Source organism: Cajanus cajan, chromosome 10, assembly GCF_000230855.2.
Source record: "Cajanus cajan strain Asha chromosome 10, NIPB_CcT2T_4, whole genome shotgun sequence".
NCBI classification, from domain to species: Eukaryota; Viridiplantae; Streptophyta; class Magnoliopsida; order Fabales; family Fabaceae; genus Cajanus; species Cajanus cajan.
In genome coordinates, this window is record NC_138526.1 from 20,605,561 (window position 1) to 20,666,508 (window position 60,948).

Consider the following 60,948-nt stretch of genomic DNA (forward strand, 5'->3'; position numbering starts at 1 on the left):
AGTGTTAGGGTTTTTATTACAAATGATTGGTATACAATCTTTGTTTTGTAAAGCCATCAAGCCACTAGATTGGCCTTCTTCATAATGAGAAATTTTGTTTTGGTTTTCATAATTTTCGTAAAGAAAATCAACTGTTTTTTCGATCTGGTTTAGTCTAGTTTCTAAAACAGATAAGCGATTATTGACCAATTTGTTGTCTAAGTTGTTTGTTTCTTTGTTATCATTTTCAGGAAATTTTATTTTATGAAAAACTTCTAAACAAGTTTTGCAAAAGTTTTTGTAACACAGAGGGCAATGCGCCCTTAAAGTTTTGTGAAAAAATCTTTTGCAATGATAACACTCAATGTGTTCTGGTCCTGCAAAAAATTGTATTTCATGGTTACAAATGTTTTGTTCTTCACTGATATTCATCAGGCTATAACCTAGATCATCAAGGATTTCGCCATATTTGTTATATTTTTCATTTATTGAAGGATATAAATGATTATACTCATTTTTTGTAAAATCATTTATAATCTTGTAATCTTTATTAGTTTCTTCTTCTTCTGAAGTGTAATCAGACCAGCTGACTACAAAGTAAATTTCAGAATCAGTAGAAATTGTTTCGTCTATAGGAATAAGATTCATCCTACAGCTTTTTATTAGTTCAGCATCCCTAGTGAAGAGATTAGCTTTGTTAGGACAGTCACGAGAATAATGACCAGCTTGATGACAAGCAAAACATTCCAATTGCTTGGTGTATGTCTTGTTGTTTTTAATTTTTCTAACATGCCTATCTTTATTCAAGGTAGGTTTTCTAGCATTAGATGCCCTAATGGAGTACCTACGAGTTTGTTGTTTCTTCCTAGAGTTGTTTGTTCTAGGGGTAGGAGAATACCTTTGTTGAGGTTTCTTTCTTCTAACCTCTTTGTGGTATTGTTGGGGTGTGTATATCTGCTTGCAGATATCGGTGTCTGCCATTTTTATCTGTTTGTTAATGGCGATATTTGTGCAGGTATCTTCCATTACTTTCATGATATGTTGTATTCTGATAGCTAAATTATTCATAACAGGATCAACCTGATTATCATTCCAGCTATCTCTAATTTTTTGGCCTAATTTACCCGGAAGTTTTAGGAAAAGTTTTTCTCCTAAATTTTTATCTGTAAAACCTCCAGCTATAGAAGCATACATTAGATAATCTTGGGTAAATTCTTTTATTTTTCCAAAGTAACTTATGGAAAGTCTTTCGAGATTTCCTAAATAAATTCTTTGTCTAATTGTGTTTCCATCGTTTACGGACTGGGCCGTAAAGATTCTTTGTATAACACTACAAAAATTGTAAATGTTTGGTCCTGGGTCGATCAGATTGGTTTTGACCTGGTCAGGAAAAGTTTGTTTGAATGATTCCCAACAGGCTCTAGCTATATCTCCAAGGTAGGTTTCTGCTCGGGCAATCATATCTTGACTATTGGAAACATGAGTTTCATGATGAATCCTATAGTCTCTTATAACAGCTGAAGTCCACTGTTCTATGTAATTAGGTAAGAGTTGGGGATCAACACTTCCTATGTTCAAGAGAAGAGAAGGCATAATGAAATTAGGTTCTATAGGCAATCTTTTCCCTTTTGATTTTATGTTATCTCCTATGGAGAAATCTGTAGGGGTAACTATTTGTTCTCTAGGGATAAATCCTAGATTATAGTCTTCGGTGCTATAGTCAAAATGGTGGATTTGGTTTGTAACACTACTACCATTGTAACTATCTCCCATTAAACCTTTGTAAGATTGGATTTCGGAAACTGGTTCAGAAACTACAGAATTAGTTTCTTCCTTTTCAAAAACTAATTTATTTTTGAAATTTTTATCATTTTCCAACCAGTTTTCTAAATCAGAATCTTCCTCGATTTCTTTGAGGATAATTTGTTCTTCTTCACATTCTTCACTAAGTTGTGAGAAGAGTTTTTGTTTAAAAATAAAATCATCTTCCTCATCTTCAGAGTCAGAGATTTCATTTTTATGACTTTGGGAAACAACTTCCTTTTGTTTTTCCCATTTTTCTACTGCAATGAGCAGTTTTTTTGAGAGACGGCTTCCTCCTAAGGAACTTTCTTCTTTGTTTTGGGTGTAATCCGGAATGTAAGAATATCCTGTCCATAAATTCATGAAAGAATTTCTAGGAGGTTCTTCTTCTTCTTCGGGATTATGTTCAACTATGTCATCATAATCTGCAAATCTAATGGAAAGGTTGTTTCTTCGATTTGTCATGATGGCTGTTTGTGGTGCTGTAATAGCAGTTCTAGTGGATCCGGAATTAAGATGGGTTTGCCATTCAATTCCTTGGTTTCTTCTAGATTCAAAGATTTGTGGTGGAAGAAATTGTATTCCATTTGATCCTAGAGAGGTAATTAATGGATTTGTATTGATCCTATATCTGGGAGATATATGATCACTTATTCTTCCTATAAAGGTTATATCTAGGTGGAGATTATTTCCTTCAAAATTTTCTCCAAAACCTCTAGTTTGTACTTCCAGATTTATATTTTGAATAAAATCTGCAAGATTCATTGTAAAGTTAGGAGCTATGTATATAAGGGAAACAGGTTGGTTGAGGTCAACTTCAACTATCCCTATTATAGCCTGAGAATTGTTATCCCTAAACCTTCGATCAAAAAGGACAAGGAAGGCTTTAGCTCCTACAAAGGATCTAGTTAGAGTTCTAATCCCTATAGTGATAAGTCCTAAGTGAACATATCTCCTTTGGGTACTTAGAAGCTGTCTACCAACTGGTTCAGAGATTAGTCTAATAATCTCATGTTGGTCATCGGGTAAATGAAAGTCATCTAAACGACGATATCTATAGAGGCTAGTTCTGTCTGAACTAAGCCAATTTAGATTGTATAATTGTCTAGGATTTAGAGAATCTATCATAGAATTTGTTCCAATATCTATATTGGATTGTATGTCAACTATCTCTTCTAGCTGGCGTGTGTTTGAATTTGTTCTTCTAAGAAATCTGTCTAAGATTCCAGGTTGTCTATTTATCGATTCTCCTATGGGAGTATGTCCTGTAAGGGTTTGTGAGGTTCCTGTAAAAGGAAGGGTTTGTGTTTGTGTTCTGTTTGTCATTTTCTAGGCTTAGCTAGAATATATTTGTTAGAACTGGAGGTTGTGGAGGTATTAGTTCCAAGACTGAGCTTAGAAAGTTGTTTAGAAATTTTTTCTAAATCTCCGTTTGTTGGATGAGATTTTGCTTTCAAGATTTCAAAAACCTGATCTATTTTTTCTTCCAAATATTTTATCCTAGAAAGGATAATATTTTGAGTTTTGTTAACACTATCTAGATTCTCTATAAGAGTCTCTAGATCTCTCTTAGTGGCCAGAACGTAACCGCTCTGATACCAGCAAAAACTGGTACCAGTGTATTTAATTGGAAAAAGGGAGTGTCCCTTTTTTTTTTTTTTTATAATCTAGAAAAAGGAATAGTAATTATACTACTATATTGATTATAATAATAAATAGCAATATAAAGATGGGGAAAAGGAAGATTATATGATATTATATGTATATGACCGTTAGGAAAATAAAATATCATAAAATACCCCAGGAAAGGTGGCAGGGCCTCCTAGTTAGGGATTTTTAAACAAAATATGTAAAATCAGAGTAGATAATGCTGAAGCGGAAGACAGAGAGATAAGTATGATAGTTCTTAGAAATACACAATGAGTTATAATTTTTAACACAATATAAAATATAATGAAAAACCTGGACCTTTTATTTGAAAAGATAATATGGATTTAGTGATAAGGAAAAATAGTTTACTTGCATCTTCTGGCAACTTAGAGGTCTTACTTCAGCCCACTCCTTTGGGTCTTACAACTGCCTCAGTTCTACCTGCAACCTAACTATCTTTTCCAAAAGACTTATCAAGGGCACACCTAAAGATTCAGGCTTACAAATCCCAGGTTTTCATAAACCAAAAATTTTCTTTTCAATAAAGCTCCAGTATTCTAAATTATATTTGCATGTGTTAAAAGAAATAACTACGGCATTCTAAGAACTACCAAAGAGATAATTTAGCCAGCCATTGTATGAGAAATACTTACAAATATTACTTATGAGAAGAGAAACAGTACAGACACAAAGAACACACTCCGAAAAACACTCTTAGCACACTCTAGATATTCTTGGATTATTTTTCTCGTATATGTTACAAGTGAACCAAGGGGGTTCTTTTATAGGAAACCTAGATACTAAAAGACAAAACAAAGAACAAAGACACTTTTGCCCCTTCAGTCAAGTGAGGTAATTACTACCACACATTTACTCTTTCGCAGGGCGACAGACTCTGACAAAAGATAAAATTTACAACACGCCTTATCTAAAGTAGATTCCTTTTAGATAAGGGTTTTGTCAAGACAGTTGTCTTTGTGTTGATGCTGTCCATTTGTCAATGGTCTTAGTCTTCTATTTTGAGACTAATATTTCTTCATCTTCTCCGGCATCTTGCATTTCTGATGAACCGGCCATAGACTGTGTGTCTGTGGGTGTTTGTTGTCCAAAACATCCACCATCTTCGTAGATTTCTTTGTGTCTTTTTTCTCTTTGGAAAAATTGCACAAGTTTGTTGTTGTTCTCTGTCGAGAAGGGGATAAAGAACTTTCCGTTTTCTCCAGGGAGGAACAACTTTGTGTTGTGAGACTCTTTAATCAGGTTGAAGTCTTCTTCATCAGTGGTTGAGAAGAACCAGTTGTATCCCATTATTTGAGCTCTGTATAGGCAATACTGATAATGTGAATTGCCTTGGACTTCCCAAGATTCATACCCATCATGGTATAAAACTCCTGGATAATCTTTGTGTCCTTCAGTAAGCAGCTTCATTACATGAGTTGGATACTGATTTGTTGAAAAATTACTTGGACAAGTAACAATCTTCACAGTAAAGTGGCACATGAAGATTGCTTGTATTGAGTTAATGGCTTCATTGATTGAAGGGTCGAAACCATCGAACTTTTCGGTAGGATGGATGAGAACAGAATCCAAACATCCATAGTCCAGTAATGTTTTAATATTTATAGGCAAGTCTTCGAAGATGACAGGCCTAAAATTTTCTAGATCAAGTTTTGCCTTTCTGAACAGAAACTTGATTTTGCAAGGGCATCTTCCATTTTTGATTTCCTTGCATATAGGAGATTCTTCTATACAGGCAAACCTTTGGTTAAAGTAACTTTTAACGGCTACATATAAACCTGTAATAGAATGAGGATCTCTGTGTGCTTTTGATAAAAAAATTTGTAGAACCAAAAACTTCTTCAGGTTCAATTCCTGAGGAGAATTTGGGTTTTGTCTCACAGCCTCTTTAAACGAATTTGGCTGAGGTTTTCGCAAACTTGTATGAATGACATTTATTTCAGGTTCTGGATTCAGAGCCTTTTTTATTTTTGTCAAATCAATGGTGTCCAGTTCCAAAGCCTTTTCTGCTTCTTCTTGAGAGTAAAAGCCTTTGTAACGAGGATTTTGTAAACCTTCCTTGGCAGTGCACAAGTCGGTAAAATTTGTATAAACACCCTTGTAGGGGCCAGATAACAGGACAAAATATGTATATCCTTTTCCTGACGGAGAGGCTTTGTTTAGGAGTGGAACTCCTTGGTTGTCTGTTATGCAAAATTTGTACAGGGCACAAATGATACCTTTCTTAATTGAACAAATTAGTTGTTCATTTGTTTCAGTACATCTGGGGATATTCCAAATGTTATCAATTATGCAATTGAATTTTTCATTTGTATTTTCTCTACCAGGGTAGAGAAATTCATTTGTTAGTATTGGCAACTCTTGGTTACCAAACTTCATTTTTTGTCGCACGCCAGGGTATGAAACCTTAGATGGTTTCATTGTCTACCATTCCTGCAAAACGAGAGAGAATGTCAGCAGCAATGTTTTTTATTCCTTTTATATGTTCAAAATTTATTCTTACCCCATTATGGTAGATAAACTCTTGGAATAAAAGCCATCTTTTATGCGGTTTTTTATCAGAATTTATTTGTGAATTACCATAAGCCACAATTGCTTCACAGTCAGTTCTAATGGTAATTTCTTTTTTGTTTATCAAAAATAGTTCAAAAGATTTTAGGCTATTGATATTTACCTCGTAATCTGTTGAGGTAGAATATATTTGAGGTTTTGTATGATATTTCCCAGAAGCATATCTACATATTTGTTCTTCGGAAATATTTTCAAATTTGTTCTTTTTCTTTTTGAGGATACCACCCCATCCCATTTCGCAACCATCACATTCAACTACTAGGTAGTCTGAATCGAGGGGTAATGATAAAGAAGGGAGGGTTTTTACCATTTCTTTTATCTGCTTAACCAGCTTTATGTCTTCAGAATTAAAATTCCTTTGTCCGGTTAAACTTGTTTTATTATATAAAGGGGCAGTAAATTTTCCTAGGTCCTTTATAAAATTTCTTGCATAGTTAAGTAATCCCAAAAATGCTCGGAGAGTTTTCACATCTTCCATTTTATTTGGAAAAGCAAGAATTTTTTGTGAGATGTGGGGTTGGAGTTTTATTTTACCATTCCCAATTTCTGTTCCTAAAAAGGAGATATGAGTCTTACATATTTCCATTTTGGATTTTGAAATAATTAAACCAAATTTTTCAAAAAGGTGTAATACTTGTTTCAAGTGAAGAAAATGTTCTTCTTTTGTTTTTGAAAATACTAGTACATCATCTATATATGTACAAGTAAAATTTTTATGTTCTCCAAAAATATTATCCATTTTTCTTTGGAAAATTTGTGGTGCATTTTTTAGTCTGAAAGGCATGACTTTCCATTCGAAAAGTCCTTCAGAGCAAGAAAATGCAGTCCATTTTATAGAGTCAGGATGCATCTTGACTTGATGAAATCCTGATTTTAAGTCGAACTTAGAAAACCATTTTGCTTTCTGAATTCTATTTATTAAGACTTCTTTTGAGGGTATAGTATAACCATCTATATGAGTATTATCATTTAGACGTTTATAGTTGTATACCTTTCTAGTCTTACCTCTTTTTTGTTCGGAATGTTTGTTTACTATAAAAGCCGGACTCCTATGGGGGCTTGTACTGGGTACAATAACTTTTAGATCTAGAAGGGCTTTTATATGGGATCTACATTCATCTTGTTCGAAATTCCCATAAAGAATATCTTTTGTTTTGATGATAAGATCAGGATTTATTATATCAAGTTTGCAAATAACAGGGTCTTTTTCCCAATACTTTGTAGGATCTTCTCCTATTATACTGGATTTGTTTAACCTGTCAATAATTTGTTGTATATTATCAAATGTTATAACCTTATTAATTCTAATACAGTTATAACAATCAACATCTAGATTTGTTAAAGCCAACTCATAAGAATTATCAATTTCTTCAGAAAATTCAGAGTCAGAGTTTTTGTAGTTATCAGCTAGCATTTGTTCGGCTTCTTTTATTTTACAATTTCCTGAAATTTCGCAAAGACATTCAGTAGTTTTTTGAGGGGTATCACCACGCTCAGTTTTAAATGAAGAAAATGTTCTTCTTTTGTTTTTGAAAATACAAGCATATCATCTATGTATGCACAAGTAAAATTTTTGAATTCTCCAAAAATATTATCCATTTTTCTCTGGAAATTTTGTGGAGCATTTTAAGACCAAAAGGCATAACTTTCCATTCGAAAAGTCCTTCTGAGCAGGAAAATGCAGTCCATTTTATAGAATCAGGATGCATTTTAACTTGATGAAAACCTGATTTTAAATCAAATTTAAAAAACCATTTAGCTTTCTGAATTCTATTTATTAAGACATCTTTAGAAGGTATAGTATAACCATCTATATGAGTATTATCATTAAGACGTTTATAATTATAAATCATTCTAGTTTTGCCTCTTTTTTGTTCAGAATGTTTGTTAACAATAAAAGTTGGGCTTTTATGTGGACTTGTACTAGGCTCTATAACCTTTAAGTCAAGAATGACTTTTACATTCTTCTTATTCAAAATTCCCATAAGGGATTTCTTTTGTTTTAATTATCAAATATGGATTGATAATTTATAGTTTACAAATAACCGGATCTTTTTCCCAATATTTGGTAGGGTCTTCTCCTATAATACTGATTTTATTAAACCGATCAATTATTTGTTGGATATTATCAAAAGTTATAACCTTGTTAATTTTAATGCAATTATAACAATCTATATCCATTTGTAAAAGGGATAAATCTTTGTCCACAGTTTTTAAAATATTATATGCATGTGTCTATCAATCGAAACATCTGCCTCGGATACAGGTGGCATGGCAAATTCAGAAATATAAGGGATTTAGAAAATGTAATCTCGTATTTATTACAAGACAAGTATTAAAATAATGATTCATGAATATATTTTATTCACGAGAAAGTAGTATTTTCATGTTCAGCTAATATATTTTCATGAATATATTTTGTTCACTTGGTGTTGTTAGACAAGTTTTAAAAGCTATATTTTAGACTTTTTTTAATCTTCTCGCTTTTATAGTTATTTTAATCTAGTGAATATAATATTTGCAAACTCATTTATTTGACTAATGAGTATTATACTTGTTCGAAAATATTTGTCCTCATTCAAAGTTTTTGGTTCAAAGTCTTCAATTTTGTGTTTGAAATGATGGTTGTATATTGTTGGAATCCAAAAAAATTTCAATCTATGCCCACAAATAATTTGGACTTCTATTTAAAAATATCATCCATTTATGAATGTTCGAAGATCAAACTAATCTTCCATCAATGATTTTTGAAAAAGGTTTTTAAGAGTCACCACCGACATTTTATCCAAAATGTCAAAAAAAGGAAAAGGTTTTCAAAATCAATAATGGCCTTCACGGTCAGAATTGGGTTTCGAGATCGGTTACGTGTAGGGAAGGTATTAGGTACCCTCAATGACAGATGCAAGTATACCGTAGTAGGGGCAGTTGCCCCACTAAAATTTTGTTTATCTTTTTTTTTTTATATTAAATATTAATTGTTTTATAAAATATATATTATTAATTATATTTTAATTACCTTATTATATCTAATATAATAAAATATATTGATATTTTATTTTATTATTTAATTACTTTTACTCTGTGATAAAGTTATTTTAATTTTTTATGAGGAAAAAATTTACTTACTCTAAAAGTAAGTTTTGATAGATTTACTCTTTTCAATAACTAATGTTTTATATCAAATTTTAAAAATTTTAAATATTAAATTAAAATCTTTTAATAGTTTAAAAATATTTTTAAAAAAAATTAAAAATCATATGATACTTCGTTAGATAGATTCAAAATAACATATAAAATATTTTTTTTAATGATTATTCATCAATTTAAATTAATGATCAAATAATTTTTAATTTTCTTAAAATTTTATAAATTCAATATATACATTAAATACTTTTAATTGAACGGTTGAATACTTGATATAAAACACGAATTATTAAGTAGAGTAAGTCTATCAAAATTTACTCTTGAAATAAGTAAATTCTTTGTTATTTATTACTATTATTATAATATACTATATTTTTTTTACTAAAAGAGTTATTACTTCTTTACTCATTCATTAAATGTGTCATAATTTAGTTTACTAATGTAGGTTATTATTCAATTTTATTTTATTTTTTAACCATTTGATCATATATATGCATATTGTATATTGGTAAGAGACAATCCACATTAAAAGGAATGAGAGTAATTGTCACACAAATTTTTTTTAACTTAAACATTTAAATAAAGACATTTATTCTTATAAAAAAAATAGACATAGCACTCATAAAATATTTTTGTTTTAAATGAGTGTAGAAATTTAGAAAACTAAAAGAAAACAAATTAATAATTTTATTGTTTTTATCCTATTAATTTTTATCATTTTATTCCTCTAATATTAAATAAGTCACAAAATATTATAGAATGACATTTAAATATAATATCAAACAAAAAGAGAAAAAGAAAAAAATTATCATTCTATTTATAAGATAATTTTAATTTATTAAAATAAGGTATTTTAAATTTTTATCATATATACTTTTCAAAAAATTATTAAATTTTTTTAGTAAAGAGGACATAAAATATTTTATTGCCCCCACTTAACAAATTTTCTGGATCCGTGACTGGGTATCCTACAATGCCCTAATTCGGTACTCTATGACGAGTTTAGCAAAATAATAACAATATTTAAATATTTACCCATTTTATTAGACATTCACATACTTAATATCTACATGATTACGAGTTCTTTTGTGATGACGATATTATGAATAAAGCAATTAAATAAATAAAGAGAGAGAAAAAAAAAAAGAATTGATAAAAAATACCTCTGAAGCAAGCTTTATAGAAAGAAATCTTTAATCTTGGTATAAAGGCACGTTTTGGCAGCCTTTCACTCTATAGAGACCTCACAAAACACTCAAGAAGAGTTTAAAGAGAAAGAATAGAAGTTTTTGTCAGGAATAGACAACTAAACAGTGTGTGTGGGAATGCATGCGTCGGGCATGCATTTATAGACACCCGAAGGCGTGGAACGGTCGTTCCCAAGCATGGAACGACCATTTTGGCCCAAGAATTTACACATAAAGTGGGCTTTTGGAACGATATGTTCCCAACTAGGGTTACAAGCCATTTTTCCAATTGGGAATGGTTGTTCCGGGTATGGGAATGACCATTTGAGTCTAAAATTAGGGTTTCAAGATTCTTGGGCCTTCTAGTGTTGTTATGGTCCATTTAGGTGCTCTGTTGGGCCCTCAAGGGCTAGTTGTGTCATCCTAATGATCCTCTGTCCTTAGTCTTGACAGCTCAAACGAAATCTAGTGTCTATAGTTGCCCCTCTTTACTAGTCCTTTGGATGGCTAGATGTTGTCATTCCAAAGGTAAGTAAAGACGTAGACATTTTGTTTGGATCTTCTCTTTGCTCCTTTGTTTAGGGCTTCCACATTACTTCCTCTAGCTAGACGAGTTTGCCTGTTTCCTTACCCTTTGGAATAGCGAAATGTCGTGGTTGCATTTTCCAAAGATGGGTAAGGATGGCAAAGTGTATCTTCTAATCCTTCAGCTTTGTGTGGATGTCCCATGCTACTTCTTTTGTTTTTTTTTTCTGTGATGGTGAGGTGAAGCTTTTTCTAAGTCTGCCATGAAGTGAGTATATTATGAGCTTAGTCTCTCTAGGCTGAACTGGTATTAGGGCTTCCAATCGGCCCATGTTTGAGTCGATGAATTTTCCTTATAACCTCTTTGTAGGCCAGTGAAGGAATGAGTATGTTCTTAGCTCAACCTTTATAAGTTAGGCTAGTAGTAGGACTTCCAACCGACCCTTGTATGAGTCGTGGTGGTTAATGATTGTTCCGAGTCGATGAGACTTCCTTATAACCTTTTTGTAGGCTAGTGAAGGAATGAGTATGTTCTGAGCTCAACCTCTCCAGGCTAGACTGGTATTGGGGCTTCTAACCAGCCTTTGTCCAAGTTATGGTGGTTTCCTTATAACCTCTTTGCAGACCAGTGAAGGATTGAGTATATTCTAAGCTCAACCTCTCCAGGTTGGACTAGTATTAGGGCTTCCAGCCCTTTTCTGAATCATGGTGGTTGATGATTGTTCCGGGTCGATGAGTCTTCCTTATAACCTCTTTGTAGGCTAGTGAATGAATAGGTGTGTTCTAAGCTCAACCTCTCCAAGCTGGACTGGTATTGGGGCTTCCAGCCGACCCCTATCCTAGTCGTGGTGGTTTTCGTATAACCTTTTTGCAAGCTAGTGAAGGATTAAGTATATTTTGAGCTTAACTTTTTAAGGTTGGACTGGTATTAGGGCTTCCAGCCGACCCTTGTCCAAGTCGACGAATTTGATTGATCCAAGTCGATGAGTTGTTGAGAAATGCCCCTATGTTGGTGGGCGAAGGAGTTGTTGGTAGGATCGTGATCTTGTGACCCTGACTTTTCTTCGTTTGAGGAATCTAGTGGTGTCTTCATATGTTTCTTGATTTGTAATGAAAGATGCCTTGGGGATGACAGGCAGAAGATGCTTATTGTACCCTTGGTTTGAGTTGTCTTTGTTGATTGAGTAGTGAGAGGTTAGCAAGAACCTTGTGTTATCCCTACTATGTGAGTATTGTGATGCCTCTCCAGACGGTTCTTATTGTTGAAATTCTGATTGAATGATGCCTACTGAAGCGGATTCGAGTGGATGGATGTCGGAGTGGATGCTTATATGATTCCCTTGGCTTGTTGGGAGGGAATGGTGGTTGATTCTTAAGTTGTTGATTGTCTGATGGGATTACCATCGTTGATTGTAGTGGGAAACACCCAACTAAGGATTTTCTAAGAGTTGGTTTTATTGTTGCTTTCAGCTTCGGCTTTTTTTAACGTGGAAGCTTGGCCTTTTTTAGTATTTTGCCTTTTTCTTTGGTTTGATCTATTTTGGTTTTTCTCTCTTTGTTAATGTGCATGTAACAAATGCATGTTTTACTTATGCAGAGTGTTTAAACTTTTGTTCATTTTTAGATAACTCATCTTTGATATTGAAAAAGTTTTTCTAGTGTGTGACATGCATTATGTATGTAATATTCTTTCACCGAATTTGCTTTGTTTTGGAGGATGGCTTTCCTTTTCTCTTTTCCCACAAGTAGACTGGAATTGTGGCACATTAATTGTTCTAGCTGCTTTGATGTGTTTTTGAGTTACTTTGGGAGCTCATAGGGGATTATTTGTTTCTCTTTCTTTTCGTTTAGACTTGTTTAATTTTTCCATTAATCATTAACAAAAACATGTCATTAAAAAGGGTAACGAGAAGAGAAAAAAGGCATATCTTATTAAATAAAAAAGATTTAAAGAAAGGGTTACAAAAAAGATGTTTAGAGAGAATGGGTGACCGAGGTAGGTCAGTGTTTAAGTTTAAGCAAACATTTCTCTCGGAAAACAAAAGTAATCATCCTCCCAGTTGTTATAGACTGCATGTTCCAAACTCTGAGTAAATTATTCATGGAGCTCCGACCTTTAGATATAGTATCTAGACCGTCTTTCAGTTTTCAACCTGGGTGACCATCACTTGCTTTTATTTATTTCTTTTTTTTTATCCCTAACTTTTGCCTAAGACATGTCATAACATGATTTTTTTACTACACTTGGATGTTACAATCTGCTACTTGTTGGAACCCGACAAAAAAATAAAGTTCTTTGAGATGGCTTGTTTGACTTCTATTGATAAATCTCATTGACATTGGAATGCCCAATAACCAGACTAAACATCCATCAATGATTTTAAAAAGGGTTTTTAGAGATGGCACTAGTATTTTTCTTAAAACATCAAAAAAATAAATGATTTTCGAAATTAGAGTTAAGTAAGGGGTTGATTAGGTGTGAGAAAAGTGTTAGGCACCCCACAACGCCTAAAATTAGTACCCTAAGACGTATTTATTAACAAAGAATAGGGTTCGGGGGTCGATTACGTGTAAGGAAGGTATTAAGTACCTTATAACACCTTATATCGGTACCTTGTGCCGAAATTAGCCTAATAAAGAATAATAATTTGAATATTTAATTTCCTTTTTATTAACTATTTACATATGAAAAGAAAGGGGTTTAGACCCTACACATTTGAAAATTAAATGTCTATATGATTACGACTTATTTATAGCAAAGTTATGTATGTAAAGTGGTTTAAATAAAGAGAGAGATGATAATTATTGAAAATAACTCCAAAGCAAGCTTTTATAGAATTCTTCCTTCAAATGTGGGGGTCTAGGCATTTTTTGGCAGCCTTTCACTCTACAATAATCCTCACCAACTCAAGAAATACAAAAAAGAGAAAGAAAGAGAATTTCTGAACTATACGAGACTCAAATAAGCTAATTTCCCCCTACATTATTCATGAGGCATCTATTTATAGGCCTTAAATTATTCCAAAATAGGTCGTTCGAGTCACCAAAATAGGTCGTTCTGATCACCAGAACGGAGCAATCTAGACTAGTCTGTTATGAGTAATTTTTGAACCTGGAACGACCCATTTTGAAATTGGAACGACCTATTCTAGATTTGAAATTAACTCATAACAACCTTGGTCAAAACGGCCTGTTCGAATTGGGAACGCCCCATTTTGACCTAGGGTTTCTAGGCCATTTTAGATGTTTGCACGACCAATTCTAGATTGGGAACGACCCGTTCTAGGCTCCTAATTCATCTTTTTGGGTCTTCGGGGCTTTTAATGTCTTCCTGGTCCATTCTAATGTCGTATTCAGGCCTTCGGGAGTTGTTCATCCTGTACTAAAGCTCCATTTCCTTGTTTGCATGTCCTGGACAAAATTAAGTGTCTACAGATGCCCCTTTTTACTTGTCCTTTGGATAGTTATGTGTTGTTTTTCCAAAGGCAAGTAAAGACGTAGAAATTTCGTCCGAGTCTTCTCTTCTACCTCATAGTATAGGTGTTTTTGCATCGCTTCCTTTATATATAGAGTTAATCACCTATACACTGCCAGTGTAAAGTTTTTTACACTCGCAACCAATTATATCTTTTAATTGTGCCATGTCATTATAAACACATTTACTTTTAATAGAGCTGTCAAAACGGGCCAACCCGCCCCATGTGGGCCGGCCCACCTTGACCCACTTTAAAAACGAGCCTATCCAACCTGGCCCACTTTTGATTTTCTCAAAAAAAAATTGGCCTGGCCCGGCCCACCACGGGTTGGTGGGTTATATGGGCCAGCCCACCAGCCCACCAAGAATTTAAAAAAAATTATCAACAAAATTCAAAATTTTAAATTAATTATAAATTAACATAATAGTCATAAAATTAGTATCATTAATAGTCATAAGTCATAATTCATCATACAAAATTAAATACAAATCATGATAAAAGTCTAAAATAAAAAATTTTAATATCCCTTCATACAAAATTAACTACAAATCATGCTTAAATTTTTGTTGCAAAAAAATAATGGTGGGTTGGTGGGCTACCCGGCCCACCACGGGTTTAGTCCGGGTGGGCCGGGTCAAAGTGGGCCGGGTTGAGATATACCCACCTACTATAAAACTTCAATTTTTTTTGACCCGGCCCAGCCCGTTTTCAAGGTGGGCCGGGTTGGCCCACGGGTCCCGACCGACTTTGACGGCTCTAACTTTTAACAGTGACATGGTACAATTAAAAGATATAATTGGTTGCTAGTGTAAAAAAACTTTACACTGACAATGTATAGGTGATTAACTCTTATATATATGGGTTTTCCCGTATCCTTGTTCCTTCAAGTAGCTAAATGTCGGGTTGCATACTCCGTTGGGAACGAGGATGGCAAAATGTACCATCTAAACTTCCAATATTCATATGGATGTTCTGTACTGCTTCTGCTTGCCTTGTGATGGTGAGGTCAAGATCTTTTCTAGCTCGTTGCGGAGTGAGTATGTTCTAAGCTCAACCACTCCAAGCTGGACTGGTATTTGGGGCTTCTAGTTGGGTCAGGTCATGATGTGAGTATCATCTCTCCAGACTTTCCCTTATAGCTTTGTCGTATATTAGTGGGGGAGATGAGTTATTCTTTAAGCTTAGTCTTTCTAGGCTAGACTGATATTGGGGCTTCAGTTAACCCAAGTCGTGATGTGAGTACCATCTCTCTAAACTTTTCCTTATGGCTTTGTTGTATACTAATGGAGGAGATGAGTATTCTCTAAGCTCAAGCTCTCTAGGTTGAACTAATATTAGGGCTTCAGCCGACCCAAGTCGTGATTTGAGTACCATTTCTCCATACTTTTCCCTTATGGATTTGTCGTGTACCAGTTTGGGAGATGAGTATTTTTTGAGCTCAACCTCTCTAGGTTGGACTGAAATTAGGGCTTCAACCAACCCAAGTCGTGATTTGTTGCCTCTCCAAGCGTTCACTGGGGAGTTTTTTGATTGGGTGATTGATTGGCAGGGATCTAGTGTTACTCTTGACAAGTGAGTATTATGATGCCTCTCCAAGCGTCACATGTGGATGTTGAGCTTTTCTTTGTGGATGAGTGCTAATTGTTGAGGTGGATTCAGGTGGATGTGTCGTTGGAGTGTTGCTCTAAGTAGTGTTCCTTGTGGCAATGTTTTGAGCGCAGTGATGTTGGCATGGATGCCACAAGATCTTGTTGTAGTTGTCGAGATTGTTAGGAAATGCTTGCTAAGGAGCAAGGAAGCTCCTAATGATCTTGATGTGGTGTTGAGTGTCTGAGTTGGCTTGATAGGATCTAGAGGTCTTGACTTGAGATGTCTGACTTAGTTGTGTTGATGTGATTTCTATTATGGGAAGTTCCTGCCCCTTGCTTGTAGTGGGGATGTATGATGATGACATGGATGGTTTATGGGTAGTGCCCCTATGCTGGTGGGTAGAAGGTCATCCTTTCGGTGATCATAGCTTTGTCTTTGTTTTTTTTTTTTTTTTTTTCTGTTGGGGACTTGGGAAAAGATGTTATGGATGGCCTAGCAAGTTCTGTTATTGGCTTGATGCTAGGCTGGGGTGTCAATGATCGAGAAGGCAAATGATGCCTATCAATATGATGAGGGGGATACTTCTAATGTCCTTAGCTTTAACTGTGTTGTCTCTGTCTAGGTGGTTATTTGTTGGGGATTGTTGGTGAGTTTCAAAAACTTTATTTTCTTAGCTTTGGCTTTTTCAACATGTTTGAAGCTTGCCTTTTTCTAAACCTTATTTGTCATCACTACTGGTGAAAAGATATCTTCTCCATGATGACGGTGCTTGCTAGATATTTATTGATAAGTATTGTTTTGAAAGCCACTCCTGGCTTTGGTGAGGAAACCATTCTCGGTCTTGGCATTCTCTTGAATCATCCTTGATTTAGTGGAGGACAACATAAAGCTCAATCTAAGACAGAGTAGAGCATAGTGGCCTCTTCATGTTTGTAGGCTCGCTTATTCCTTCTAGGCAAGTTTTACTTCAATTTGGTGGCTATACGGAACCACTTATAGGGAGTGTCCCTATTGGGCTAAGATTCTAAAATGATTTTGGCTCTTGAGGCCTTGCTTAGCTGTTGAGCTTTTTACGAGTGCTTCGGCCTGATGATTTTCCCTGACCTCCGAAGCGAGTAGAGGTCAGCAAGAAATGCAAGGATGCAAAAAAAAAAATGCAAATCAAGAATTAATTAATTATTATTATTATTATTATTATTATTATATATATTTTATTTAATTAATGTCTTTCTATGTGCCCCTATATCATATGCATGTGATGCGGTTTATACTAATGTTTTACTCGTAAAAATGCAATTCAATTTTAATCCAACCAATCAAATCACTTTTATAAAGTAATTCTATTCGTTTTAATTTAATTTGTTAGTAAATATTTTGCGTAAATTTTATTATTATTTTAATTCATAAAATTCATAAAATATAAAAAAATTATTTATAATAAATCCAAAACTGATCTATAATAGATGAGAATGATTATAATAATATCGGTGTAACTTTAACTAAGTATTACACCGTTCAATAACTTTATATTAAATGTGAAATTTGTAAATCCAACCATTAAATTGAAAGTTCATTACTCTTAGATCATATATACAATTTTATATTAATCCAATCCAAGATGATTTGATACTTCATTCTTATAAAACAAAATTGATATAATATATACATTTCAAAATATACTAAAATATGAACACTTTGATTACTTTCAAGTTATTGTTCAATTAACAAAATTTGATATAAACATATAAAGTGATGTGAATTTTTAATCTAACGATTGAATTTACAAAATTCACATTTAATATAAAGTTATTGAACCGTGTAATAATTAGTAAAAGTTACACCGATGTTATTATAACCCTCCTCATCTATTATAGATCAATTTTAAATTTAGGCTAAATACCTATTTTGGTCCCTTATAATCTTTTTTGTTTCAATGTAGTCCCGCTTTTATTTTTGGTCTCAATTTGGTCCTAAACTAATTAATTGGTTTCAATTTGGTCCCTAATAAATTAATTGGTTTCAATGTGGGACTTCCGTCCAAATTTCTTTAACGGAGTTAACTATTGGCCACGTGGATGCCACCTAGATGCATAGGTGGATGCCACGTGGATGAATTTTTTTTTGAAAACACCTGGAACCAGAACGGCCCGTTCTGAAACCAGAACATGTCGTTCTGGATGCGCTTTTGGTGTCTTAATTTTGCATCGGAAACGGGCCGTTCCAAATGCAAAATTTACACACCAAGAGTACACCCCGTTCTGAATCCAGAATGGGTCGTTCTGGTTTCAGAACGGGCCTTTCTGAAATCAGAACGGCCCGTTCTAAAACTGAGAATAGAATATTATTTATTAATTTTATTAAAAAATGTAATAATTTTGAAAAATATTTTTTTATGGTAAAAATTTTAAAATTACTTATTTTTTTTAAATACAATTGCCAGATAAATAGAGTAATAACTTTTTCTTTATCTCTTTCTATCAGAAGAAATATTTAAGTGTCACTTTATAATTTTTTGTAACTTATTTAAAATTAGAGGAATAAAATGATAAAAATTAATAGGATAAACATAATAAAATTATTAATTTATTTTATTTTAGTGTCCTCTAAATTTTTACATTCATTTAAAATAAAAATATTTTATATGTTAATTTGAATTAATTTAACGAAGTATTATATGATTTTTAATTTTTTAAAATTTTTTATAAATTTGATCTATACATGAAAAACTTTTTAATTTAACAATTAAATTCTTAAAAATTTGATATAGAACATTAATTATTAAATAGAATAAATCTATCAAGACTTACTATTGAAGTAAGTAAATTTTTTCTTCATTAAAAATGAAAATAATTTGACCACAAAATAAAAAACAATTCAACAATAAAATAAAATAAAAAAATATTAATATATTTATTATATTAGATATAACAACATAATTAAAATATAATTAATAATATCATTTCATCATTTACTATATAGTGTCATTTCATTGATAATATAGTGTCATTTCATCCTTTACTGTATAGTGTCAATTTGGTAGTAAGTGGTTCATCCTTTAGTGATACATTGCATTGTCCTTAATAATACATTGTATAGCCTAACTATTTAGCAATTGAAGTTATCAATTTTCATTGACAATATTACCAAATTCAGTGTTTGAAATGCTTTGTACCTTTGGTCTTTTTCCTTCCATGATTCACAACCGTGAACTATAATCATTGATCGTTTATATTTAGCAGTATGGAACCAGAACGGCCCGTTCTGAAACCAGAACGGGCCGTTCTGGTTGCACTTTTAGTGTGTTAATTTTGCACCTGGAACGGGCCGTTCTGGATGCAAAATTAACACACCAAAAGTGTAACCAGAACGGGTCGTTATGGTTTCAGAACGGGTCGTTATGGTTTCAGAACGGGCTGTTCTGGCTTCAGAACGGGCCGTTCTGGTTCCAGGTGTTTTCAAAAAATTGGCATCCACGTGGCATCTACGTGACATCCACCTATGCATCCACATGGCATCCACGTGGCATCCACCTATGCAACAGTTAACTCCGTTAAAGAAATTTGGACGGAAGTCCCACATTGAAACCAATTAATTTATTAGGGACTAAATTAAAACCAATTAATTAGTTTGGGACCAAATTGAGACAAAAAATATAAGTGAGATTACATTGAAACAAAAAAAGATTATAAGGGACCAAAATAGGTATTTAGCCTTAAATTTATTATAAATAATTTTTTTATATTTTATGAATTTTATGAATTAAAATAATAATAAAATTTACGCAAAATATTTACTAACAAATTAAATTAAATCGAATAGAATTACTTTATTAAAAGTGATTTGATTGGTTGGATTTTTTTTTCTCAAAATAATTTAATTTTTATAATTTAGTTGAATTCAGTTTTAAATAAGTGTATTTAAACAGATTAAAATAATATTATTTTAACACCTCAAATAGCTTTCATAAAAAATAATCTTGAATGAATTGAAAACATTTACAACAAAATAATAAAAATAAAATATTTTTCTATATATAAAAAACCGAGAGACAAAAATTCAATTACTTCGTGTTGATAAATGGTAAATGACCATTCATTTACCCATTTACTTATTTCTACTTGGGCTTGTTAGAGCTGCGTTACTGCTTAAACTTAAAGGACAACGTGTGAAATTGTGAAAAGCAAGAATTATATCAGAGGCATTACTTGGCGCCAAATGCTCTCTCTCTCACTCTCTCAAATATTCTCGTCGAACCCTTAGCCCTAATCAATAATCAAAGTCGAAGCCGTTCACTTTCAAAGAGCATAACGAATGGGGGAATCTCGCGCCCCTAAGCGCCCCAGAATCACTAGGTTAGTAATCGATCGTTGTGTCGACTCATCTTTTTGTTCGTTAATTTGCTTCCTCGCGATTTCAGCGATATCTGCACGTTAGTAAACCCTAGCATCGTTCGTCGACGCAACGCGATAGTCGCTATTTGAGGGAATTGAAGTGAATTTTTCATTCTCAACTTTTGAAATGATGCATCACACTCTTTTTGACAATGATGAACGGGTTGTTGTGTTGTGTTGTGATTTTAGAGCTGATGGTTGAAACTTTGTTTCAGGGGGGATGATGATTATATGCCTGGAAATATCCTTGAGATCGAGCTTTGTAATTTCATGACATTTGATTACTTAAAATGCAAGCCTGGGCCTCGATTGAATCTTGTAATTGGGCCCAATGGTTCTGGTAAGAGTTCGCTTGTGTGTGCTATTGCTCTTGGCCTCTGTGGAGAGCCCCAGGTTTGTTTGAGTTATTTGGCGCTTGAACAGGCTTCTTAAGATGGGTGTTTTTCAACTGCATTGTTTGATGACCTTGTTTATTGCAGTTGCTTGGGCGTGCTACGAGTATTGGGGCATATGTGAAGCGGGGAGAAGAATCAGGCTACATTAAGATCACCTTGAGAGGGGACCATAAAGACGAACGCATTTCGGTTATGCGTAAAATTAATACTAATAACAAGTCTGAGTGGTTGTTCAATGGTGGGGTTTTAATACTCTAGATGTCTAATTTTATTTAATGCTAGTATTATTTTGACTGTAATTAAGTCTCTTGATTATGATATTAACTGCAATAGAAGATGGTTAAAAGTTAAAATTGGTTGGTTATGGAATCTGAAAACAAGGTATGGTTTTAACATTAAAAGCTCTGCTGGCTGCTTTGTATTGTGTTCATTATTTTATTCACATGTTCACCTGAACATAGCTTCCTTTTAAAACCATCTTCTGAATCAGTACAACTTGCTTTTTTGGAGGAATGGTTACGAACATAGGATGTCTTGGCGTCTTGATAGATTTATTTTACATGAAACTGGGTTAGTTTCATCCATTTTTTTTCCCAAGTGTACGGGTATAGTTCTAAAACAGGATGAAATTTATTTCTGCTCTTCAGGGCAGTCACCTCTTTGTGGAACAATATCTTGTGGCTTTTTAATGAGCATAGGGTCTTTAGTTGGTCCTTCTATCAAACAGTAGTCTTTGTTTGTTTGTTATTATTTATGAAGGTTTTTTGTATTAACAAGGATTTCAAATTTCTGGGGCAATGAGCAATCTTTTCGATTATTTAGTCAATATGGCTATAATGGAATATTTGTATCTTTTGGTGTGCCTTCGTTCTCCTAAATTATATATATATTCCTCACAAATCTGCTTCCTAAGAGCTTAAACTTTGAACTTTTTCCCTATATCTCAGTTTTATGTGTCGAGAATTTCTATGCATGTTTATGCAGCAGAGGAAAAAATTTCTCAAGTAAATGGCAAATAAAATACAGCAGTTTTAAGTATTCAAGAAAAACTTCAAAGTGTTTTGATCAAATAATTATGTGACCTGTTAATGTGTTCATTTCAGGAAACGTGGTGCCTAAAAAAGATGTGGCTGAAACCATTCATAGGTTTAACATACAAGTCAATAATTTGACTCAAGTACGCATATGTTCTGCAATCATGACATTTTAATTCATCTTTTTTTTTTTAATATTCTAGAAATCTACAATCTTTCTTGTTTTATGCCCTTTTATTGCATTATTATCTTGAGTTTTACGAGTTTGGAAGATGAGTCCACTCAGCACTGTTCAACTTAAGACCAATGTCTAGACATGCAAGATTTATGTTTTAGTATTTTCATAAACTTATGCATATTGGAGCATAAGTATTGTAGAAGCTCTTTTTACCTTTGTTTTCATCTAACTTTTTTCCTTTTATTGGGCATGAGGTTGACATAAACTTATTATCATCAATATAATTAAGTTTTTAAGATTTGTTCTATTTTGATTTAATGCAAATAAGGGCATGTCTGAATAACAACACCTTTGTGATGTAACATTTTTTCTCCAAATTCTACACTTTCTAACTTCTAAGATATACCCAAGTGTTTTTTTTTTTTAAATTTTATTTTTTTATTTTAATTTTTGCTTTCTTTTAAGAACAACTTATCCAATTATGATAGAATTTTTAGAATTTTTTTTATAGATAATGGCGCATTTTTCTAATAAACTGTATAAAAAGAGGGCCCATAGTAGATGTCCTCCTTTACCTTATTTTCATCTGCCTCTGAACAAGTTAACATTTCTTCCAACTTTAATAGATATATTCATTCTTCAGCAATGATTTTAATTTTTAAAATAATCAGTAGCAATAGGTCTTGTGATTTGTAATTGACTGGATTACAACCTTGAACTTAGGGGGGCCTTTTTAATTTTTTACTATATATTATCAGAAGCAAAAGAAATCATTCTTCTTATGTTATTCAAATGATTGGTCTAGTACATAAATAGGTAAAACAGGGAAATAAAAAAGGAAACAAATAATAGGCAATTCCTATAATTAAATAGGAATCCCTATAAATCAGTAACAACAATAAAGAATAAATTGTAGATCCTAATCCCTGAAATTCTGCAACATAATAATATCCCATAAATTTTGGGATTCCTATCCAACACTCCCCTTCAAGCTGGTGAATAGATGCTAGTCATTCCCAGCTTGCTAATATTAGACTCAAAATCTGACTTCAACAAAGCCTTTGTCAGTAGGACTGCTTTTTGTAATTTGGTTGGAACATAATGCAGAGAAAATGTACCATTTTCCATTTCTGACTTGATGAAGTTTCTGTCAATTTTTACATGTTTCATCCTGTCATGTTGCACTGGGTTATGTACTATGTTGATGGCTGACTTGCTATCACTGTATAGTTTCACAGGCTCTTGAAAGGGAATAAATAAATCATGTAGTAATCTTTTTATCCAAATCAATTCACAAACTCCTTGAGCAATTGCTCTATATTCAGCCTCTGCACTGCTTCTTGCAACAACTGATTGTTTTTTACTTCTCCATGTCACTAAGTTTCCCCATACTTTTGTACAATATCCTGTGGTAGACTTTGAATCTTCAACTAACCTGCCCAATCAGCATTTGCAAAACACTCTACACTTCTGTGTTCATTTTTTTTGAATAGTAATCCCTTTCCAGGAGTACTTTTGAGATAACGAAGAATCTGATTTACAGCATCCAAATGCCTCTTCCTAGGAGAATGCATAAATTGACTGACCACACTAACATTGTAGGCAATATCTGGTCTAGTGAGAGATAGGTAGATTAGTTTTCCTACAAGGCGTTGATATCTCTCCCTCTCAACTCGAGGATCATCTTCAATAATCTTGTGCTTCCAATTTCGGTCTAGGGGAGTTGTTGCAGGTCTACACCCTAGTTTCCTTGTTTCTCAATGCAAATCAAGAGTGTACTTCCTTTGTGAGATGAAAATACCTGTCTTGCTTCTAGCTATTTCCATCCCAAGAAAGTATTGAAGCTGCTCAAGATCTTTAACCTTGAATTCTGCTTGCAAACAACTTTTGAGATTGTCAATTTCTTGATTGTCATCACCTGTGATTACCATGTCATGTACATAGACAATAAGAATAGCCCTTCTTTCATTTTTGGATTTTTTTACAAAAAGGGTGTGGTCTGCTTGGCTTTGAACATAGCCAAGTTGTTTCATAGTAGTGCTGAATCTTGTGAACCAGGCCCTTGGGGACTGTTTCAGTCCATACAAGGACTTATTTAACCTGCACACAACATCATTCTTTTCTCCTTCAAATCCAGGGGGCAATTTCATATAAACTTCCTCCTCCAACTTTCTATTCAAGAAAGCATTCTTCACATCTAATTGGTGTAGTTTCCAATCCAAATTTGCTGCAAGAGAAATGAGAATTCTAATTGAATTAAGTTTTGCAACTGGTGCAAATGTTTCTTCATAATCTATACCATGGGTTTGGGTATAGCCTTGGGCCACTAGCCTCGCCTTATATCTATCTATCTTCCCTTATGCACCCATTTTTGTGGTAAATATTCATCTGTAGCCCACAACTTTTTTGTCCTTGGGAAGCTTGACAATATCCTAGGTCTTATTTTCTTCTAGTGCAGCCATTTCCTCTAGGACAACAGCTCTCCATTTTTCGTCTTTTAGAGCATCAAAGACAGTGTTTGGGATTTGAACACTATCCAATTCTGTAACAAAAGCTTTATATCTCGGAGATAGGTTAGAATATGTAAGGAAATTTGATATAGAATGCTTTTTACAAGATCTAACTCCTTTCCGTAAGGCAATAGGCAAGTCAAATTCATCTATAGTATCATTTTCAACATTAAGATTTTCAATTGCACAATTACCTTTAGTGTTTCAGTCTATTGCTTCCACATGATTTGGCTCCAGGTTTGAAGATTGACCTTGCAAAGGAACATTATGTCTCCTAGTGTAGAATTTTGGAAAAATTTGAACTCATTTTGAGTCCTCTTTTCTAATTCTCCCCCTTGACTGGTTATTTGTTTAGATTTTGTTTTGGATTCTTTTTGTATAGTTTCAGGTAAAGGAAGAGAAATTGGAAGAGAGATGGAAGGATCCCAATGATGAGGTTCAATCATATTCTCCCCCTGAAATGAATCATTGTGAAAGAAAGGTTGATTTTCAAGAAAAGTGGTATCACATGATATGTAGAACCTTTTGGATTTTGGGCAATAACATTTGTACCCTTTTTGTGTGGGAGAATAGCCAAGGAATATGCATTTATGAGATTTTAGATCTAGTTTTCCTCTTGTAGGACTTGAGTTATGAACAAAGACTGTAGACCCGAATATTTTTGGTTGAATAGACTCCAACATTCTGACTGAAGGAAAAAACCTTTTAGACAGTTAAGAGGGGTTAAAAATTGGAGAGGTTTGGAGGGAAGACGATTTATTAGATAGGTAGCAGTTAACATAGCTTCTCCTAAAAAATGGTTGGGGACATTTGTGGTGAATATAAGAGAACGAGCAACCTCCAAAATGTGCCAATTTTTTCTTTTAGCAACCCCGTTTTGTTGCGGGGTATGGTTGCAAGAACTTTGATGGAATATGCCATGTTCCTGTAGGCAGTGGCGGAACTTAGATTAAAATTTTGGAGGTGCCAAATTAAATTTTTTATATATAAATTAAAATTTTTATTAATTAAAAAAATATTCCTCATTTTTTTTACTCAAATTGAATATACATGATAATAAAATCTCAAAAATTTATTATCATTCACTAATTATTTTATAAAATAATTATATAAATATAATATTAAATATATATAATTTTTTTTATAGAAAAATTTGGGGGAGCCGTGGCTCCCCCTAGTCCCCAAGAAGATCTGCCACTGCCTGTAGGTAACCATTAAGATCATTAGAGAAGTATTCCCGCCCCATTATTAGTACGAAGGATGTGAATTGATGAGCCAAAAATATTGGTGACAAGTTTATGAAACTGTTTAAAGGTTGTGTTAGCTTCAGATTTTTCTTTCAAGTGGTACACCCAACACATACGAGTGTGGTCATCTATAAAGGTGATAAACCATCTGGCTCCATTTATGTTAGGAATTCGAGAAGGACCCCATATGTCACTATGAATGAGGTGGAAGGGTTGTGATGGTTGATAGGGATGAGAGGGATAATTAGTTCGAGATTGTTTTGCAAGAATGCAATGTTCACAGGTAAAAGAAGAAATATTTTTATTGATGAATAAATCTAGATACAAGTGTTTTAAATAATTGAAATTAGGGTGACCAAGACGGTTGTGGCATAGAAAAACATTTGAAACTGACACGGTTGACAGGGAGGTGGTTTGAGAAGAATCTGACTTTGATGGTGAATTAGAAACAAAGTACAGACCATTGTGTTCCTTAGCATTGCCAATCATCATCCCCGAAGACAAATCCTGAAAAATACAGTGAGAAGGGTAAAAAACTATGGCACAATTTAGATCTTTAGTCAATATACTGGCAGATATCAGACTGTATTTTAATTCAGGAACATAAAGGAAAGATTTTAGTTTTAGTCCTGACAGGTTTAAGTCACCGGTACCAGCTACCATTGATGAATTACTGTCAGCTACTGTAATAGTGACACCTTTATCAGCTTTCTTGTATGACGTAAAGTCAGCAAATGACCCTGTCATATGGTCAATAGCTCCGGAATCTAGGATCCATTCTCCTGTATTTTTGTTTCTAGACAAGAAAGAAAATTGACCATTACCTTTGTGAGCAATGTTTGTTGTAGAGTTTGCTGATGCAAAAGCTTCAGGTTTGAGTTGAGAGAGTAGGTTCTTTAGCATATCCATTTGCTCATTAGAAAAAATAGTAGAACATTGCTTCTTTAAATTTGCAGAAGATTCAACAACATTAACAGAGGTAGCAGCTTTGCGCTGACTTCTAGGTTTCCAATCTGCGGGTTTTCCATGAATGAGCCAGCATGTCTCCTTGGTGTGGTAAGGTTTTTGGCAATGATCACACTATATCTTGGCCTCTTTAGGATAGATAGTCTTTAGATCATTTTTCCGAGATACAAGAGTTGAGTTTAGATGATGATCCTCAATTGTAGGATTGTTTTGCAGCATCACTTTCCTCCTACTTTCTTCTCTTCTAACCATGGAAAAGGCTTCCTTGAGAGATGGTAGTGGTTTGAGGCCAAGGATCCGTCCCCTAACTTCATCTAATTCTTTTGTAAGTCCTCGGAGGAAATCAAATACCCTCTCTTTTTCCAGCATTTGGTCATACAACAATTTATCCTCAGAACATTTCCATGAAACAGCATAGAATAAGTCCATTTCTTGCCATAACTCTACCAACATATTAAAATAGTCAATTACAGATTTGTTACCTTGTTGAGTATTACGCAAAGCTGACCTTATTTCAAAGCATTGGGCAGAGTTTTGGAGGTCTGAGTACATCTCCTGAATAGTGGTCCATATTTCATGGGTAGTTTTGCAGAAAAGGTATGTTTTGCCAATTAAGTTCCATTGAGTTTATCAACTAAGCCATGACAATGGAGTTCTCTGCATCCCAGTTACTGTAGGAAGGACCAATCATTGGTGGAGCTACAGAAGTCCCTGTAAGATAGCCCATTTTTCCTTTCCATTTGATGACAAGAAGGACCGACTGGTACCATTCTCGAAAGTTTAACCCATTTAATTTGTGTTGGGTTATTTGAATTGAGGGGCTTAGGTCAATAGGTTGGAAGGATGAAGCCATATGGGCTGGGTTGTTTAGGTTTCTATTGGAAGGAGAAATATTTTCTGGTGTGGATGGTTGTGTGGTGGCGCATCAGCCATGAAACTGTATTGAGTTTTCATCTATGATGAGAAGAGTTGGCTCTGATACCATATTATCAGAAGCAGAAGAAATCATTCTTATTTTATTCAAATGATTGGTCTGGTACATAAATAGGTAAAACAAGGAAATAAAAAAGGAAACAAATAATAGGCAATTCCTATAATTAAATAGGAATCCCTATAAATCAGTAACAGCAATAAAGAATAAATTGTAGATCCTAATCCCTGAAATTCTGCAACATAATAATATCCCATAAATTTTGGGATTCCTATCCAACACTATACTAGCATTTACTGCCAAGAAATAGTTTTTTTGAAAATTAGACAAAATTATCCATGTCTAGAGTAAGAGAGAGGATGTGGGGGATAGCAGGTGAAATTGATCGAAGTGGTATATGGAAGAATATTAGAAACTGAAATTTTATTGATTAATTTCTAATTCTGATCCTGCACCAGTGGGGTGATAGACGAGAATAGGTAAAGAATGAGCCACAAGATGATTACACTAAGTGTGTGTTTGTTTTTACGTTCCATCCAACTGAACATCAATCCATCCCCCCTCTTGCTTCTACGTTTCTGCTTTGGAAAGTGGAAAAACCCTGTTAAATAGTGTTGAAACGATAAAACAAACACACTGTGAGTATTTGAGATAGTCAGTTATCTCCCAACTTCCAATTACTATTTAGATGCAGTTCCCAGTGTCTACCTCCCATTTTATCCTTGTTACAGTTCTAACCTTTGCTCCTGACTACTAGCCATCACATTATTAGTTAGTTGGTTGTTATTACCATAAAAATTCAGTTATGATCCCTTCCAACTTGCCTTTTTAGACTCTGCTAATTGGAGGTCTATTTCTTTCAGAAATATTTATATGTGGAATGCTGATTTGTTTAGGTTTTATTTCTTTCAGGATTTTCATGCATGTTTTACAGCTTTATGGGATTGTCATCAACATCTGTGTTGAAGATGGACATTTCCTAGAGCATTTTTTTGCATTTTTTTTTGCAAAAGATATAAAGAAACAAAGGGGTTGTGTAAAATATTAGAATTGTATAATATGAGAGTATCTTCATTTATTTCTTACCATCAAGCTTGTTTTTTCTTTTGATCTTGTAACTTAGACTGGCTTACAGAAACTTGAATGTCATTTGGTTGTTTTTGGGAGATTTCTTTTCTTTTTTGGCATGTGAAGGGATTGGAAGAATCTCTTGAGTTTATATACCATTTTTAATGTGTGCATATTTTGTTTCCCTTGGGTTTGTTTGGGAGTTGGGTTTTGGAGGGATTGGAAGGTAGGGCAGATTTTTTTATTTTGAAATCAAGAAAGTTACATAATAATATTTATAAAAATAATCAAGAGATTAGGACATTAAGTTTATGTTATATTTCTTTTATTTTAAAAAATTATTAAATTAGAGAATATTTGTTTTTAATGAAAATTCTACCCTCCCTTCCCTTTCTCTCCAAAATTAAACTCTGAATTATATTTCTTTTTCTCAATAAAAACCAACGTTTAATCATCCCTTTAATCCCAGTTTATCTGTGAATTATCTGCTTTTTTTCTTGCTATCATCCCTCATTAGTGTATTCCCCCATAATTGCTTTATTTATCTGAATATAGGTGTTATGTCTGCAGTGAAGTTCAAATTTAGGCTGTAACTTGTGTTATTACTTTCCTTTTTCTCTTAACTAAATAATTGTTTGGAATCCTTGGCTTTTGTAGTTTTTACCGCAAGACAGAGTCTGTGAGTTTGCGAAGTTAACTCCTGTTCAACTTCTGGAAGAGACCGAGAAGGCTGTTGGTGATCCACAGCTTCCAGAGCAACATCGAGCACTAGTTGATAAAAGTCGTACATTGAAGCATATTGAGTTGGTAGGTTCACCCGAAGAATGGATTTTGACGATCTCCTAAAACTTTATTGCCTGTACACTTGAGCATTACTTTACTAAATACCGTTTCAGTCTCTGGAGAAAAATGAAGGAACTTTAAGACAGTTGAGGGAACGAAATGCTGAATTAGAGACTGATGTTGAACGTGTTCGTCAAAGAGATGAACTTCTTACCAAGGTTTCAGAATATCTTATGCCAGCGTTGAGCCATTTATTATGATGTTTTCTTCTTTTTTTCTAATATGCCAAGCTCGATCTTACTTTTCTCATGTTAGGAGGTTTTCTGATATTCATGCCCTGATGATATTTTAATTAAAAAAGAACGGCTATATCTTTTTATGCAGGCTGAATCAATGAAAAAGAAACTGCCTTGGCTGAGGTATGATATGAAGCAGGCAGAATACCGGGAAGCTAAGGAGCGTGAGAATGATGCCGCAAAGGCATTGGAAGAAGCTGCGAAGTTATTAAATGAACTTAAAGAACCCATTATGTATGGTTGTCTTTCTTACTAGTTACATCTATACATATATACTCAACTGTTTGGATTTTTGTTCTCTTATTCTTTGACCGAGTTTTTTTGTGTGAGTACATCACTTCGAGTCTCACTTGTTGCTATTGGCATGCATTTTATTCTATTTTGTTGTGGGTTTAAAAACTCTTGCTCTCTAAAAACTGTTGTTAACTATTTTCCCCCTAGCAATAGTACTTTTTTTTAATATTTTATTTTATTTTTTCCATTTCTTTTGATTGCTAGTTAGAAATATTTTGAAAAAATAAAATATGTTGGATATAATCGCATGAAGAGTTTATTATTTCATTGAGTGTTTTACATATATAATACTTTTTTGTGTGAATATTTTTTGTATAATTAAATTTTGTTTGCACAATTTTTTACTTTAAGAATATTATTGAATAATATGGAATGAGTTAAATAATTTATCATTTATAATTAAAATTTAAATTTCCTTAATTGATATTTTATATATTATTTGCAAATCATCATTAAAATAAAATTTTATTAATTAAGTAATATTTGACATTTTAAAAAATTAACATTTCAATATTTATTCTCCAATATTTTTATTTGTTTTTATTATTATTAAAATAATTTTACATAATATTTTTATTTTATAGATATACTTTTTCATTGAACTAGATAACTAGTTTAAATACATTTGAAGTTTATTTTTTTTTTGAAAATACTAAATAACTTATGGCTTAAAGTTCCTTTTGAGCTAAAAAAATGATTGAATTTAAGAAAAAAGCACTTTTTTTAAGTTCTTATTTTTAGCTTCAACTTAAAAGTTACTTTTAAGTGAAAAAAAGCTGGGCCATAAATTCCCTTAATAATTTGAATTGCTGGATGAGAAGGTTGCATATATTGACTTTTGATTAAACACTTAGTAAGTTGCTTGATACACAAATGCAAAAGCTTTTTAGCCTTTTGGAATTTACACAAACTCTAGCCAAGAAAAGAAAATATTTCTTATTCTTTTTTAGAAATTATAAATCTATAATATTTCTTATTCTTTTTTAGAAATTATAAATCTATCTTATTCTTCATGGCATAGCAGGAAACAAAAGGAAGAGAAGGCTGCATTAGATGCAAAATGCAAAAAGGTTAGCAGCCATATAAATGATAATGCCAAGAAGCGAATGGAACTTATGGAGGAGGAGAACAAATTGGTAAATTTTCCCTATTTACTTGTTGTACCCTTTTTTTTTTTAATAATTTAATGAAAAGTAAAATGTCTTCCTTTTCATCCATGCATTTTCTTCTCTTGTGATGTTATTTGGCACTATGACAGTGAAAACTCAATTTTTCTGGTATTGTGCTTGTGGGTTTATCTTGTATCCTGTTGGATAATTTAGAGTTATGTGTGATTTTAATTCATTGTTATCACTTTGTAGGATGTGGAATTACGGGGTAAGTACACAGAAATGGAAGAGTTGAGGAGGCAGGAAGAAACTCAACAACAAAAACTTGTAAAAGCTAGGGAGGAACTTGCTATTGCTGAACTTGAACTTGAGGAGATGGTCCCTTATGTAGCTCCTAAGGATGAGCTTGTAAGCATTCTTATGTCCTTAATTATATCATTCACATTTTTGTTTAAAATGTTTTTCATACATTATCACTATAAATACCATGCTATAAGCTAAAGCCCTTAAAGGCTTTTTGTTGTCTGGGACTTTCAAGACACAAGGTCCTAAGTGACTGAAATTTAATATTTTGTTTTTGTAATCTCAAGAATGTTTACATCCACTTGGCACATTTGTGCTGTGACAATACATTGCCATCTGTTGTTTGTGGGGTGTGAACTTACAATGGTGATTTATTGTTGTGATGATATTAGTTCACCACTAGCATGTGTCGGTGCTACATGGTTGCATTGATATCATTATCGTTGACAAATGGCCAAAAACATTGTGATATTTTGTAGCAACCGAGGTTATGACGATGATGGTAATAATGAAGGATGTTATATGTAAACACATCTAGAAAATATAAGCACAAGATTTCTCCTTTCACAACATAATTAATGCTCACTTCTATCAATTTATACATGATTGGGTGATGCCTATTTCTCAACATAAAGCAAGTAAGCAACAAATCCTCATCCCACCGAGTGAAGTTGACTTAATGAATCACAAAATGCCATTGGACTGGGTTAAAGACCTAATACTTAGCAATATTATTCACTATGAGACTCCTACCAAAGGGGCATTTGGGTCTCCCTTCCCCTTTTCACAGGACTAGAAACCATGCAATGGACTCTCCTCGGTGGTGCTTCAAGTGACCTTTGTATGTTTAAAAACCATGGTAACCAATTTTTAATCTTTTCCTAAATCGGTGCCACATCAATATTTCCTCATATACCATCATTTTGTATCTTGTGATTTCTTGTGTCAGTTGTGTGGCTCACATCCATGTTAACATTTATTTCTTCACACATCCATTAACAACCATCATATAGGGCATGTATGGTTTATGTTGTCTTCAGTGGCTGGACTAAAATCCAACATTACCTTTCTTCATCTTTCTTCTCTTTCGAACCATTGCAAATGCTTATTTTAGTGATGGTAGTGATTTAATGCAAATGATTTGTCCCCAAACTTCATCCAACTCTTTGTTAAGTCCCTCAAGAAAATATAAAACTCCTCCCTTTTCTAAAATTTGATCATACAGTATTTTTTATTTTCAGAATATTTCCAATGAACTACTTAGAGTTGATCCTTTTTTGGCCATATTTTGGTCAATTTATTGAAGTAATCAGTGACAAATTTGATAGCTTGTTGAGTATTGCATACGACAAACCTTATTTTCAAGTATTGTGAAGAATTTTGGAGATCTAAGGACATCTCTTGGACTGTTGTCCATATTTCATAGACAGTCTTGCAAAAAAGGTTCGATTTTGAGATCCATTGAATTAATCAACCAATCCATGATGATGGAATTTTCAGCATCCTAACTACTGTAAGTGGAATCATTTTGTGGTGGGTTTGCATTAGTGTCATTAAGATAGTCCAATTTTCATTTCCTCTTTATTACTAGGAGAACAGATTCTCTAAACTCTAAAGTTTAATCCTTTCAATTTTTGGAAATTAAATTACCTATCCAAGGTAAGAATTTAAAACTTAAGAAATTTGAATTGATTTATCCAAACCAAATATTTAATGAATGATGGAAATTAAAATTAAAGTAATACAAATTCTCTGAATTTTTAAAAGACCTCATCCAAACACAATCTAAAGTAATTACTAATTAGGAATCCCAAAATTACAGGGGTGAAATAAAGAATATTATAATTTACTGCAATCCTTCTAATTAATGAGCTGTTGCGATTCTCCTGAAATTTAGGGATTGATTTCTGACACACACATATTGAGGCACAAGTTGGCACTTGAGTTTAAGATCCTCACAGATAGGGATGCTCTCTTGAGTCAATTTTGGAAAGTGCTGTTTCTCCAAAGTCTCTTGCATGAGTTTTTTTTTTTACCATCCACAATCTGATGGTGAATCCAAACTTACCAATTTCTGTCTATAGACAAACTTTTGGTGCTTTGCCTTCTAACAACCCAAGTGCTGGGTCTTATGGTTATCTTGGGCTGAGTTGTGGTTCCACACGTCATGCTACTCTTCCTTGTAAGTCTCCATTTGAATTCAGAGGTGAGGAAGCAATGGTTGGATCGTGAGTTTAGAAGCTCATGATACCATAATAGAAATTAGAGAAAATGATTCCAAAGAATGCAAGAGGTACATTACTGAGTGTGATAAAATGATTCATTACATAGAAATTGTAAAGGTACACATATTTATAGCTATTACTGCTGACTCTGCCATCAGTTACAGAGGAAAGATTAGTTACAAAATGTATCTGGCTGAATAACTGAACAACAACAGCATAAGCGAATATTAACAGTTAACTATTATGTCTTTAATACTGTAATACATTGAATGTCTATCAGTCTCACAGTATCCTCACTGTCTTGAATGAAATTCTGGCAGTTTATATCCAAAGTCTCTATATCCATGCTGCCAAAATGATTTTTTTTTTTAAAATCTATTTAACTTGTTACTACATTTATATTTGCAATCTCAAATGCTGTTAAGCATTAGCCAGTTTTCTAGTCATGTTCTGTTGCATTTTGCTCTGAATATTTGTTACTGTTAGAATCATGTAAATATAGTAACTGTGTATAATAGGATTAATTAGATTGATTCTATATTTATGTAACTATCCAAAAATAGGCAACTGAATATTCTGTCTTTTGTACTCTTTATTATAAATTCAATAGCTCCACTGTGCTCTAAACACACGGAATTTATCCTATGCTCTCTTGTTCAACAGTTACTAACTTGATATTATGCACTGCAAAAATGTGTTTTTGTTTGATTTTGCACTCTGATATTAAAGTGATTTTTCCCCACCAGCAAAGACTAAAAGCTGAAATTGTGGAATTGGATCATTCTGCTACTCAAGTGAGGCTGAGCAAGTCACAAGCAGAAAGTGAAATAAATCATAAGAAGTCATCAATGGCACAGATTAAAGACAGGTAGAAGTTAGCATAATGCTGAAGTTCACTTTTGCATTGGTTACTGATGCAAATTCATATATTTGATATATCTCTATATTGTCAAATTTGCAGGTTGAATGAAATGAATAATAAAAGTGCAAACAGTTTGATTGTATTGCAACGATCAGGTGCTGAAAAAATTTTTCAAGCTCATAAATGGGTCCAAGAACATCGGCATGAATTCAATAAGGAGGTTTATGGTCCTGTTTTAGTAGAGGTACGTGTTCAAAATTTCATGTGGTTATGGCCTTTTGGGCTGTTTTCTTAGTCTGTTAAATTGTTGAGTGAAATATCAGGTGAATGTCTCGAATAAGGTTCATGCTGCATATCTAGAGGGTCAAGTGGCTCATTACACTTGGAAGGTAATCTTAGATATCTTATTTAAATTATGGTCTCTATTTTCTTGCTGCAAAATTCACCTTCTGAATTTTCTTCAACTCGTCAATAAAATTGGGGCTCTGTTATATGTTTGATCTTTTCTTAAATATTTTCGGGAGTATTTGTTTTTAGCTCTGCATTCCATTCTTTAACTAGCTTCTCTGGTGTTAACTGTGCAGACACTATGTAATGATTTCTTTTTTCTTTTTATGTGTATCCTTTTTTCAATTTCTTTTTCACCATTTAAGTTGATAAGTTTTGGTTGGTGCTGCTGTTTTTCTTTATCTGCTCTCTTTTGGTGGGAGCATAGAATTGTTCTACAGGTCTTTATTATCTCCACTGTTGATTTCTGTTTTTATTTTTTTGATTCATATCCAGTCCTTCATAACACAAGATTCTGGTGATCGAGATCTTTTGGTGAAACACCTGCAGTTCTTTGATATACCAGTTTTAAATTATACTGGTGATGGTGACCACCAAAGAGAGCCTTTTGAAATTTCTGAAGCTGTAAGCTTGGTTGACAAATCTTTTTTTTTTTTTTCTATTTGCATTTGGTCAATCTAAATATCTCATTATTATTATTTTATTATTCTAATCAGAAGCGTGCTCTTGGTATCTACTCTCGGATGGATCAAATTTTTGATGCTCCTATTGCAGTGAAGGAGGTTTTGATTAGCCAGTTTAATCTAGATAATTCGGTATGCCCCTGTTGCTTACTCTGTAGATTTGCAATTTAAATTTTTTGATTGTTTGAAAGACTCTTCAAGCTAATGTGTTTGTGGATGTTTCTTTATGTATTTTAATTACTATTTATACATTTTTTCCCCCTAATTGCATTCATTTGATCATTTCAGTATATTGGATCCAAAGAAACCGATCAGAAGGCTGATGAGGTCCCAAAATTGGGAATTTTTGATTTATGGACACCTGAAAATCACTATCATTGGTCCAAGTCTAGATATGGAAACCATGTATCAGCGGTAGTTCAACAAGTGGAACGCCCACATCTTCTGTTGAATAGTATGCCACTCTGAAACTGCATTTAATCAATGTACAGATGATGAAGTCTAGTTTTAATTTTTTGTTTTTGATTACCATCCCTTTTTCTTTTTGTTGTACATTTTAGATGATTCGGATGTTGGAGAAATTGAGAAGCTGAGTTCCCGGCAAAGGGAGCTTGAAGAAGTCATCACTCATTTGGAGGAAAGTGTTAAAAGGTTTCAAGATGAGGAAAGAAGCTTATTAAATGAAGCTGCTAATCTTCGTAAACAGTGGGTAAGCTGCTAAATATTTATATTTTGACTTCAATGTACTTATTTCTCAGTTCTAGTGTCATGTGTGGAATATTTTAAAGCTTTGAATTTATCTTAATTTGGGTTAAATTCGTGTTTTAACTAAAGTTTGAAATATTATTCATTCTTGATTTTTTAGGAGCGCATTAGTATTGAAGTACAGAATGAGCATAAAAAACGTAAAGCCATTATTAGCCGTATTGGTGAGTAGAATATGCTATGTTGAAGGATTTGAAAGCTTTTGGTTAAAATTTTACCTTGATATTCTAAAATGAACATCTTGTTTTGACCTTCAGATCAAAAGAAAAAGTTATTAAAATTGATGGAGGAAAGGGATGATACAGATACCGAGATATTAAAGCTTGTTGATCAGGCTAACAAATGTAACATTCAGCGATTCCATAATGCAATGAAAATTAAGGTAATTTAACTCCATTCTTTCTCTTAAAATCTTGTTATTTGCAGGCCAGTGCATGTTTACTATTGAGAAAATATTTTCTATTTTTATTTCTTGTTTTTGTTATTTGCTTTCTTAACTCTTCCCTCCTCCAAGGATATGGTTTATATGCTGTTGATCTTCATCCTATTTTTTACAGGATCTTCTTGTTAAAGCTGTGAGTTACAGACGGATTTTTATTGAACAACGTATGTCTTTTGTTGAATTTGATGCAAAGGTAATGAAAGAACTTTTATGATGCCGATGTTGGTACACAATACATGTAACTTTTTATTACTCATCTATGTAGAAGTAACTTTATCAATTACTTTTAAACTTCTAATTCTTTGGCTACCAATATTACCTCTAACTCTAAGAAGTTCAAGCAATGAATTATCATCCTACATTAAAGCTTGTTGGCCATTATTTATTAGTTCTAATTTTTTGATAACCTAATCATTTGTTTTCTTTATGATAAACATATATTTTATTAAAAATGAAAGGGGAGATAGAAAAGCAAGACGGTAAGGCATCCTAAAAAAACTAAACAAAGAAAAAAATGAAAAAGAAAACAAAAAATGCTGAGAACTAGACACAACATGCCAAAGACCACCAGTTAAAGACCATGATACAGACCCCAAAAATAGTGATATAAAAGCATATTATATTGAGATCGAATTTTAAAAAACAAAGTATACCAGTAGAAAATGAGATCAAACAGAATAATTAAGACCAAAAAATTAGAAAGATCACAAGAAGCAGTGGATGGATGCAAACTTCCTGCCCAAGCCTAAGGTCAGCTGATTCCCAGGAATCTAATTACTCTCCCTCCCTCAATGGAATCCCTGCAGTCTTCAGTACCACCTTCCATCTTCCGTTGCTTCTGTGCCCCTCTGAATTTCCACTTGGCTTAACCATCTCTTCACATGTTCATTTTTCCCTTTTCTGGAGTATACTTTTTATAACTTGGGATTATACCTATTGAACTAATGGGCCCTTAATAGCAATCAGTGCATTTGGATTCTGAGTCTCAGACCATAAATATACACTAGTGATCCTTCTTTTCAAACATGACACTAGCATTTAGGGGTGAGCATGGGTTGGGTCGGGCTTATCCTTGCCCAAATGCGACAAGGATTTTTGTCTGGGCCATTGTTTAAAGCCCAAACTCAACCCAACGAAATCTGAAAATATATGGACAAGGTTGAGTTGGTTTAACTTTGTTATACTATATTAATTTTAACATTATGTATAGTTAAATTATAAAATAAAACAAGTACAAAACTTAAATTAAGGTATAATTTACAATATATATTTTTTAAATAAATAATTACATTATAAATATAATATCGTGTTATAAAAGGTATTACTAAAATGCCATTGCCATACCACCCTCTTAGGTATATTCACTGACAGTGAATTTGCCACCCTGATGCCTGAACAACCCTCTCTATAGCAGCACCAACCCCTCATGAGAATGGAGTTTTGGTTTTCACTACAGATCAATTGAGGAGTGATGCACTACCATGGCTCAATTGATGAATAAGAGGGGTCACATGATTTGAAGACAATTGTGGCAGTGAGTTTCTCCTACCATGTTGAAGCCAAGGTTTTACTTTGAGAAAAGTTGAAAGGTTTTACTTAGACATTCAGCTGATCTTTGTGTGTGTGTGTATAACAGAGGCCTTAAAAGGCTACAACTTAGGACTCCTTTAGTGTCAGATAAATACAAAAAAAAAAAAAAAGGCTTTCACAAAAGCTATACACAATACAAAAGATAATCAAGGGTAAGATATTCTAACACTGATGAACCTTACCTGTTGAAGTGCTGCCAACTCATGGATTCTGTATTTCAAGCCCACTAAATCGCTTTATAATCTTCCTTGAATCTGTCCCATTTTAAAGTTGTGTATATCTTTGTAAGAATATTAGGGGTCATTTGGTACATGAGAAGTTTTTTCTTGTCTAGGATTTATAATTCCTAAATCATGGGATTCATAATTCCTAGGAATGATTAAAATCATTTTGGTTGGTTATAAATGTTCTTGGAAGCATTTATATGTTACTTGAGAATCAAAGATTTTTACTATATTAAATTAGTGAATAAAGGTAATGTGATATTTTAACTGCAATAAAACTTTTCTTTTAACTCGGTAATTTTACATGGGAACAATTTTGTGGGAAACTTATGCTTAAAAGATTTCTAGGAAGCAATGTTTCTTTAGAATGTTATTTTTAAATAATAAACCAAACATACGAAACTACTTTCAACTTCAGATTCTTGAGAAACTAAACTTTACGAGTACCAAACAACCCTTAAAATGGTTTAACTCCATACACACCCGAGAGTGTATAGGTGGCCATTTTAGTTTGCCCTTAAATCGCAGGCCTCAACCTCGGACAGATGGTGGAAACTACCAAACTGAAGTATGGAACAGGACAGAGTGAATTTTCGGTGGAGTGGTGAAATACATTGAGATTCTGTTAGGAGCAGTTACAAAACTGTCTTTGATCTCTGTAATATATAAACCTGAACTCTGTATTTAGAGACTCAGAAAATCAGTATCAGATAAACTTTTTCTTTCAATTCTTAGTTTCTCTGGTTACTATATAAAGCATAATATTTATGAGAAAAAAATGAATAGGAAGATCCCAAGAAGCTGTGGATGGATGCCAACTTCCTGCCAAAGCCTAAGGCTGATTCCCATTAACCAAATTACCCCCCTCCATCAGTAACGTCTTTGCACTCTTCCTTTGCTTCTAGGGCCCCCACTTAATTTTTACTCTTCATAACTGTCTCCACCTGTATCCATATCCCATTTTCCCACTTCCTGGAATATAACTTCCATATCTTGGGGCCATGATTTAACTGCTGCACTACTGTTTCCTTAATCAGTCACTGCATTGGGCTCGAGTCTCATCAGACAATTAGCTTCAGAACCCAAAGAAACTAACTTCTCGATCCCAATTGAACATTAGAGCCAACACTAAACCAATAATTTTTTCTTTTGCATTTCTTTCCAACCAAACAACTGCAAATTGAGAACAGCACTAAAGCCTTTTAGCATCTATGTTGGTGCCCCAAAGCCTCTAATTAATCCATAGGATCTTTTGGAGATCCATGGGACTAACTCAATCTTCAAAAAAAATAATCACAACAAAAGATTTGACCTTTGAGGGAGCAACAGTCAATGCTTGGAGATGAGGTGAGGAGCTGCAAGTAAATTCTTTGATAAAATATACCTAAAGTGTCAACAAACCAAATCATCTGGTCTAGGTATGATGGAATATGGATTGAACCCATCAAGACCAAAAGATACCGTAACCCAGAAAGTTCCCTATCTTGCTATTTTCTATAAAGGTCAAAAATATACTAGATAGTAGAATCAGCTGAAAAATAAAATGGAATTATAGAATTGTGAAAATTAGAGAGATTCTAGTATAAGTACCAGAAAGAGGAATATCGCCTGATTAAGCATCCCTCCTTGATGCAATCCTTGGAGAGAAATGATGGATGATCCTCTTCAAGAACCACACGTCCAAGCTTATGTTTCCCTTGTTTCACTTGATGAACAAATTCAGATCAAACAAAGAAGAACAAGAAGAGATTGGTGCAGCAATGGAAGCTCCACGGATTGAAGCAATCAAGAGTAATCAAACACCACAAGGAAGGTTTCCTTGTTGGAGCTTTCAAGGAGGAAATTCTCCACAAAACTTAGGGACTTTTGGAAGAGAGAATTCTGCAGAAACAATGCTCTCATAAATCTCAAAAGTGAATGCAAAATGAAGGGTGAAGAGCTTATATAGAAGTCTAGGTGACCAATGGCTTGTTAAGTTAAGGAAGCTTGGCGCCACAATTTGAATTTGAAATTCAAATTCAAATGGCTTGGCCAGTTCCTCACAATCCATACGTCCCATGCTTCTAGATTCATGCACTTAAATTTGATTTAAGATGCATTTAGGTTGAATTAGGCGCTCCATGTGCTCCATGTGCACATGGCTTCCTAATTCACTCTAAATGTGTGTTAAATTAAATTGTAAGTTACATGAATCTTTCCTAAGCTCTTCTAGGTCCTATACTACATGGCTCCTATATACAAAGCCAAAAATACCTATACAATAATTCCTAAAATAAAAAGACAACTAACAAGCCCAATATTGGCTATATAATACCCTAGCCACTAGTCCTAAGGGTCCAAAATACAAGACCCAAAATATGTATCTAAACATTATTCAAAATCATATATGAAAAAAAATAAAATCCTAAGAAGTCTCCCCAGTAAAAGCTTAGGCCCACCATCCTCCATGTTGGCCCATCCTTCATGAATTCTCCTTGCCATAGCTTGAGTAGTAGGCCCCTTGGCCAAGGGTTTTGCATCGCTCCCAAAATTTAATTTGAGAATAATCATTTGAACCAAAAGCAAATAAAAGATCTAAAAGAAGCATAATAATGAGATATAAATTTCATAGGGCTAGCACATGCCAACTTTGGTTGCTGTTTTTTTTGTAGAATCTGGTTTCGATTCTTATCTTTTCTGTATTCATTCTATCTATGTCTCTGCATCCCTTTTTCTCTTATATTTTCATTTTTAATTTTCTTAGATTGGAGAAATGGAGACCAATCTAAAGCAGCATGAGAATTTTGCCCTCCAAGCATCATTGCACTTAGATAACTGTGAGAAACTATTTGTTTTTTAATTTCTATATTTTGCAAGCTGCATATATGCGGCTGATTTGTATATTTTATTTGTTCAGGTAAGAAAGAATCCGAGAATTGTAGAGAAAAGCTTACAGATTCATTGAAGTATGCTAAATCAATTGCTCGGCTTACACCTGAGCTAAAGAAGGAATTTCTTGAGGTTTGTGTTAGAGACTCAAATTACACCTGATGGTTCTTGGAAATGACTACATATTGGGTTCATTGCATGTTTAAAGAGCTAGATGTTGAACCATGTAGATACAAAAGCATCAGTTTGCATTAAATATTTAAAGTGATGACAGGTCTCGCAAAATTAAATTATAAACTTAGCGTAACTTAGGTTAAGTCTATATATCACTTGGAAAACAATTGTTCCCATCTAGCTGTGTTAGAGATTTAGTCTATGCGCATATCACTGTGCGGAAAAATATGATGTATATTTTTCTGATTTGGGAAAAATACAAAGGTGGTATAAATAGAATACAAGGGAATAAATTTGCACACTAATCTATTGCTGAAAATCAGGGAAATAATTCTCCCTATAAATGTTGTATCTAAATAATTAAAGGAGGGGAAATAAAATTGATCTTATTAGCATTAAATCCTATTATGGGTTGTAAAAATCAGAATTGAATGATTCTGTTTGATATGTGCTGATCTCCAATAGATTTTGATTGATATGCGCTGATCTCCAACACTCCCCCTCAATCTGGGTGGTAGATGTCTATCATACCCAGATTGGATCTAATGTTTTCATATGTGTTCTTTGGAAGAGCCTTTGTCAGGATGTCTGCTGTTTGTCTGCATGATGGAACATGGTCAACACTTATAATATCGTGGTCAATTTTTTCTTTAATGAAGTGTTCGTCAATCTCCACGTGCTTTGTCCTATCATGGTGGATTGGGTTCTTTGCAATGCTTATGGCAGCTTTGTTGTCACATAATATCCTCATAGTGTAATTGATGGGAATTCTGATTTCATCCAGCATCCTCTTAAGCCAGATTCCTTCACAGATACCTTGAGCTATAGCTTTGAATTCAGCTTCTGCACTACTCCTTGCTACCCAGGTTGCTTCTTACTTCTCCAAGTCACCATGTTTCCGCACACAAAGGAGCAATAGTCTGTAGTTGATTTCCTATCAGAGGGGCATCCTGCCCAATCCGAGTCAATATAGACTTCAATGCCTCTGTTTGAGTTCTTTTTGAAGTAAAGCCCTCGACCTGGTGTACCTTTTAGATATTGGAGGATTCTGTTCACTTTTTTCATGTGGGCCTCAATTGGATTAGATGTATAACGACTAGCTAAGCTCACAGCAAAACCAATGTCGGGCCTAGTTTGAGTTGGGTAGATTAGCTTCCCAACTAGGCTTTGATATCTATCTTTATCAGTTGGTGGACTTTCTTCTTCACTTCTCTTTTCCGGTTCAATGGGAGTATTGGCTGCCCTGCATCCAAGCATGTCGGTTTCTTGAAGTAAGTCCAGTCCAATGTATATTTCTTTTGTGATACATAAACACCATGCTTGAGGTTCTCGATGACTCAAGTCTCGGGCGAATTTGCATATAGACTTCTTCTTCTAGTTCACCGTTTAGGAAGGCATTCTTGATGTTTAGTTGATAGAGTGGCCAATCTAAATTTACAGCTAAAGTGAGTATGACTCGAATTGAATTGAGTTTGGCCAGTGTTGCAAAAGTCTCTTTGTAGTCCACTCCATATGATTGGGTAAACCCTTTTGCCACCAGTCGAGCTTACCGGTTTATACTACTATTGACATTGTATTTGATAGAGAATATCCACTTGCATCCAATCGATTTCTTCCCTTCCAGTAGAGTGGTGATTTCCCACGTGCCATTTTTAACCAAGGCTAGACTTCTATTATAATTGTTGCCCATTCAGGTTGTTGGAGTGTCTCTTGAAAATTCCTTGGGATATTTGTGCTATCAAGAGCTGCGACAAAAGACCTATACCCTTGTGACAATTTTTCATAGGACACATTTCTCAATGGGGTGTTGAGTGCAAGATCTCACCCTTTTTCTTAAGACAATAGGAATGTCAATGTCATCAATAGGTTTAGGATTAGGAACGATATTACCTAAGGAAAACTCATTTTCTGGAGCCTGGTTGGATTCATGGACTTGCCTTGGATCTGTGCTAGACTCTACTCCTTTCCTTCTCTTCCTGAAGTACATCGTTCAATTGTCTCCTTGTGTAGCCGAGCCTTGATTTTGTTGAGATGCAATCCTCTCTCTATCTTTAGTTGGTGCAATTTCTACTGCATTTTCCTATTCAATTTTTGCTATCTTTTTTGCATTTTCTACTACCCTATACCCTAAACTTGTAGGTGCATTCTCGATTGGCTCTACATTTGGGGCAGATTCAACTAGCTCAAATCCCAAAAATTCTGCTGCATTTTTTGTATTTTCTACTGCAGTTTCCTCTTGTGCAAGTACAGTATTGGCTGGCTCTGTATTTGGGGCAGATTCAGCTAGCTCAAATCCCAAAAATTGGGATTCTACCACTTCAATTGAATAAGTCTGCTCCCCCTGAATGCCAACTTTGGGGTAATAAGGTTGATTCTCAAAAGAAGTGACATCCATGGTGTGGTAAAATTTCTTGGTTTGGGGTGAATAGCATTTGAATCACTTTTGGTGGGGGGAGTAGTCGAGGAAGATGCATTTGATGGATTTCGGGTCAAGTTTGTTGCGGCAAGGATTGAGGTTATGGATGAAGGTTGAACATTCGAATATTTTCAAGGGAATGGATGTAAGGATACGACTGGTAGGGTATGAGGTTTGGAGAGTAGAGTAAGGGGTGTTAAGGTTGAGGATTCGAGAGGGCATTCTATTGATGATGTAGGTTGTAGAGAGGACAGCTTCTCCCCAAAATTGGTTAGGTATATTTGAAGCTAACATGAGAAATTTGGTCACTTCTAGGAGATGTCTATTCTTTCTTTCGACGACCCTGTTTTGTTGAGGGGTATCTACACATAAACTTTGATGTATGATTCCATGTTTCTGAAGGTAGGAATTTAGTGCAAAGTGATAGTACTCTTGGTCGTTGTCACTTCTAAGCACCTTAATTCTACTTTGAAATTGTGTTTTCGAAACAACTCAAATATTCTGCCAACATCTAATTTCTCCTTCATTAGGAAAACCCAAGTGACCCATGTGTGCTCGTCATTGAAGGTGACAAACCATCTTGATCCAGTGACATTGTTTACCTGTGATGGTCCCTATATATTGATGTGAATTAGGGAGAAAGGTTGAGAGGTTTGAGGCAGGTAGGAGCTACATGTATGTTTGGACAATTGACATATTTCACATTGAAACAAGTCCTGATTTTTATTGAATAATGTGGGAACATTTTTTTCAAGTACATAAAATTTGGGTGGCCTAACTGATAGTGCCACAACATTATAGAATTTTTTCTATTTGGAGGTACACATTTACACAAGAGTTGGCCTTGGATTCCACTTTTGACTCTTCAATTTGGAGGAGGTAGAGTCCAGCACATTCTTCAGCATTGGCAATCGTCTTCTTCAACTCCAAAATCTGAAATTCACATAGGTTAGGGAAGATTTAGTGACACACTTCAAATCTCTTGTTAGTTTGCTAATGGACAACAAATTATAGTCAAGTTTAGGCACATAAAGGATTGAATTTAGGGTAATATTTTGTGAGATAATAACTGAACCTTTACCCATGACCTTAGAAAGAGTCCCATCAGCTATCCGAACTGTGTAATTATTTAGGCATGGAGAATGGCTTTTAAACACAATTAAGTCTCCAGTCATGTGATCTGAGGCTTCTGAGTCAATGATCCATGACTTTGGTTTTCCTTAGCTAGTATTTAGAGCATGCAAGAAATCACCTTTTTGTGCCACTACAGTTGTACCAATTGTTTGCTAGAGAATTTTCTATAGTGCTTCCATTTGCTCCTTGTTGAATGGAGATGGGTTAGAATTTACCTCAATTGTGTTGCCTCTGCTGTCCAGGTTTTTGGTCTGTTTTGCCTCTATAGGTTTGCCGTGAATGATCCAGCAGGTGTCCTTAGTGTGACCTAGTTTCTTGCAATGATCACATTAGGGCCAATTTTTCTTTTGAGATGTACGAGATTGGTTCCCCCTTGCTGCCATTGCTAAACCTTCAATGGATGGGACTGCACTTGACTTTCCAAGCATCACTTGCCTCCTGCTCTCCTCTCTTCTCACTTCTGAAAATACTTCTCGGATTATTTTAAGAGGTTTGATTCCAAGGATTCTCTCCCGAACTTCATCAAGTTTTGTGTTCAGCCCCAATAGAAACTTGTAGATCCTATCTTTCTCCACCAATTCTTTATACTTCTTCTTATCCTCGGTACAACTCCATTGAACGTCTTCATATATGTCCAGTTGCTGTCAATGTCAACTGAGTGTATTAATATACTCGGTGACTGAGAAATCACCATGTCGCAGGTCATGGGGTATGCTCTTAATCTTAAATACTGAAGATGTATTGTCCACATTTGAGTAGGTTTCCTTCACTGCATCCCACATCTCCTTGATAGTATCATAGTACATGAAATTTTTCCCAATTTCATTAGTCATGGTGTTGAGCAACCATGACATGACTAAACTGTTTTCCAGTTGCCATTTGTTGAGATTGGGGTCACCATTTTCTGGACTCTTGGAGTCTCCTGTGATGTAACCTTCCTTCCCTTTTCCTTGAAGAAAGATCAACCGATTGCACCCATTGAGGGTAGTTCTGGCCATTCAATTTGTCACCAGTGATAGGGAGTGCAGGCCCTTCGACCAAACTGGTGGCCAAACCTCCGACCTTGTTCTCTCCCATGGTTGGCGGCGCTAGGTTAGGGATGGTTCAGATCGAGCTCTGATACCATGTGGAAAAATATGATGTATATTTTTCTGATTTGGGAAAAATACAAAGGTGGTATAAATAGAATACAAGGGAATAAACCTGAACACTAATCTATCCCTAATTCTCCCTATAAATGTTGTTTCTAAATAATTAAAGGAGGGGAAATAAAATTGATCTTATTAACATTGAATCCTATTATGGGCTGTACAAATCAGAAATGAATGATTTTGATTGATATGTGCTGATCTCCAACAGATTCTGATTGATATGCGCTGATCTCCAACACACTGTTTGTGCATTATCTCCCTCAAAAACCATCTCATACCTCCAACAAGCCACTACTACATTCATCAATAACATTGAGAGGCTAATTGGACCAACTTCATCCTTAGGGTTGTTTGATTAGCTAAAAATAAAGGGATAGGATAGGACAAAACTATGTTACATGTTTGATTTTAGCATTAGTTACTGGACAGAACAATATAAAAATTGAGGGACAGAACAAAAGTATAAAAACTTGTAACTCACTCACCCATGGTACAACTTCTTTGTCTGGTACATGATCCATTTGAAATGTGAAAAATGTGCTCATGACTCTCTCTCTCACGCACAACTCCCACTTCTCACTCTCTCTCTCCCTCTCCCTCTCTCTCTGTCTCCTTTATTCCAAGCTCCTGTTGTGCTCTTCGCTGTCCAAAGACACCCTCATGGGAACAGGTCTGTAAAACTTTCATGAATGTGATTGTATAATTGACGTGGTCTTCAGTGATTTTAGAAAATTGATTATCATTTATGTTAGTAAATTTTGTTGAAGTGCCTCTCCAACATTTTATAAAATTAACACTGATTTTAATATAATTTATAAAATCTGGCGAGTCTTTGTGAGGGTTGATGAGTTGTTCCAGGTGATCGGAATGGAAGGAAAAAAATGTTGCAGACTTGAAATTGCTGGGAGTGTTTAAATCATATAAAGCAGTAAAGTAAAAAGGATAGTTAGGGAAATTAAGCCTATTAAACATAGTACAGCATAAAAATGTTTTGTGCTGTCCATCAGATACCAAACAACATACAAGACAAAAAGATGTGTTGTGGCTCAACTATTTGTCCTGTACTGTTCTATCTATCCTGTACTGTATGTGTATCAAACACACCCTTAAGGTTATCTTCGTCTTGAGTGCTTGATTATACGTGACAGAGACCAAGTCTTGCAATCTTTTAAAGTCTGTTTATTTTCTTAGTATGTTTCTGTATTTCTTTAACATTGGGATAAATAATTAAGGAATAATTATAAGAATGATTTGGAATTGGTTGGCTTTTTCTAAATGCAAATTGATTACTTGCTCGAAGCCAAAGACACTAAAATTACATTCATAGCCGGATGCACATGCACTACATGTTAATCAATTCCAAATCATTCTTATAATTATTCCTTAATTATTCATATTTATAGTTAGTTTTTGCAAATTCGGAGTTGACGAACCATTTAGTTGTCACCATTAGGCTACAAAGACAGAAGGTGTGTTAAACATTTAAGCTAATGGCTTCAAGAATTGAAGTTCAAAAGTTGTATGCTCTACCTTATATTTCGCACTAACTTGTTGATGCATGCATTAATCCCCGTATAACCTAACTATCAAATTCAATATGAGGGTTATCAAAAAAGAACTCTGGATTCAAAAAGTTGTCAGCTGTATGTAATGGGTGATGAAGAAGAATATTCCATCTAAAATCAATGATTTTGAACACATCGTTGTATTTACTCATTATTATTAATAGACTTCATATTAGCTGCCTTTGCCTTGTACAGTGCTTCATATATATAGCGTTGGCTTCTCTTCCATTAGCAAGCCAAAACACTTTCACAAGAGGAGGCATGAACCAACTATACAACAAAATATAACATACAATTGTCAAAACAGTGCAGTTCTAACTAACTAGAGGTGACAATTCTAATTAATTGTACAACAACACACCACTTCCGGTCTTTTTAATATAAGAAACAAATAACTAATTCATCACCAACAAGGTCTAACACAATTGATTGATAGTTGGGTTCTTTAAGCATGGTGAGAAGGATTCGATTCCCTAATGTGTATGGAAAAGACTTTGTTGGGGGCACGCAACCCATTTCACTCTACACCTTAAAAGGAATTATCCTCCGGCTATCGCTTGGAGGATATCTTTAGTGCAAATAAATAGAAAAGAACTAATTCATCAATACCAATAAAATAAATTAGTAAAATCAATTAATTTTAATTAATAATGAAAATTTTATTTTTATTTGAAAAATACCCTTAAAAGTAAATGTTTTAAGTGGTGTCTATATCTAATGATATTTCTCATAATTAAAGAAATATCCTTGGTGCATATAAATAAATAAAAAAAACTAATTCATCAAGACCAATAAAAAAGTTAGTAAAGTCAATTAATTTTAATTAATAATGACATTTAAATTTTATTTCAAAATACCCATAAAATTAAATGGTTCAAGGAATATTATTTTTCTACCAATGAATATGGTAAGTTTTGAAATCCAAACTTGCTAAAATTCCAAATTTCCCACCTCAATTGAATTTAAACGACATCCATATGTACGGGAAATGAGTGTCTTGTAAATATACTTTACAATAGATTATGGTTTTAAAATGAATTTAATAATATATATATATATATATATATATATATATATGAGGAGGGTTATAATAATACCGGTGTAACTTTTACTAAGTATTACACTGCTCAATAACTTTATATTAAATGTGAATTTTGTAAATCCAATCGTTAGATTGAAAGTTCTTTACTTTTAGATCATATATACAAAATTTACTAAAATATGAACAAAGTTATTGAGCGGTGTAATAATTAGTAAAAGTTATACTGGTGTTATTATAACCCTCCTCTCTCTCTCTCTCTCTCTCTCTATATATATATATATATATATATATATATTTGAAAATGAGTTTATGTTTCTTATAATTAAGAACAAAAAGCATACCCATTTGCTTCTTATATTTAATAATGGGCGCAATATATTATTAGAAGGAAGGGAGGAAGGAATACATTGGACACAGGACATTAATACTCAAACTTTAAATTTCATTCACTTCTCAACTAGAAAATATGGGCTAGTACTAATAGTAGTACACAAGCACTTGACCTAGATTATTATCTTTATTATAAATAAATTATGAGCATTTAGTTTGTGTCTTGTCATCTCATTAACACTGAAATAGAGTTTCCGCAAAATACTGTGTTTAGTTAGTCGATGATATATACAGGTGAGTGGGCGCTCTGACAAAATTTGAGTTTTCTTAATGTAGATGCCTACTACAATTGAGGAACTGGAAGCAGCTATTCAAGATACCATTTCTCAAGCCAATTCAATCCTCTTTGTCAATCATAACATATTGGAGCAATACGAAGAACGTCAACGACAGGTGCTCCTTCTAATTTCTATCATTGTATTTTGTTTGGGTTATTTTGTTGTGCCATGCATATTTACATTTACTTCACAGATAGAAGATCTTGCAGCAAAACTGGAAGCAGACAAGAAGGAATCAACACGGTGTTTGGCTGATTTAAATAACATCAAGGTCAATTATAAAGTAGCTTAATTTTATGCGAATTTCCTTGTGACAGCTTTCTTTACAATATGCATAACTAGAATGTTATAACATAGAGCATCATTAACCTACCAACTCAAAATCAACCATCAACCCTTATATATTAAAAGCAAACAACTATCTTACACTAGAGCGTTTTTAGATACTATTCTTCAATGGAAGTGTTTTGAGAGATTTTTTAATTTCCTATCTAATTTAATTTTTTTATTTATGATATTTATTTATAAATTAAATTTTAATAATTTAAAATAAATTATCAATAATTAAAAATAATATATTTATTTATCATAAATCTAAAATATAATTTATATATTTAAAAATATCTATTTATGCTAATTTTAAATATAATTTATATATTCAATTACATTATTATTATTTATTTATATTGGAAAAAAAACCCTCAAGTTCTACCTATCCTAAATCATTAAAAAAGGCCAAGTACAATAGTGCTAGACGTGAGGAGGTGTATTGAGAAAAATCTAAGTTGCACATAGACTAGAGATAAGATAATTAAAAAATATATAAGTGGGGGGCAATCCTCACCTTATAAGTCAGTTTTGTAAGTTTGAGTTAGACTTTTAACCCACATTCTAAGATGGTATCAAAGTTATCATAGATACACTCTAAAAGGGTCACCACCATTGGTACAAGCACCAAGTCCAATAGTATTGGCCATGAGGAGGTGTATTGAGAAAAAAACTTAAGTCTTACCTATCCTAGATCATTAAAAAAGGTCACCTACCATTTGTCCACATATCAAGCTTAATAGTGCCGGACGCGAGGGAGTGTATTGGGAAAAATCTAAGTCTCCCTCTTACACCAACTAGAGATTAGGTAATTAAAGAATATATAAGTGAGGAATAACTCTCGCCTTACAAGTCAATTTTGTAAGGTTGAGTTAGACTCTTAATCCATATTCCAAGAATTTATATATAATTTATGCTAAATTTTAATTATATATAATAAATGTTTTGTATGTGAAATATACAAGCTAAAATACTAGTAAGTTGTTTAATGAAGATTCTTGAATGATTTTATATTTCATCTCAAACATGCTCCATCATACAATAGTCGCTGGGGCTTGAAGTGTGTATAGTTTACCGGTTCACCTACCTTGTGCTATCATTTGACATTTTATCAGATGGATGAGGGCAGTAAGGATTGAATCTAGACCAATTTGTTATAGGGAAGCTCTAATACCAAGTCACAAACCAATTATTCTCAAAGCTTTGGCAAGTAGGTGAAGACAAATGAGTGATTTTACATTACATTCTATAAATTTGGGAGAAGAGATAATTTTTTTTTCTCTAATTCATATGAAGTCATATATAAGGGTAGAAATAGAATATAAAAAAAGAGTTGGTTAGGAGATACTAACCAATCTGCTACAAAGAAAAGTAAAATCAAACCACATAGATAAGGGAGCACTAAAATTTGAATTGGATCTGAATCTAAACTAGTTAAAATATTCTCCTTAAAAAACTTCTAGACTTGATAAGGCATCTGCAGCCTTGTTTTCAGAACCAAGTAACATGGACGTCCAACATATTGGTCTGGGGTTGTATACTTTTTTGTAAGATCTGTTAAGGCTTCTCTGGTCGAAACACAATGAATGTACATTCCAAGCTAGCAAGTCCTCCAATGTTGAATAGCCATGAATAAAGCCACCATTTTTTTTTGCTGGCTGAGACTTACACTCTTAGACAAGCTTCTATTTGATAAAGCGTTGCTGAAAAATGCTCAGGGTCTTCCTTCCCTCTTGCATTACTTGAGATTAAGAGATTGAATGAAAAATAGTCAGGTGAGTATCTTACAACGCCAGATCTGAATATTTCATATATGTGAGAAAAAGTACAAAGGAAGATCTAAAAGGTATGACAACAGATCCCTGATAGAGAAGGCATAGATACTAGATAGTTAAAAGTCAACAAAAGAGGAACAGCCTTTTACAAAAAATATATATATAAAATATAAAATACATTAATCTAATAATATATAAATCTAACACTTCTCAAGCCGGAGCATACAAATTGTATGCACCAAGCTTGGAACACAAACTGGATTCGAGGTCCCCTTAAGGATTTAATAATGGTATCATCAAGTTGATCACTAGTGTTGACAAATTCAATAACAAAATGACATTGACAATCCAACTCTACGTTTAGTCCTCTCATGAAACACTGGATTGTGAAGGGTAGCTTGATTATCACAACATAATTTCATTGGTTGAACTTCACAAAATTTTAACTCTTGAAGGAGTTGTTTAATACTTTCAAGTTCACAAGTAACCAAAGTCATAGATTGATATTTTGCTTCAGCTCTAGGTCAAGCGACATTTTGTTTCTTGCTTTTCCAAGAGATGAGATTTGCACAAATAAAAATGCAGTAACCAGAAGTAGGACGTCGGTCTATAGGATATCATACACAATCAATATCATAGTACAGAGAAACTTGGCTGCCTCCTTTGTCTTCATGTAACAAACATTGACCTAGAGCCTTTTTGACATATTTAAGAATACATATTACAACATTCTAGTGATCAATGAGCTGCCTACAAAAATAGACTAACAATCCCTACTGCATAAAATATATAAATATAATATTAGAATAGCGGACATCCTGTTATCTACAATCCCACTTGGTGTTGGTCGCTCCGCTATCGGGGATTCATAACTGAGTCCAACATCAAGAGTGCCCTTTAAGTAGTGTTGGATTCTCTTAACTGCTTTTCAGTGATCGAGGTGGCTGAGCCATAAACTGACAAACTTTGTTTACACTGGAGGCAATTTCAGGTCGTGTAATGGTAATTTATTTCAGGGTTCCAACAATAGATCTTTTACATGGCAGAATCTCCAACACAATCACTACCAAATCGAGTCAATTTCTCACCACTAGGCATAGGAGCAGAAATTCCCTTGGCATCAAACATATTAGCTTTGTGCAGTAAATCACGAATATATTTTTCTTGAGAAAAATGAAGAGAACCAGAGGAATATTTCTTAACCTCGACTCCTAGAAAATAGTTCCCCCAATTGTCTGAGAGTAAAAGTTGTGCTGAGCATATTAATCACTTGTTGCACAACAGAGGGAGCTGAAGAACCAGTGATGATTATATCAACATAAACCAGGACATATATGCAGCAATCAGAGTTCTTGAGAATGAAAAGAGAAGGGTCACAGATGCTTCTGTGAAAACCAACTTATACTAAGAGCTGAGTTAGTCTTCATACCAGGCCCTAAGTGCCTGTTTTAATCCATAGATAGTCTTGTTAAGCTTGCGTACAAGACTCTAATCAGCTGATTCAAAGCCTGGTGGCTGAGCATATGTTCATCTTCACTAAGAAATCTATTAAGGAAGGCATTATTGGCCTTAATTTGCTGTAAGGGCCACTGATTTGTCAAAGCTAATGTAATTATGATTCAGACAATTGCTGGCTTCACCACCGGGAAGAACGTTTCTGTTAAATTGAAACCAGGCTTTTAATGAAAGCCATTTGCCACTAGATGAGCTTTATATTTATTTATAGTATCATCAGTATTTTCTTTAACCCTCAATACCCATTTACAATCAGTGGTAGAGAGATTAGAAGGTAATGAAGTTAGAATCAAGTCTTATTGGCAATTAATGCATCAATTTCATCCTTGTTGGCTTGTTTCCAATAAGGAACAGCCATAGCCTGTTAAAAAGTTGATGGTTCAGCATGAGTGAAAAGAAAAATAGGATAAAGTCTTGGTTTAATTATACCAGACTCCATATTTTCTGAGGATAAGTTGGTAGATTAGGAACAGAAACCAGTGGAACAGAGCATGCAGGGTCAGTGGAGGTATTTAAAGATGTAGTTGTAGAATAGGAACTTATAGGAGGTGACTGATGTGCACCATTATTGGAAAAACCCAAGTTCCACATCGATTAGAGATTAGGCAATTGAATAGTATATAAGTGGAAAGCAACCCTCACTTTACAAGCCGGTTTTGTAAGGTCGAGTTAGGCTTAAATCCACTATTCTAATATGGTATCAGAGTTATCTTAGATTCTTAAAAAATGGGCCACCCACTATTGATACATGCACCATGGGCATGAGGGGGTGTATTGAGAAAAAACTCAAGTCCTGCCAATCCTAGAGCATTAAAAAGGGCCACTCACCATTTATCCACGTACCAAGCCTAATAGTACTGGAAGTGAGGGGGTGTATTGGGAAAAATCCAAGTCCTACATCGACTAGAGATTAGGCAATTGAATAGTATATAAGTGGAAAACAACCCTCACTTTACAAGCCGGTTTTGTAAGGTTGAGTTAGGCTTAAATCCACTATTCTAAGAAGCATGCTATATAGGTGTTGTGGTAGTAGTGGATTGTTGTAAGGTGGTGGGATTTAGAACAAGTGGCATGTTTGAGGGAGATGATGAAGGAGTAACAAATTAAGGAGATTGAAGAAAATGAGTTTCATTAAAGACATGTTTAGGACTCAGATTCTGTAAATAGGTGCTCTCTCTATTGAAAAGATGTAATTGTAATCTTCCGAAATGCTCTTAATTCAGAATTAAGATTCCACTATTTGTTAAGATTTACTCATTTTATTACCCACCCAAAATTCTAATAAGCAGATATGAGAATGTTGCTTTGGATACTAAAGGCATGGGTTTGTAGAAGCACCAGTAAGTAGAGTAGTTCAAATGAAAGGTTGCCTAATTACTAGAGGCAGAGGGAGACCATGAAAAGCTTAAGGTGGAACTATTCAGAAGGATTTAAATGTCAATTGGTTGCCTTTGCAATAGTTTGTCAATAGTTTTTTCTGAATAATGCTTGTGCTTACAATTTTATAAATAATTCAAATTTGTTTTTTTCTGCAGGGAAAATGGCTTCCAACATTAAGAAACCTTGTTGCAAAGATAAATGAAACTTTCAGTTCTAATTTCCAAGAGATGGCTGTTGCTGGAGAAGTTTCACTTGGTCTGTGGGTTGGTAATTGACTTTAATTTGTTGGGATTTTCTTGCTCTTTTATCCTCACCTATGTTTTCTATTTTCTCAGATGAGCATGATATGGACTTTGATCAATTTGGAATACTTATAAAAGTCAAATTCAGGTGACTTCTGTTCTGAGGCAGTTATTTTGTTTAGGAATATGCTTTCACGTGATCACTGTTCTATCTTATGGTTATCTGATGTGACTTCTGGTTACCAGTCATCTTCAATGTTTATGAGGAAATCCAACTTTGCGACCTGCAATTTTTACTCGTTTATTGATGATAGAAGTAATCTGATGATAAATTTAATTTGACCTATCCAAAAAAATGCTATTTTTTTATTTTTATTTTTTTATTATTATTATTTTTTATCTTATTCAATTTAACTTGCCACATATTGGCTAAATAATTGTTAAGGGTATCCCTTTGCACATCTTAGATCCGCTTTCTTTTTTTATTACTGCTCACACAGTATATCTTCTATATATCATCTTTCGCAGGGAAAATGGACAGCTTCAAGTTCTGAGTGCCCATCATCAATCTGGAGGGGTATTACAAAGAATATATTTCTTATTACATTCATGCTCATTTTTTCTCCCTTAACGAACCTTGGGGTTTGTTTTTCTAGGAGCGATCAGTTTCAACTATTGTTTTTCTTGTTTCCCTTCAAGATCTTACAAACTGCCCATTTAGAGTTGTTGATGAGATCAACCAAGGTTGGCTACTGTTTGAACAAATTTTTTTCAGATTGACACAAACTCTCAAAAGACTGATCCTGACTGTATTTTTATTAGGGATGGACCCAATAAATGAAAGGAAGATGTTCCAGCAATTAGTAAGAGCGGCAAGCAAGCCAAATACACCCCAGTGAGTATGAAGTACTATCACTTGATCTTTTCGGTTCTTTGGTCAGTTTGAGGTTATAACTTGATGGATACAGCATACCTAATTCAGCAGGTCAGATTTTTTTTTTTTTTAATAAAAGGGAATGGCAAGGGATATTGATAATTTGCGGCTGTCATATGAGCTGTTAAATGGATTATGATCAGCCAACTTTGTGCATTGATAGGGAGGGGAGTCCAAAGGATTATATGGAATTAGGTAGAAAATAAGACGAATTTGACCCTAAATGCAACTTGATGGTAGAACGAGTTATGAAGTGTGATCCTAACCACGATTTGTCAGTAAAACTAATATTGTAAGATTTAGTTCTTAACTCAATAACTAAAGGGAAAGCTCTGACATCATTAACATTCAAATCTCCTTAGTTGAAGGACATGAATTTCCTATTAGACTAAGCTTGATGGTATTAGCAACTCTTGAAATACAAGATTAAATTTCAACTATCATGCAATTACCAAGGTGCATTGATGTCAAAGAATATTTGTCTTCCAAATTTCAGTCCTTTCTCTCTTCACAAGGTATTCTTCATCAAATCTCTTGTACTCATACATTATAGAAAAATGGTGTTGCTAAGTGCATATTACTTGATTAAACGCATGCCCTCCTCTATTATCAACAATCAAATTCCATACACCATCTTGTATCCACAACATGACCTTTATCCTGTCCCATTTCCTGTCTTTGCATATACATGTTTTGTCCATGATCTCACCCTGGGAAGAGATAAGCTTTCTATATGGTCCTTTAAATGTGTCTTTCTTGGTATTCTTGTCTCTAGAAAGGATATCGTTGCTTCTATCCACAACTTCAACAGTACCTTGTTTCAGCTAACATCTCTTTGATTCCTCTCCTTTTCTAAGGATGCTAACAGTCATCCTCCTCTAGATGCTCAACTTGATGCTCTAGCTCTGGTTGTAGTTGTTGATCCACTACCATTTTACTTGTTTATCAGCTAAGGACGCGACATCCACAGGTGATTTCACATACAAATCCTACAGTATCATCTATCGTTCAACACAACCGTCTGACAACGCTCCCTACAATTAAATCTCCTTTACCCGAGCTTTCCATTGCCATCCACAAAGGTATACGATCTACTAATAAACCTAACCCTTTATATGCATGCATTCTTTCTTGTCATCAATTGTCTCCTTCCTATTTTTCTTTTATTTCCTCTTTGGATTTTGTTGTTATTCCTAGGTCTATAGGTGAAGCTATGGCTAATTCTAGGTGGAGATAGGCGATGTTGAATGAAAGGGATGCTTTACAAACTAGTGGTACATAGGAGTTGGTGCCTTTGCCTCCTAACAAGTCTACAATTGGTTGTTGATGGGTGTACACGGTGAAGGTTGCACCAGATGGCAATATTGATCATTGCACGGTTGGTTGTCAAGGGCTATTCTCAAATCTATGGCCTTGATTATGGCAATACTTTCTTTCATGTAGTCAAGATGACTTTTGTTCGTTTGTTTCTTACTATGGTTGCCATTCGTCATTGGCCATTGCACTAGTTGGATATTAAAAATGCAATTTTAAATGGTGAATTGCATGAAGAGATTTATATGAACTATCCTCCCGACTTTACTATTTCTGGTGACTCTCATCTTGTATGTTACCTCCATCGCTCTATTAATGGCATGAAGGAATCTCCTTGTGTGTGGTTTGGTCACTTCAACTCGACGTTAATTGAGTTAAGTATGACTTAATGTGAGGTTGAACACTCTGTTTTCTTCCTTCACTCCTCATCTGGTCTTTGCACTTATTTAGTGATATATGTTGATGACATTGTCATTATTGGTGATGACTTAGACGGTGTTTGTTGTCTCAAGTTTCACCTTTAGCATCGATTTTAGATGAATGACCTTGGCCTTTTTGAAATATTTTTTGGGGATCGAGGTTGCTCAATTTGCTTTTGATATTGCCATTTTGCAACGAAATATGCTCTGGACATTATCATTGAGTTTGGTATGATTGATTGTCACTTCAATGACACTGATGGACCTCAACGTCAAGCTTCTTCCAGGTTAGGGGGAGCCATTGGATGACCCGAAAAAATATCGTAGACTTGTTGGCAAACTCAATTATCAAATTGTCACCAAGTCAAACATTGGATTCCCAGTAAGTGTGGTAAGCCAATTTATCAACAATCCTCATGATAGCCATTGGATTGCAATCAAGAGGATCCTTAGATTTATCAAGAAGGTGTTGGGTTGTGGACTCCTCCTATATGAAGACAAAGGAAATTCTAGAATTATCTGTTACTCTGATGTTGAGCGGGCAAGATCACCATCAGATAGAAATTCTACCTTTGGCTATTGTGTTTTGATTGGAGGTAACTTGATTTCATGGAGAAGGAAGAAGCAAAATACAATTGTTAGATCTAGTGCAGAAACAGAATATCGTGTTATGGTAGCAGCTACAAGTGATTACATGGCTATAACAACTTCTCAAGCAACTCCAAATTGGAGACACTTAGGAAACTAAACTCATAAATGATAATCAAGTTGCTCTTCACATTGTCTCCAATTTAGTCTTCCACAAGTGGACTAAATACATAGAAATAGACTGTCATTTTGTAAGAGGGAAAGTGCTCTCAAGAGAGATCACAACCGAGTTCGTCTACTCTTAGTGACCAGTTAGCAGATGTGTTCACAAAATTACTTAAAGGGCCTCGGGTTGATTACATTTGTAACAAGCTTGATGCATATGATATATATGCTCCAACTTGAGGGGAGTGTTAAGATATTGTGGAGATTTATTAGGATTAATCATATATTAACTAACCATATCATATTAATCCTTATTTTTAATTATAAATTAGAGTTATGTGTGTTGAAGATTGACACACAATTCCTAAATCGCAATAGTTATCAAGAAAAGAAATAAAAAAGATGATCGTAAATTCCCACTTGCCAAACTTGTATAAAAGTGATCCCTTTTGGTACAACTTCTAGTCTATGGATTTGAACTTCCTTTGATCTCCATAATTTAGATGTTGCAAAGTTTTCTTCTTCCTTGGTCTTGGCCCTAGTCATGGGAATTCCATTTCCATTGAAAGATCCTTTGATTGGTTCGTTGCATCTCTATCATGCATGTATCTAATGAAATAAAATGAATACAAACTCATAGGTTATGACTGTGATGCTTTACATTATGACTTGTACAATGTACAATTAAGGTTGACGTTTGCTTTCAGGTTTGTCAGTCACTAATGTGTTTTATTCCCCAGCTTTTATTGGTGGCTAATTTATAGGTTATCATTAATCTTATGCAGGTGTTTCTTGCTTACACCGAAATTGTTGCCAGATCTACAATATAGTGAAGCATGTAGTATATTGAATGTGATGAATGGCCCTTGGATTGAGCAACCCTCGAAGGGTAATTTTTCATACCAGAAGCTATAGTAATCCTCCTTTTAACTGTTGATATTGCTCATAAGATATTGTCTTTGTGAATCAGTTTGGACTACTGGTGATCGATGGAGTATCATCACGGGACTTGTTGGAGACACCCATTGTTAAGCACTGTGGTGTTGAGCCACAGGGAACCAACACTGTTTGTCTGGGCGGGTTCTGCCAAGATTTTTTCTTTATATATTATATATATATATTTTGCATTTAAATTAGCTTGCTTCCATCTCATTGGTTAGATATTTATAGTTTTGTAAATGTATTTCATTTTTACTTTTACGATATTATGTTAATTAACACCTTTGTTCCAAGTTGCTGGCAGAATCATTAAGGGGTTATAAGCAAACATTAATTATTTTGGGCAGTTATAGTTCATTTTCTGTGGTGCACGCCGTGCTATATTTTCATTATGGCAGCTAATATGCTCAAATTAGGCGTTTCTTTGCCATCTCGTCAAAGCAAGGTTGTATATTACTTAAGTAATACTTGACCACTAAGCATAAATGAATTGTGAGTGCTTTATCATAAAAGTTTGGAACGATGTTGGAAGCGCACGTATAAAACCTAATTCATTTTGAAAATTTCATTTATATAAAATCTTGTTAAAAGTGTTTTTTTTTAAGTTGATTAAAATCTAACTTATATCTCTAGTTGAACTTTAATTTTTCTCAATATACTTCTACGGTGCTATTAGGCTTAGTGTGTATAAATGTTGGGTGATCCTTTTAGAATAGATCAAGGATAGTTTTGAAAGTATGTTAAGTAGATTGAATTATAACTTAATGTTGCGTGTGCGTGGGCGTGGGCGTGTGCGTGTGTGGGTAAAATTTGTCACGGATAATAAATGGATAAACTAAGTTTGTGGATAAAATTTGCCACGAATAATAAATTGATAAACTAATTGGGTACCTGCAGATAATGAAGATAGATAATTTTTTACTTGTTTATAAACGGGGTGGGGACAGGTATGATGATATACTTGCGGTGTCCGTTTAATAATATTTCTTAAATATCCTAATTATTTTTGTACCACATAATCTTAAAATTACACTCTCTCATCTTATTTTCTTATAAAAGTGAGATCGATAAAGTTACTAACATGTGTTAAGAATGTTATAGAATTATGTTAGATGAAATTTGATTAATTTTCTAGTTTTGATTGGAGCAATAAGATTTATGTATTTTAAGTTGTTTACTTTTGTTTGAAATTATGATATTGAATTATTGTAATTTTGTGATATGAGATTTTCACTTACTTATGAGATTAATGTATTTTAAGTTATTGATTATCTTGCATTTTCATTATTTCAATAAAATTAACGTTAAATACAAGTTTAAAATTAACATTGAATTTTTATTTTTAATATTTCAATGACATTAAATATAAACTTAAAATTATTTTTAATATAATTTTTTTTAATTTCTTAAATAATTTATAAATATCCATGGATATCTATATTCATGGATATTCGTGGGTATTCAATAAATTCATGGATACTTGCTTAATGGATATTAGCACGAATATGGGATGGGTATAGGGTCAATTTTCTTCTAGTGGGGCGGGGATGAGTTTACTATTACTCACCCCCACGGGGCTCCATTGCCATCCCTGTGTGTGTGTAGAAGTTTATGGGACAATTTTGTTTTCTTAGAAATGTATATGAAAAGTTATCTCAACAAATTCTAAATGTGATATAAAACATGCTATAAGGAAATATGTCTTGCACTCATCTTTCTTGTGTTGAATTCGTCATTTTATAAATTCTATAATGTCCCATTTCAACATATTTTTAAAATATTCAATGTAAAACACCTATTATGGA

General features: G+C 34.0%; 1 protein-coding gene across 3 annotated transcripts; it reads left to right on the forward strand.

Moving 5' to 3' along the window:
* The first annotated feature begins 20,107 nt into the window (after window positions 1–20,107).
* Window positions 20,108–59,493, forward strand: SMC5 (structural maintenance of chromosomes 5). 3 transcript variants are annotated; one of them, XM_020357090.3, is made up of 30 exons: window positions 20,111–20,295; window positions 20,550–20,727; window positions 20,814–20,967; window positions 21,833–21,906; window positions 29,321–29,470; window positions 29,560–29,664; window positions 29,831–29,976; window positions 31,061–31,172; window positions 31,398–31,553; window positions 34,420–34,541; window positions 34,635–34,779; window positions 34,859–34,924; window positions 35,319–35,447; window positions 35,540–35,638; window positions 35,795–35,960; window positions 36,067–36,215; window positions 36,372–36,435; window positions 36,529–36,653; window positions 36,829–36,906; window positions 41,271–41,343; window positions 41,424–41,527; window positions 49,544–49,660; window positions 49,739–49,816; window positions 54,698–54,797; window positions 54,878–54,932; window positions 55,313–55,361; window positions 55,441–55,528; window positions 55,607–55,679; window positions 58,990–59,093; window positions 59,175–59,493. In XM_020357090.3, the coding sequence occupies exons 1-30, from the start codon at window positions 20,255–20,257 to the stop codon at window positions 59,234–59,236; spliced, it is 3,162 nt and encodes a 1,053-aa protein (XP_020212679.1). In that variant the 5' UTR covers window positions 20,111–20,254; the 3' UTR covers window positions 59,237–59,493. The 3 variants fall into 3 exon arrangements, with proteins under 3 accessions (XP_029126918.1, XP_020212678.1, XP_020212679.1); XM_029271085.2 differs by having other exon boundaries at window positions 20,108–20,295; window positions 35,543–35,638; window positions 55,441–55,679; XM_020357089.3 differs by having other exon boundaries at window positions 20,109–20,295; window positions 55,441–55,679.
* The last annotated feature ends 1,455 nt before the right edge of the window (window positions 59,494–60,948 follow it).

What these genes read in the sequence shown, in the direction of transcription:
- SMC5 (XM_020357089.3), top strand. Translation starts at nt 20,255, where the DNA reads ATGGGGGAATCTCGCGCCCCTAAGCGCCCCAGAATCACTAG. An exon ending in TGGCTCATTACACTTGGAAG is followed by an intron (nt 34,925 to 35,318) that starts GTAATCTTAGAT and finishes ATTCATATCCAG; the next exon opens with TCCTTCATAACACAAGATTC. An exon ending in CTTATAAAAGTCAAATTCAG is followed by an intron (nt 54,933 to 55,312) that starts GTGACTTCTGTT and finishes CATCTTTCGCAG; the next exon opens with GGAAAATGGACAGCTTCAAG.